Genomic DNA, 72,089 nt, shown 5'->3' on the forward strand with positions numbered 1-72,089 from the left:
TGGTCCTAAAAAGATGGCATCACAGGAAGAAAAGTTGTTGCTGGCAGCACAGCTGCTCTGAGTGCTGTTATACTACTTACCAAAATAATGAGCAATAAATATAATAATACAAAGTACCATGCTAATAATACTGCTATTGATAGTAGTAAAAGGCCACTGCGCTTAAATAAAAGCCAAATAAATGGCTGTATTGCTCAGGTTTTGGTTTTTTTTATATCTTTAACACATTAAAATGCATGTAGGAAAAATGACTTTGTATGAGCTAACCTCTGACACTCCCCACACCCATCCCGCCTCACTGAAACAACTGCTTTTACAGTGTAATTTTGTAATTTTGGATAACATGTGGATTCTTAAGAATGTACTTATCATGTTATATCAAATAAGAATGTACTACAGAATAATCAGTATCTGCTCTCCCAAAGCCAACAGTGCTCCTACCCACATAGCAGCAGCTCTAGCAACAGAAGTCAGGGGTCAGGAATGCCAAAATAACCATTAAAAAAATAAAGATGTGGGTGACAAGTGCCTGACCAAGGAATTTGGACACAGAAAATCTAAGGAGCATACCACAATACTCTTCCACAGCAATATCCTAAATATAATAAACAAGCTGGAGGTGGGAGAAGGTAACAAAGACAGATTTCCAAGTCCTTCATCTATAATAAGAATGGGTAAACCATGGGCTAAAAGAAAAACAGCAACCTAGCACAGCACTAACTGTGAACACCCACCATAAGTTTGAGCTCTAATCAATGGGTAACTTCCACCATCTGAAAACAAGCAAGGTTGGTAACCAAATTCAAAACTGAAATGTATACCTCAAGGGAATAGTTATGCTTCTCAGCAGTAGAAATCACTGTAACAGAGGACAAAATGCAGCCAGTAAATCTTGTTAAACTGACTGGAGGACAAGATGATGGTAGAGAGAGGCAAATGAAAGCTCAGCGGACCAAAGATTAGCTAATATTAAAAGCAGGGACCATGGACAGTTTCCAAAAGTGCTGTGGGGTCATGCTCGATGTAGAATAGTATGAAACCCTATGATGGTGGAAAGCAGGGGCACTTAAGACTCAAAGACAGGATGGGAAATGATGCAAGAACAAGAACAGCCAAAAAGTAGAAGAGGAATAGTAAAGGAAGACTAAGAAAAAAAGTACTTAAAGGATTTTTTTCTTTTTTGCATATGAAAATGTATTACTACTGTGTTTTCACCATTAAAACTTATGATCTCCATCGTTCCTTCTTGCCTTTGTATAAGACCAAAAGACAGCTACTGGGTACTTTGACAACCTTACTGCGCACTAAGACATGTCATCAACAGCATGACCTTTGCAACCAAATCCAGCAACCAGAACTTCATTTCCCTCAATAAAATTGAAACAACCATCACTGGCTACAAAGGAGGTGATTTTTTTGCCATTCTTGATTAGCTGGACTCTGACACACAAGATGGCAGAATCTGGCTGTTTGGCTTCAACCCAACTTTTTCCAGCACCATTCCCTTTGCATGGGAAGCGCCTCCAAAAGGGTTGGCCTTCAGGGCTGTGCCCAAATGGGCTTTCTTGTACTGTTTATCATGCCACTTCTGATTTCCTCGGTGGCTCCGGAGCTTCCTGGCAGTGATACTTGCCCATCCAGCCGGGACCAGAGGCCCGAGCAAAAGCAAATTATTTTACCAATAATTTAAAAAACATACTTAGCTATTAAGAGTAATGGCATCAAAACAGATTTCTAAATCTACTCCCAAAACATTTCTCTCCTTTCTTCTGAAAAAGTTCTAAAACACAACCACCAAAGATGAAAGGGAAGTTAAAGACAGGTAAAGCAATAATAGCTCTCGGAATCAGTAGTTTCAGTAACTTAGGATCAGCTTTATCCTGCATTGTAAGGAATATTAGCTACATAAGAGCAATTACCTTCTAAACTTTTCCCACAACCTAAAGATATCCAGAACAATATGCAGCAATTTAAAATAGTGACTATTAATGAACTGTTTTTACTAATGTGTGAAAATGCCCCTAAGTTTTAATTAAAAGCTACAGAAATTATATTATCACACCGTGCAAATGTACCCTCGACTCTCCTTCGGAGCCAATGTCTACTCGAGCCATCAATGTACAGGCACCTGAAGGCCACTGCGCAGCCCGTGCTCCTCCAAGAGAAATGCCATCTCCGCAGACGCAGGGGCCTGACCTGGAGGACAGCGATCAGGCTCCGCGTCGGAATCGGCGACTCAGAGAGCAGCGCCCATCCGGCGGGGAGTGTTCCGCTCGCGGAGTGACGGAGAATGGAGGCTGTGTCCTCAGCGAAGACAGCCCGCCGCACCGGTCTCGGTGCAACCGCGGCGAGCACAGCGAGGGGCGGCGGAGGGGGCGCGGTCCGGCTGCCCGGCGCCCAGAGGCCTGCGCTCCTCTCTGGCCCGCGGCGGCAGCGCGGCTCCGCTCAGCGACCCGCCCCGGGCGCCCACCCCATCCGGCGCGCTCGCCCTCACCGGCTGTCTGGACGGCTCGCTCGCTCGCTAGTCCGCAGGCCTACAACGACGCGCAGTTCCGCGGGGGACGCCGCGGCTTGTACTGGCGAGGAGCTCTCCGCGGCAGTGCCCCGCCCCTTTGTGACACCGCGCGCCAATCGCTCGCCGCCGCTCACGTCGCGGTTGCCGGGGCGCCGGAGCTTTCTTTTCGTTCGGCGGTAGCGTCGGTTAGGAGTGTCCCGGATGTTGATCCTTTATTATTAACAGTGGACACCTGACTAGGGCCCAGGTGGGCAAGCTGGAGACGAGCCGCCCAGCCTTGCAGGGAACCGAGGGGTTGGCCTGTGGCCCCACGAGGGTGCGAACAGCACCTTTCCTGAGACCTACATAACCTAGGGCGCTCTTATGGGTACCCCACATGCGGGGGTAAGGAAGGTCCCAGGCAGGCCAGTAGATGTGTGCTCCTAGTGAGATAGCAAAAATTATAGGTAGTCAGGGAATTGCCACGGTGGAGGGAATCAGGGCGGAAACCATAACAGAGCCAGAGGAAATAATTGTATTAGCTGACAGATAGGTTTAAGTCACAGGATCCGCCAGAGTGACAAGCCCAGGTGGGGGAGGAGGGAGGCCTTTTTCCAAATAAGGGGTCCTCAGGTAGAATGCATATCTTCAAAGAGGTTATTTAACATAACAACATAGACAGGACTCCTATCTTCAAAGCCACAGTCTCAGCTAACATGCTCCTCTCAGAACAGAGACAATGATTAAGCTGATTAAGCCCTAAGGAAACTAGGCAGTTTCCAGAAAACACCTCCTCTGGGCTGAACAGCAAATACAGTGCCAAAAGGCGCCAGCCAGCCCCTCTCCCCAGACATACTAAAGGTATAAAAACAAATCCTTAGCTCTAACTAGTGGGCACCCCAGTTGGGACCCTCTCTCGTTTTGAGAGCTGTCATTTTCTGCTCTAATATATTGTCCTCTGCTGCAAACTACCTCTCTGGTCCATATCTCCATTCTTCAGTGCTACGAAGCTACGAGATCATGATCCCAGGAATACACACACACACATGAAAAAATCCTACTTCACTAGTGTGTTCCGGGCTGGCCTGCCTTAAACAGATCCCCCTCTTCTTGCGTTTAGTATATTCTCTACCCTTATAATGATCCTGCAAGGTTCATACTGAAACCTCTATCTGACAAACAAAAGCTAAGAAAGGAAAATAATTTGTCTACACTCAAACAGCTCTAAGTGGGAGAACCAGATTTTAATCTAGGTCTCAAAATGAAAATCCAACCTGTTCCACTATTTTACCTTGCTTCCAGATTTTAGCCTTACCTTTAAAACGAGGACCTTACATATCTGGTAGAGTTATGGAGACTGAATAAAATAACAATGAAAGTGTCTACCACAGGGCTAATGAGTGTAAGTTCCCCTTTCAAACCTCTCAAAAATAGCAATTTGCATATTTTCTAACTGTATATTTCTAACTCTCCTGAATTCCCTGGAATCAATCCTAATGACAGATCAGTAGATTCAATAGCTCCAAAAGAAAAACCTGTTTAACAGATGCTTACTGAGTCAGACACCAGTGGGAGCAGGAAACTATGTACACAAGTAACCCAAGGAACAGAAGGTAGATGCACAAAAGGGAAAAGAGCAGACAACTAGTAAGCACCCTCTTACATCATAAGGTCACTCTCACAGCAGAGCAGGGCGAACAGCTGATCTGTGGGAGCTGTACAAAATCTTTGACTCAGTATGAACAATTCTTAGTTCCATCTTAAAAGTGCCCAAGGAAAAAGTTAGTGGCTTCAGGATTGGTGAAGCCAACCGGATCTGCCTATAAGATTGGTTACAGATTGACTCCTCAGCACAGGAAAACACACTAGAAGGAGGCTCAGCCATCCATGTGGCTAGTGGCTACCACATTGGACAACACCATTACAGTACACTCCCATAGTGCAGAGGTCTACAGAACAGAGCTGCTCTGGAGGCTGACATCTCCATCCTCAGGACTTCTCCCTACCATCACCTAGGTTCATTATGTCTCTTTCACAAAACAATGCTAAGCTCCAAGGAATGGAAATGGATGCCTTAGATCAAGGATCAGCAAGGTATTTCTGTAAAGGGCCAGAGAGAAAATATCTTAGGCTTTGTGAGCCATGTAGTCACAACTACTCAACTCCCATACTATATGTAGGGTGAAAACAGCCACAGACAATATGTAAATAAAGGGGTATGGTTGTGTTCCAATAAAACTTTATTTTCAAAAACAGTGGAGGGCCACAGTTTGTCAAAACCTACCTTAGTGGACCTGGAGAGGCATTTTCAGAATTAGGGGTATCAGAGAAATCTGCTCTCCTATTGCAAAGACTCCTGCAGTTGATAATCTCTCTATCACCTGCCCAGGGTCTAACCAATATGAGGTTCCTTGTCCATGTGAGGAAGACCCCTGGTCATCTATCTGTCATCTGCTACCTCTAGGACTCCTTATCCACCCATAAAATGCACAAATACGTTTCTTCTTTAATATGCCCTAAATTATATTGTGGCTCTACCAAGGTGAAATGATTAAATCAAAATATAGTAAAAAACAAACAAAAAAAGCACTGTGAAACATTTATTTTTGTTTTTCAATATTAAGCATGATTAAAACCAATGCAGAAAAATACTAAGTGCGTCTGGTAAAAGGTGAGTGCGCTGTTTCACTATTTCCTTTTTACAATTCAGTGAAGACAATGAACGCATAAGACAGCATCATTAATGCAAGGATGTAGCTGAAGGGCGAGATGTGACACCCTGAACGCTCTACTGGCCTCCAAAGGCATTCAAAGGGTCATCAAACACGTTGGGCACCTTCTGCTCAGATCTCTGTTCAGGTGCTGCCTGTGCAGGTCGACTTTTTGGTTTTGTTGTCTTAACCTGGATACCAGAGGAGAAGATATCATCTTTAAAAAGAGAAAAGAAAGAAAAAGAGTTGCTGAATAGGCCAAAAAAAAAAAAAGGCTTTCAAGACACATCTAGAAAATCAAACTCACCCATATCATCATCAAATATAGACTTAGCTTCCACTTTCTTTTTGGACTTTTCTTTTGGTTTTACAGTTAGATCGGCAAAGATATCAATGTTATCATCAAACAGGCTGGGTTCAAATGTTCTTTCCTTCTCTCTTGTTTTTTGTGAGGGTTTAATTGCTTCTGTAGCAAATATATCATCCTTGTTAAGACAAAAACCAAGAAAAACAGGATTAAATCAATTTTTTTTTTGCTAAAAACACTTATTTCAACAAGTTGTAAAAATGCAAACTGCCACAGTGTTCTGGAACAGCCACATGACCTATGCCCTCTACCAGGTCTCTGCCTGGCCAGGTCTTTCTCTTTCTTCTAGTCCTGTCCCTGGAGGCTCACAAGAATGTCCAAAAAAGGACTCAACCCAGAGCAGCGGTGACCAGGTTCTTGTCTTCACACGTGAAAGAATTCAAGAGTGAGACAGATACAGGAAAGCACATGGAGTTTATTGAAATGGAAGTACACACTGGAAAGTGCGAATGAACTCAAGAGAGCGAGTTGCTATTTATACATCTGGGGTGGGGGCAGGTTTTGGTAAGGTCCCACTGTAGTAACCCCAATGCAAATGAGATTATAATGACACTATAATTAACTAAAGGTCAGGTCCCAGTCAAGGAGATCAGCCTAGCTGGATGAAACTGGTTCTTGTTTTTCTCCAGCTGTAGGTGCAGAATCCAGTCACTTGTTACTTGTGTAACGAGTGAGGCACCTCAGGTTGTACACTGGAGGGGGTGTCAATGCCTTGTCTCAGTCCCAGCTCAAATGCCAACTCTACAGAGAGGCCTTCTCTACCAGTTCTACCTAAAGGAGAGCCTCCCACCCTTACCCATCACTCTGCCCTGGGTTGTTTCCTTTATGGCAATTAACATTATCTGAAAACACTGTATTATCTGTTTCCCTGTCTGTATCTGACTCCCCTCCCTAACAGCGCTGGGGAGCAGAGCACTGGTCCTAGTTCACCTGTGTCTCCAGGACCTGGCTGCTCACTGAACACTTGCCCAGAGAATGCCGCTGAAGGCCCTACAGCTGGTGCTCAACCATCAGATAGGGCCCATTTCCCCAAAAACCCGAGGTTAAATACTCAAGCTATACCAATACTGCTTAATGTATGTCAGAGAGTGGCCTCCCAAAGAAGCAACATTCTGACAAAATTCTAAAAATCAAGACCTGTATCAATGTTATGGCCAGCCAGGAACTACCATCACCATGAAACAAAATAAAAATCTACTTCTGAGTAAATTTCAGACTTACTATATTAATAAGGAAACCTAATTATAATTACTAAGCAAGTAGATATTGGGCAGCAATGAAACAAGCTTAACGTAATCTATGGCTCAACTGAGCCAACTGGCATTTTCCCTAACACAGAACCAGGCACAAGAATATGTTACATCCTATTACCTCAAAAATATCTTGTGCTTTTGAGATGACACCCTGCTGACTGTTGGACTTTGAATCATTCTTCTTGGCTTTCTGATCTGGAAAGAGATCGTCCTCATCTTCCAGGAGAGGGAAGGGATTTGTTTTCTTTGCTGGTTTTGGCTTAACAGGCTGAAAGAGATCATCATCACTACCTGCCTGGCCCGGAGCAGCAAACATGGGGTTCTTTTCTTTACTTCCCCCTGGCGGGTTGGCTGGGCTGTCAACTGCCTTTGCCTTGGCTTTTCTTCTCCCCATGGACTGAGATCCAGTACCTTTGGAAAAGGTATCTCCAGAATCAAAAAGGTCATCTCCAAGAGGTTGACCCAGAAATTTCGCAGAGGAGCTTCTGTCCACTCCAGGCACTGGACCACCTGTCCAAATTGAAGTGGTTGCTGCCATGGCATCCTCAGAGCTATCTTTTCCACCAGCTGTCCTGGGCTGTGGCTGATGGCCCTCTGGCGAAATGGCACCTTCTCCCAATTGAGCAGCGGATCCTCTGGGGTCACTCATGTCCTCAGCCTCACTGGACTCCTGTGCAGCCAAGCGCCGAGCTGCACGAGTCTGTGGCCTGCGCTTTCCTCTCACTTTCACCCGGCTCTGCAATGGCAAAAGACCATGTTGGTCTGATGATTTTTTAAACAGTGTCCGAAGCTAACATAGCAAATAATCAACAACTAAAAGTTTTATAAGGTTATCTGGTCTTCCTTAATCAAGATATTATCTAAGACACAGAAGAGGTTATTTCTTAAACATTTGCAAAGAAGTTTAACAGATCCTAGTACTCCCCAAATAAATCATTCTTAATCCTTTCATGTTCCTCATCTTTTGTCTTTTGAGGGCAATTTCTGTTCAATTTCATACAAAAAACTTCATCTGCTGCTGGAACCCTGCAAAGTAGGCACATTGGTGTTTTGTGTCCTTCCCTGATCTGTAATCTGCTCTCAGATTAAATGTGAATATATTTCAAAACAAGAATCTGGGGGAATTCTGGTACTAACCTTCATTAGGGACAAGCCTAAAACCAGGTACCTGGAGCAAGGAGGTACAGACAATAAAGAAAGACAGATGTCATCTAAGGTGCTCTTTTCTTCAAGTCAACAAACAATAAATTCAAATAGTAAAGATTTCACATAAAATTGTGACTTAAAAATCAGAACTTTTAATATAACCTCAAAATAGGAGTCATCTATTGCAACAATGCAGTATTTGTGGTATTTTCTAAAATATACAATCAAGTAGTTTTGAGAGGGTACAAGTTACTTTGGGCAAAGTACCGTGTTTGCCTATTTCAAGGAAATTTCACAAATAATATTAAGAAGTAGCCAATTTAAACTTAAGCTAAAAAAAATAACAAAAATAAGGATATTTTATTTTTCACAAGGAAAACAGGGTTGCAAACACTTGACTGTATCTGCTAGGGTTACCCTAGGTACTGTCACTCAGAGATCAGCTAAGACTTTCTAGAGAAGTAAGGCTTGATAGAAAAAAAAAAAGAACCAACTAAAACAAAAGCAAAACCTCAGAGATTACAGTCCACAGTCCTGTGAACAGTCCTGTGGCGGACTGTACTAGCCGGGGATTGCAGAGGAGAGACACAGGACAGAGGGGTGGGAGGGGAAATATCACAGAAGCTGAGAAGTCTGAGCAGAGGTGGTGATGAGGAAGGGCATTCCCGACACTGGCAGCAGCCGGTCAGGGTGTGTGTTCAGAGAATAGTGTCTGGTGTGACAGGTTTAGGTGTAAAGTGTGGGGTGACTCGTAGGGAAACTGAAAGCCTTAGCACAGATTATAAAGGCTTTAACACCAAGCCAAGGAGCTCAAATGTCCTCCTTCGTGAGGGGCCAGCAGAGGAGGGGCACAATTTGCCCTGCGTTTGGAAGACCTCCCAGTGGCCGTGCGACAACAGCCTGGAGATGGTAGGATTTCACTGTGGTTACTGAGTGGCAGGTAAACATAACAAATGCAGGCAGTGAAGAGTGGGGTAGAATTAAGGAGCTGGAAGGAGAACATGAAGGCTGAAAGAAGGATGAGGTGCCCCTTCAAATGGGGAGTCGGTCTCTTGTGTGTAGCTGATGGACTAGGAAGAAACAAGTTGTTCTGCTTAAAAAAAAAGAAGCAAGCAAGAGAACAAAGGTGGCTTCATCACCTTGTTTGCACTGTGCAAGGTGTCGGCCTGAGCTGGGAGATCAAAGCTCACTCCAGCTTCCATACTCCCAGGGAGAGTGGGCATACTTTCCAGACTGTGGGTTCTCCCCGGTTCAGATGAAGGAAAAGCCAATTCTGGCAAAGCAGGATTCATTCCCAAGATCTGGGGAGCCACTGCAGGCAGCAAGGCCGCTGGGTTAATCGCTAAATTTGCCTAAAGGAGAAAAATAACACTTACTCTGTACATTTTCTTAAACACAGCAGTCTATTATTATTACTGTGACACATGACGAGAGACTCAGTGTACACAACATAGAACATGAGAGGAGAAAGAGAAATGCTGGCAAGTCTCCTCATCAAGTCTCAGAATTAAACAGAGGCTTATATACCTGTGTCCACCACTGGACTAAAGAAAATATATTACATATGCAGCACACAAGAAGCAACAACTAGAGGGTGGGGAAGAAATGAGAAAACACCTGGCAGCAGCTGACAAAAGTACAAATCCAAAAAAGTATATAGATGCCACAAGGCAGGTAATGAAGACTCCAGACATGTTATAATTACTTGTAATTTGCAGATCCGAGGGGATGGCTCTTTGGTTTTAAATGGAGCAAGACCTGGTGAGTCCTGTGTGAAATTACATTCAGTTAAAAATCCACTGGGGAAATAGATAGAAAAGTGTCTCTTGGGTTACACTTATGCCTGTAGGTAAATCTGTGATGGAGCTAAGCTGTCACTTTCTGTTATTCTCTAATGGGAAAGGCACTCAGATCCCTCCTGGGGCCTCAAAACATTCCACTTACATCACTTCCCTTACGCCTCCTCAGCCACTGTGCAGTGGAAAGCTGGCCGACTGCATGCAGAGCAGAGGGAAGCAGAGATCATGAATACGTTTCCTGAGAATCGTTGAGTGACAGCACCAAAACCTAACCAGCCAGCAATTACCGTGCTGGTTATCCCACACAGAAACTATTACGGAGCACGCAGAAATTCAACGATAGCCTAATGCACTGTCCCTAGGAGCAAAAGAAGTTGAGGCGTGGGACAAGTCCCTGGAGATGTGCTAGCTCTACTTTCTTGGTTCACAGCTTAGGATACTGAGGCCTCAGGGAGACAGTCAGGGACAGCTGCAAGCCAGAACAAGAACTCGCCCTCAGTCCTGGCCTCTTCTCAGGAGGCACGCCACAGAGAAGACTGCAGAGAACAAGAGCTGATAGCAATAATCTCAGAGGAGGTAACATGAGGGGGAACCAAAAAATTGGGTGCAATTTATATTTAATACATAATAAATAATACTCCAAGATAGCCCAAAAGGAGAAATGGAGGTTCTAGTGGGAATAAGATTCTTTACCCTACCTTAACTCTACCTTGGAATCAAATTTGAAGGGACTCCAAAAATAATAAGTATAGATTCATGGGACTGGAATATGCAGTGAGAAGAGAGATGAGCAGGGGTTTAAAAAAATACAGTAAAGAGAGATAGTCCTAGGTGCTGTTTCCTCCTAGTTAAGAGAACTCTGAATAACCTTGGGTCTGTATGAGTTAATCTGTACTGGGATGCAAACAGGAGCTCAAAGTCCTTAAAGAGATCAGTCTAACCTGAGGAATTTCCGGTTTCCACATGCTTTTTTCTTTGATACCTTGAGTGGATTCAGGATGTTTCTGGTTCTTGAAATAGGAGAAAGAGTGGTCTTTTTTCACTACCCTCTTCTTTTCTGGTATCTTCAAAAGAAAAAGAAACCAGAAGTATGTCAAGTATCTCAGACATTTTAAAGAAAAAGAAAAGTCATAATGAAAAACAAACAAACAAAAACTACATATATATATATATATATATGGGTTCTGAGTTTTAAAAGTCATTTCTCAAATGAGGGTTGAACTAACTCAAAGGCAGCACTTCAGAAATAGCATTCTAAAGACTGTGACTTTCTTAGGAGTCCCCTGTATGATAAAAACAAAATAGACGAGTACTTACAAATCTGCTGGGGCAGGGGGGGAATGACAAATAGGGGCGAACACTCAAAATTTAAAGCTTTGCACTTGAAAAGCATGAATATTAGTCACCATATTATGACTAATAAACAACTTAAAAATCAAACAAATTTGTAATAAAAGAGCCTGGGTTACTTAATGTTAGGGAACACGAGATGGGGATAACACGAACGCTCTCGTCAGCACATTATTTGTCATTTATTTACTAGTGAGCACCACAATTCTCTGAGTATTTTCTTTCCTATGTAACTGGACATTAATTTCCTTTCTCAGAAGCCTTCTCACACACCCCAGTATAGATAACAAAAGGCTGGTACCAAAGGCTGGGACTTCGCAGAGCTGAAAAGGTCATCATCTTCATCATCTCCAAACAGGCTCCCAGCACTTTGCTCTAGCAACTACAACAGACAAAACTCAAATTCAATATCCAAAACAAAAACAACTTACAAAGACAGCCAGGTGAGTTCCCGAGAAAACATCTAATACAATAACAAAGCTATGATGTAGAGAACCATTGGGAACTGACCTTGGTTTTTTTGGTGCCAGAGAAAAGGTCAACATCTGGGTCATTGTCCTTCTGGAGCTTGTGACTAAAAAGGAGCTCTTCATCCTGAAAGACACCTGTGCTCTTGGGACGAGCATCAGGATCGGGACTCTGGGAAAAAGAGGGACGTTCACGTGTATTTAGACTTCTAAGGCTTTAACTCAAGGAAATCACACACAGCTGCAAAGACAAAAAAACTAAGATGTCGCCTGTGGCTCTGTTTACAATGGCTAAAGGCTGGTATCCCTAATCTGTCAGCATCTTAGTCCAAAGACCTGGCACAGGTGTGACCAGCCAACCTTCTCCAATGTCCACCTTCTATCCCACTACCTTCAGATTCCAAACGAATCTTTGTTTGCTAGGATGTCTGACACTTGAAAGTTACTATTTATATTACTTGATTTGACACTATAATGCTCTAGCCTTAACATTCTAAAATTCTCCCCTATTTCTGTAGTATCACATCCACAGAGTGAAACAAACAAACAAAACTCACTTCTGACAAAAATGGGTCACATTAAAAATTAACTAATAATTGATTATCATTATTGATTATACATAAAAACCAATGTAACATAGCAATTAAGATTAAAACTTAATTACTGTAAAAATCACAGTATAAAATCATATACAGTAAGAGACTGGATGAAAATATAGCAAAAGTGCTGGTGAGAATGTTAAGAAACTGGAACCTCAACTTTTCAGAAACTCACATGACAGAACTGATACCATGAAATGAGCTTCTTTTATCCTTCTAAAGTCCTGAGCCTTTTTATTGCTTATGCTCACCTTTCCTACTTCTTTCTTTGGAGCTTGGATGCTGTTTTGATCTTCTGTTTTATCCTCTTCCTCATCAAATAAGCTAAGAACAGTTTTGGTTCTACTTTTGGTTCCTTTGTCCAATGAGGATGATGAAGAAAATAAATCAGGATGCTTGCCTGCTATCTGAGTAGATACAGTCAAAGATCCTTCCTGAAAATGAAAAGAATAAGGAAAAAAATAAGTAACATCTGGAAATACAAATTCTACTGCAGAAACTCCCAAGCTCCTCAGTAATCCAGTAACTGCCTGTGTGCGGTCTCAGGGCATGACAGTTTATCATATCCACTCCCAGGTAACAAAACAGAAGCCAATCCTTGATTAGCTGCTCCAATGGAGAGTCTTGTGTACGTAATTCACAGCCAAAGAGAATTCTTCCATTCAGTTTAAAGCCATCAGTCCCTCCTTCCTACCAAGAGATAAATGCCAGTTATAACCCTGACCCATATAGGTTGCTTAAGAGCTATAAATAACTCCTCAGTCATAAAGATAACACAAGTACCAATCATTGGGAGTGGAGCATATATTTCCTAATATTTAAATAATATGCAAGTCCCAAGGAGAAACCCAATTTGACAAAACTGAAACTTAAATTATGGAAGGCTTACTTTGTATGCAATTAAAAGAATCTCTAAAATAACTGTACAAAGCAGCATTTATTCATTCAACAAGTACCACATTTCAGGTAAGTTACCATTATTACTGTACGAACCACCAAGGAAGAAAAAATGACACCCAACTAAACATGCCGTTGATTTTAAGGTGCATCTTAATTGCAAAGTGGTTAAACTGTGAAAAAAACAATGCAGCTTTAAAGAAATATATAATTTTAAAAGTCACTACTATGTGCAAGGTAGTAATACTAAGTACTATAGACATACGATGAACAAAAACCTGGCCCCAATCCTCAAGGAGCTTACAATCAAGCAAGGGAGAGAGTGGTACAGCCAGTAGTTAGAATTAAGTGTGGAATGGGTTGTGCCTGGGGCAACTCAGGGGCTACAGGAACACAGAAACTACAGGAACAGAATGTCATCGATGACTCAGGTACAAATAAAATGTTTGTATCATCGCAACCCGAAGGAGACTCAACAGAAAAGGTATATGAGACATTCTCCACACAGGCCCTAGAAGAGAAGCCATTGAACACACAGAGTACAAAGAAAGTTAGAAAAAAAGAAAAGCTATACAGACACCGTTGGTAATTGCTGATTACCAGATGTGGCCAGCAGATTTATCCACAGATCTCCTGCAGGAAATGACAGCCTACTCAGAAAAAGAAAGACAAATTTCACTTTAATTCACAGCCAACATCAACTAAACGTACAGAATGGTAAACTAAAATCTTCTTAAGACTGTCATTTTAATTCAAGTACAGGTGGGGACTAGAAGAGAACCAAGGATAATAGAAACACGATGGAGAACAAATCAGAAAAGCAGACATGCAGGGAGAAAACTGAAGTGAGAAACAAAATGAAGGAGAACACCCTGGAGAGAGGCAAGATGGACATGAACACAAGGTGACAGTAGCAGGATGACACAGCCAGCCCACACATCCCTGCGCGCCTATCTAGGAGAGGCTGCAAGGCCAGAGCAATGCTGGGGGTTCCGTGAGCGGTGGGATCAGAGATTTTCTTCTTTATACTTCTCAGTGTTTTCAAATCTTTCAACCAATAAGCCATGTATTTTCTGCAGTAGAAAAATGTATGAGTTGCATATGTGTGTATGTGTGTGTTTTACAAGAACAGATGTGAGACAAATGTGTCAGAATATACAAGAAACAACCGTCCACCTTTTCTGACTTGTCCACCACATGTGTTCTCCCAAATCCTGATGATTCGTTGGCACTCTCAACCTTCTGGCCCATGGGCCTCACTCCAAACTGTGCCTCCTTCTCGTCTTCATCGCTGAACAGCAGAGGTGGTGCCTCAGGGGCAGGCTCTTTTTTCTACCAAAAGATAAGTAAACGACATCCTCATGAAAAACAGTACCAAAAGAAGCGCTTTAAAATGGAGTCAGAGCTACCATCCCAGAGGAACTGCCTTGCATGTCTTACCCCTCAAACCTGTGAAATGTTAAAACAGGACCAGGTAACCTTTGGACTGGGCCTAAAGCACACTGTATATCCCAACCACCCATTGGTGAAGATAACAACAGATATTAGGGCTATGGACTGAAAATAAAAATTCTTTAGATTTAGCATCACTATGTTATCTTATCTGCACCTATAGAAAGTCCTTCCTTAACTTCTGAACACCCATAGAAATGCCTCCCTTCTATTCATATAATTATTCCCCTTCCCCTTCTCATAAATACCTCTTGTCTTGCCTCCTAATCAGAAGCTATTTGGGTTTCTACCTGAATCAGTGCTTCCTTAATAGCTAGCTATTCTTTTGGATCTCAAATAAAGCTTGTTGCTTCTCACTTTGGCCCTTTATTTTTAGATTAACACTCAAAAACAAAACAGTGTGCTTGATTATCACTGCAACACACAGAACAAGCTGAAACCACAGTGCTCTTTAGGGCGCTGAGTGCTGTGGTTGGAGAGACAGGGCAGGAGAGCACAGGGGCACAAGTAAGGACAAGAAATAAACACGACTACCTTGGACTTGCAGACATGGCACTTCCGTTTCTGCCACCATATTGACTGCATGTGTCTCCTTTTGACTGTTAACGCCACAGATAATGCCATGGCTGAGATCCTTACCTCTGCCACCAAGACAATTTCTAGTCTCTCTGTCTCCCTCGTCTTACATTTCAGCTATATGACATCTTCCAGAGCTGTCTTGCTAAAATAAAACTGACCCACAAGATCACTTCATTTCCCACCCCAGACATGCACTGTGTGCATTAAGCAAATGCTACCCACGACAATCAGCTGACACCTCATCCTCTCCCTTTATTCACTGCATCTCACCAATCCTCACCAGTCCTTAAACCCATTGTAAACTCTGCAATTGCCATGTTGGGCACTAGTCATCTTTTAAGCAAGGCCCTGCTCAGATGTCCACTGGGAAGGTTTTCCTGTTCTCTTCAGTAAACATTGGTTGCTTTGTTGATAAGAACAGTACTTACTACATCACTCCCTAGCCCTTACTGTCTTCATCACTTCCATTAATAGCTATCACACATTTGTCCATGTACCTGAAAGGATCACATAGCATATTTCCACAGCTAGTCACTGTGTTTTACATCAGGTAGGGGCTGAGCAAAGAGTGCAAGTACTGTCCCCTGTCTCATCTGTCCCTCAGCTGTGAGGCAGGGTGTCAGAGGTTAGGAAACAGGTTCTGTGACTTGCCTCGAGTTATCGGCATTCTTGGGGCAAGTGACATCAAAACCTCTTTAGGAAAAACTGTAACTACCATACTACTAGCTCTGAAGCAGTATCTATATCAAATTAGGAAGACCGATGAAAAAATTATGAATGAAGTCAGAAGAATAAGGTAAGGAGATTTTTAGTTATTGTTAGGAAGAGGTCCTTAAAATGCATAATCATTTGAACTTGAAATAAAAGACTGGAAACACAAAAGAGTTCAGAAGAGAGAAGGCAAAACTGAATTGATTAAAGGAAAAAATATTTGTGGAATGTGGACTCAGTGAAAACTACCTATCTCGACACAAGCTGATGAGGGTGAAAAACGAGACTTAGTATGGTGAGACGTAGTCTCCCTTCATGTAACCACAGGCCTTAAACCAAGGAAAATGCCAGCCAAACCGCAGGTTTTAAACCTTCCTAAACATAGGCTGAGTCTTCACCTCTGTCATGAAGTTAATTTTCTTGACAGGTGAGTCACATTTAACTTACTTTGAAATATTCTAGGCTCTCTAAACAACAAATATCTTTTATATACTATTGTCTAAAAGTGATTATATTTGACCTGTACGGTAAAAATCATATTGCAGGTAGTTCAACTACTTAAGATGTGTATCTTGACTTTCTGTCTTAATTAATGATCGTAATACTATAGGTTGAAAAACATTATACATTTCCAGAACCTTCAAAATTCATTAGATTACTGATCATTTATCCAGGGTAGAGATTATTTATAATTTACATAGAAAACCCACTTAGATCTCCCCGACTCTAGATGATCTCTAGACACAAGTATGGGTGATTCCAGGAAAGGCTTGTGACCACCTCAGAAGCAGTGGCAGGAAGCCCCAGAGCCCAAGGAGGGCAGCACGCTTCCCCAGTGCTGAAAGCTTCTAGTACAAGCTGTGCAAGCCTTAATGGGAATGTGGTTAGGAAAGAGTTCCTGCATCATTAACTGCCACTTGCCTGGTCTGGGAAGCTTCCACAGCACAAGTTAACATTTGTCTTATGTCTGAAAATATGAAGAAGATTTCCGGACAAAAGAGACAACCACCTCTTCTGGAGCATTCTAGGACAGGACGAGTCACCTAGAGCACGTGGTGTGACAGATTGGAAAAGGTGAGTCCAGTTTAAACGAGATCACAGGAGGCATGGGAGACTCAGCTAAGGCACTATAACAAGGGGATGACAGGAGCATGTCTTTATGAGGACAACCAGGGCAACAGCAAGGAGAACTGATGAAAGGAAGGAGCCGCGATAGAGACCGGGTACTAAATTGTCTCAGTAATCAAGGCTGAAGATGACAAGGCAGCCGGAATGGGAAGAAACAGCCCTAACAAGCTCACAGAAAACAGTGCTGATTACTTCATCGAAGGAGAAATAGTCACACATGTCCCGGTACAGTTACACTGTGGAATACTATACAGTGGTAAAAAAGAGCAAGATAGAGCTCATGGAAATGACAAACAATGCCACAGGACATAAAAAGATGCCTAAAAATGTACATGATCTTATTTAAATTTTTAAAAAAGATGTAAGTGCCTAGAAATAGGCCTAAAAGGAAATGGTTCCCAGTGATTATGTCTAGGGAGGAGTATGGAACGGGGACTTTGCAGTCTCTGTGCACTTTCTAAACCTTTTTTTAAGAAGGCATCCACATATTACTGTGTAATTTAAAACAAAAACCGTTCAGGAGATATGGGAGAAGAACGAAGTATCGGCCTGCAGGAAATAGGGAGTCCCAGGCTCCTCTGCTGCTGCATCATATCCGTCACTTACAGTACCCCCTACCAGCAGCGGCATCCGTAGGGATGTGCAGGCGTAAGGGACATGGTCACCGTCACTGAGGTGGGAGGGGAGGGCCTTCTTCACCACGTCAGGTGAAGGAGGTGCCATTTTGGATTCTGGGGCTGCTCCCACATGGGAGGAATGCTGAGACTCATCCCTGCCTTGCATGTCTTTCTGCCTCTAACACACACCTATCTGGAACAGTCTGAGCTTGGAGCTGAAAGCCCTTACAGCAGGCTGAGAGTCAGTGTGATGCGTGGCCTTTCAGGCTACCCCAGCTCAGGCACAAGAGGTCTTCACAGGGTCTAGCCCAAGAAGTGCTCAATTTCCCTTTGGGCCTGTCAGCAACAGCCAGGCGGGAATAAAATATTGCTTGGCTTTTCTTTTTTCTGAGTGCACATACTCAGGGAATGCATTAGGGAAGGATGAATGACAAGCCAAAGATAGGCTCCCAGACACATATCATCATCATGCCCCTTCCTCTCATTCTTTACTACTCCTTTGTGATGTGACCAACACCAAGACATACTAAATGTTTCAGCTTGGGTGATTGTGGTAGTCATGTCACGAAGATGTAACTATTGGAAGGCTATTTACACCAGGGGGTCACTGACAGGCTATTTTTCTCTTATTACATACTTCAAAAACATTTATTTACACTGCAGTAAAAAAAAAAAACCACAACATAAAATTTTCCATTTTAACCATTTCTAAGTGTATGGTTCAGTAGTGTTAAAAACACTCACATTGTTGTACAATCAATCTCCAGAATTTTTTCATCTTGCAAAATGGAAACTCTGGACCCATTAAACAACTCCCCATTTCTCCCCTATCCAGAGCCCCTGCAACCACTGTTCTACTTCCTGTTTCTATAAATGTGACTACTCCAGGTAACTCAAGTAAGTGGAATTATATAGCATTTGTTCTTTTTGTGACTAGCTTATTTCATCAAGTATAATGTCCATAAGGCTCATCCATGTAGTAGCAGGAGTCAGAATTCCCTTCCTTTTTACATATTGGCTATTAATATAAACCAAGACCAAAGTGCTAGTACTTAAAACATGCTTCTCAAAGGGATCATATGTGACTTAACTGGCTGGGCCTAATGTTAGCAGAACTCCATGCCACTGACGCTAAGCCTGGCGATTCCTCCAGAACTACAGCAGCGCTCCCCGAGATTCCAGGGACCTACAGCTGCCAACAGAGCTGCCAACATGGAGGAATCCTGTTCTTCAGGCTTTGCATGTGAGCTTCAGCTGTAAAATACCACTCACCTGAAGATCTCTTTCTAAAATTACGCAAATAAGTTTTTCCATTGGATCAGTCTCCAAGGTCTGGTTTTAAGAGCTGATTCAGGGAAGTATGACTATTCATGTAACACCACCTCAAAGATACTTCCTAAGCCTAAGGTTAAGAATACCGTTGTTGCTGGAGGAACAGATGTGGGAGGAGAGCCAAACAGAGAGCTTCCACTGTCAGCGTCATCATCTTCAAAGAGGAGAGATGCCCTCTGGATCTTCTTCTGGCTATACAAACAGAAGTAAAATAAAAGGCAAATGTGACAGAACAAACAAACAATATCCTTTCAAGGCCACACCTACAGGAACCCACCTGCCACTAGAACACCTGAGCCTTCTGTTGACCTTACACAGTTAAAAGAAAACAAGAAAAACTTTTGAAGTAGGTGCAATTTGTGTCTCGCAGATCATCTGCTTCTCCCTCGTCCTTATGTAGAAGAGTCCAGGGCCTTCCTTGTCTTGTCCACTTTGTTACTTTTGACTCAGTGTAGGTGCACTAGCTGTTAGCTTTGCCATGGCACACAACACTTGGAGCATCCCCAAATGTATTAATAGCATTCTCTCTCACCACTTCCTACAGCATTGGAAGAACCAGAGAACATGGATGCCTGTTTCCAGAGTGGTCAGAAAGGCAGTTGTCAAGACATCACAGGGCCAGGGCCTGCTTGGCCTGTGACCTGTGGCCTGGTGCCCCTTTGCCACTGAACCCTGACTTTCCAAGCACCTCTGTGGCCTTCCATGCCTTCTCTTCAAACCTGAAACCCATTCCATCCCTTCCCCTCTACATAAAGTTTCTAAGAACCTGGGGAAAGCAGAGCTCATTTTCACTGTTCTCCACATCACTATTCACCATATCTCACCCCATGTCAGGCACCACCGCTGACACCTAGCCACAACTCTCCTCCTGCCGGCCTTCACCTCCCTCCTCGTCTAGGGTTCGTTCGACTCTGGCCCCTACAGAGAAGGTGGGCAATAAGTGTCTGCCAGCACAAGTCTGGTCAAGACCTTTGAAAGAACAGAAATAGAAAAGTGGAGGCTTAGCACTGGACATGGGGAGTCCAGAACAGAAAGTGTTCTAACTACTAAAGGGTCAAGTTCCGGTTTTTACTACATGATAAGCAATCATCCAGCTGGCATACTAGAGAATTACCAAATAATGAAAACTTTAAATTCAATGTTAGCTAGATAAAAATAATATTAGTAAGTCACTTCAGCAAATTGCTCACCATATCCACCTATTTACATAGAACACAACTAGCATATATACCAGTGATGTTATATATATCATCATCTTTTTGTAAGTTTAACTATTAACAAAGCACAGTCCATGTATCTTATTCATTAGTTTAATATTCACGTCAGCCTACATGCTAAAAAACAAACAAAAAAACACCTAAGGATCACTGATTAGGGAACAACTAACCAAATAGTTGCGTGCACTTACACTGGACACATACTAAAGGATAAAAATGAATGCTGTATCTTGAAGCAGTTATAAAAGCAGAGAGCCAATTCATAATGACACAGTAAGGTAACATGCAATATGCCTATAAGGAAATACACCGATAAAAATTTACACAAACTATAACCAAAGTATTTAACTACTAGGTGATTAATGATCACAAAGTATTAAAAAATTAACTATATCGGATGCCCAAAAATACGAGAAACCTCATTAAGTAGCAATAGCAGGAGAAAATCTTACGTATAATTTTCTGAACAAGTCATTTCTAAAAACAAACAAAACCCAAAAACAAAACAAAACAGCCCAACCCACAAAAAAAATCTGATGACAGATTCTGAAGGTAAGCTGGAGAAGAGCTAGTTTTTTCCAGACATAGGTACACTAGAAACCAAAAGACAGTCCTTAACCTTGGCCCTCAGTCCACACTCACAGCTGCTGCTGGTTAAATTTGGGCCTCTCATGGAGATCTGTGCTCAGAAGAAAAATAAGTTACACAGTAAGCTAGAATACTTCTCATTATAATAGGTTAAATATTTTGATTTATTTTAAAAGTACAGATATCAGAAAACATGATGATGACCACAGAGTTTATGGTCTAAGCCAGGACACTTCTGAGAGTGAAAGGGAAAGTTAGTAACAACCGTGCTGGAATGACAGGCACAAACCAGGGCTGTCTACACAAGCCAGGACATTGAGTGCCCTGCTTACAAGACAGTATTTCACAACTTCGTGAGGGTCACAAATCTTGGTATTCTTAGAACAGTCTGGAGATATAATTTACAGGACCATAAAATGTACCCTTTTTTAGTATATGATTAACTGGTTTTCAGTAAATTCAGCATTGTGCAACTATCACTATAATCTAAGTTCACAATATCGCCATCAACCCGAAATGAAACCCCATACATGTTAACAGTCACTCCCAATTCTCCTTTCCTCTCAGCCCCAGACCAACACTAATCCACTTTCTGTCTCTATGGATTTATCTATTCTGGATGTCATACACAAATGGAATTACACATGTGGTCTTCTGTGACTGGCTTCTTTCAATTACCACAATATTTTCAAGGTTCACCCATGTTGCGGCATGTATTAGTATTTCATCCCTTCTTGCTGCTGAATAAGAGTCCACTATATGGATATAACATATTTTGTTTATCCTTTCATCAGTTGATGGACTTTGGGGTTGTTTCCAATTTTTGGCTACTGTGAATAATGAATGCCACGATGAACATTTCTGTACAAGTTTTTGTGTGGACGTGTTCTCATTTCTCTCCAGCATATACTTAAGAGTGAAATTAAGGCATGTGGTTAACTCCATGTTTAACATTGTTAAGGAACTGCTAGGCTGTTGTCCAAAGTGGCCACACCATTTTACATTTCATCCAGCAAAGTGTACGAGGGTTCTGGTGCCTCCACACCCTCTCCTACATCTGTTACTGTCTGCAAAAGCTTTTTCTTTATTCTTATTATCAGATGAAAGCTTTGAATTATTTCCTCAGAAAAATTCCCTATACACTACATTTTACGGACAAGTTCTGGACCACTTGGAGATGAAATCAGTCCAGAGCAGAGAAAGAAGCATTACTGAAAGCCAGGTTTTGTGTGTAGTTTGGACTGGCACCTACAAATGAGACATGTTTCCAGATCTCCAAACCTGTGACTGTGTGTGTGTGGTAGGGGCAAAGGGAGGGACACACATGGTAACAGGTAACTTCTATGCCACGTCGAAAGTGCTCGAGTGTACCAGAGCCACACAGGACGGGCACACAAACATGGTGCCATTTCTGCTCTAGATTCCAACCCCATTTACTTTTCTCTCTCACCTGTTTGGGTTAGGAAAGGCTTCTTAAAAGAGAGGGCTTAAACTGAGTCTTGTAAGGAGCTGCCTGGCCAGTTAAGAAAGGTATAATGTCCCAGGAGAAAGAGAGCAACAAAATAAAAGAATGAAATGTTATTTCCCCTATACTCGTGACAATAAATGGTAATATTTGGGTGCTTACAATGTACCAGCTATCGTGCTAAGTATTTCCACTTGGACTTCATTTAATCGTCTCAGTGATCCTATGAGAGAAGTACTACTATTAGTACTTTTGTTTAACAGATGAGGAATCTCAGGCTGAGAGAGATGAGGTATCTTGCCCAATGTTATTCAGAGAAGAACTGACAGGGCCAGGATTTATTATCAGGTCTTGGGATTCCAGAGCCCATATTCTTAACCAGAGGCCACGGATACATCCAGGGGTGAAGTCAAGGGGGCCAATAGTAGAAATCTGAAGAGATCACAATATTCAGAGATAGAAATAAGAAGTGCTTCTGAATCTATCAAATCAAAATGAAACCACACCAATGCACAGCATTTACGTGTCCAATCAATTGCCTCTTTATGCTACCATTCAGCTGAATTTCAAAGTGATCATTTAAGACTCTCAAGAGGGGGCCGGCCGAGTGGCTCAGTTGGTTAAGAGCATGAGCTCTGAGCAACAGAGTTGCCGGTTCAATTCCCACATGGGCCAGTGAGCTGCGCCTGAGCTGAGCTGCCACTGAGTTGCCAACAGGTGGCAGGATGGCTTAGCTAGCAAGAGCATGTGCTTCTAACAACAAGGTTGCCAGTTCGACTCCTGCATGGGATGGTGGGCTGCGTCCCCCGCAACTAAGATTGAACATGGCACCTTGAGCTGAGCAACCACGAGCTGCCAAAAGGGTGGCCGGATGGCAACTGGACTTGGAGCTGAGCTAGCTGAGCCCTCCACAACTAAGATCAAAGGACAACAACTTGGCTGTTCCCCTTCCCCAATTCCCCAATAAAATCTTTAAAAAAAACACTCTCAAGAGGGAAAAAAATATTTGCAAGGGAGTTACTGTGAATCTACAACCCATGCTGATTTTCTGCACATCCTGCCTGCTTCAGTCCAAGCATGAATGCGGAGGCGTTCCAGTAACTGGTGTGATCCAGCACAACTCTGCAGGGAACCATCCTCCCAACAGGATGCTGTTCATGGCTGAGCAGATTTCTACCCAAATGACAAACTTAAGTAACCTTGACCAAACTTAACATTCTTTAGGGTATCCCAGAGAAAAACCAAAAAAGACAACAAACTGTACTTGAACCCCTACTAAACCAAGAAAATATTTTAAAGTTAAAAAAAAATGATAGGTAGAAGAAATTTGATAAGGATCCACCAAAAAAAACCACAACCATTTCCTAGTAATGGGGACAAATACCTTGCAAGTAAAAATCAGACAGCCTCGTTTGTATTACTACCCGGTAATGAATGAGTAGTGGCTCACCCCAGAAACTACCCCCTCAAATCCCTTACTTGTTATCACAGACTTGTACTAAATGACTTTGTACAAGGCCTCCCTCACCTGTCCTTAGCAATAGCAAACAGATCATCTTCGTTGTCTTCCTCAAACAAGCTGGTCTTTTTCACAGCCCTGGTCTCCTGGTTGTGAGTGGTCCCAGAGTCCCTAAGTTCTCCTTTAGACCTGTTGTCAGGTGCTGAGTTGGTCTGTGAAGCAGTAATACTCCACTGGTCCTGAAAATATAAAATATGTATTAAAATCCAGTGGCAATATAATCTAAGGAACCTAGGCGGTAAAATAAAATTTACATACGTTAAACTGAATTGTATTTTAAACTAAGTATTACCCTACTAAGTGTATCACACTTAAAGAAAGCTCATGTCCAAGGCTTTTCTTTGGACTCAGATCTAGACAGCTGGGTTCTCTGACTTCACAGACCTGCTCATGCCTTTCTCCTCCACTGTCTGCCCCGATGGGTCTCCTCTCTATGGTTTTGTTCTACATGAGGATGAGGGAACTTGTGTACTTTAGAGGATCAAAATTAATTAAAGAGGGGGGTGAAAAGGAAAAAGAATGTTAAAAAAATCAAGAACGCTCAACTTTGGAGGAAAATATCTTAATTTAAAAATCCCAAAACAGGCTAAGAAGTATAAAAAGCTCAAGCAATGCACATATGAACAGACTTCTGACCCTTTTACCACAAAATTCTGAATCTGTACTGCGCGAGCATTTATTTAAGGAAGCCTCACCTGGCTGTGCTCACCCCTTCAAATCAAGAAATTCCTGAGCACTTGCTTAAGTGATCCTTTGGTCTACAGTCTAGAGCTTTACAAATCAAAGTGGGGTCCACAGTCAGCAGCATCTGTTACACAGAATTTCACGTTCCTCCCAGACTTTCTGAGTCAGAACCTGCACTCGAAACAGGACGCCCGGTGGATTTCCTCACGTTATGGTTTGAGACAAGCTCCTCCAAAGCAGCAAAACATGCTAGAATCCCTATAAGAGCTTTAGAAACTTCCAGTGACAGGTCATACCCTAAGCCAATTAATTCAGGATCTCTAGTCGTGGAACCCAATATTAGCACTCTTTAAAGTTCTCCAGGTAATCCCAATGGGCAGCCAATGTTGAGATTCACTGTTCTAGAATCCTGGTTATCTTTACTCTGCCAGTAATTAGCTTTAGCTAATATTTTTATTTTCCTGAACCACTATTGTAGGAAAAATTCCACTGATGGTTGGCCATTCCTACAGGGAAAACAACCAATAACAATGCTAAAAAGAAAAAAAAAAAGAAAAATCCATTGTAAATTCATAACATTTGAGTAGACGAAGCAAATTATGCTATGTCATTTTAAGTTGCTTTCAATAAAAACACTGTCTACAATTTATCTATCCACATCATACTCTAATTTGCCTATGATGTTAAAATAAAGAAGAGCAATTATTATCACATGGAAGATTTTTAATGCTCAGGTTTTTTAATATTAAAGTTTTTCTTGTACACCTATATCTAAACAGCAGCTAAACCATATTTACTATGTATCTAACAGTAAACTGAATTATTGTTAAGACTCTAATAAAAAAAGAGTTAAACTTGCATAGGATACTCCTTCCATGTATAGATTCATGTTTTTGATTAATGAAATGCAGTGATCATTTAACAAGATAAAATAAGACAACTCATTTGAATTAGCATATATTATAACTTGAGGGCCATATTTATTTTATTCCTAACCATTTTGAAAAGAATTGATTTTCTATTTAATACATTATACTAAATATCTTTCTTCAAGATAAAAAAGCTAGTCTTGTCCACATAGTCTTTGGTGTGACTGAACTTCCCTAGACATAAAAGAGGTAGAAAAAGAAAATGTTTGGGGTAGCTGTAACTCTTAAATCATATCAAATAATCGACTCTTCTCTAGGAGAGACTTTCAACCCACCTCCTCATCACTGCTGAACAATAAGGCAGATGCTTTCTTTTTGGAGGGCTCAGAGGGTTTTGCTTTCTCTTGGCTTTGAGTGGGTAGAGATGATGTCTGCTTCTTAGCAGCGGTAGCCCCAAAAAGATTATCCTAGAAAAACAAATGACAGAAGAGTATGACAACTTCACACACATGAAACAAAAACTTAAGACATATTCTCACATCAAATTGTTAGAGAATAAATCTCTAGTCAGGTACAGAACATATATAACACCTTTGGGGGGGAAATCACAAAATGCTAGTAAATCCCACATCTGCAACAACAGTCTGCAGTCTTCTCTAACTGTATCCTCTGTCCACAGATACCATAGAACTGGAAGTTGGGAGGGAGCGGGAGGGTGGGGGATGTGCAGACAAGGTCACAGAAATAGGAGGAAACCTGGCGCCACAGGGTCCTCTGGTGGGCAGGTCCCCCTGTGCTCAGTAGGGAGGGCCTAGAGCCTGCAACTGCCAGGAGAGCAGCATGGTGCCCTGAGGCAGCCAAAGACATGCACCTTCCTTTCTGCGAATCCGCCTGAGTGATGGACAGAAAGAGAGAAATACAGAGCTTTCTCTACTCTTTACATTTATGAAGCACACACACCAGAGGGAAGGGATGACCTGTGTTTCTGGTTAATTTTAAAGAGACAATACAAACATAAGAAAGAGCTTACTAAGTAAAATCACTGGCCTACTAAGAGCTGATTCTTATAGGCTCAAAGGCATCTGTACATTTTTGTATCATCAAGCCCTCCAGAAGTGTCCATTAAGAAATTTTTTTTTTTTTTGATATGGGTAACAAACCATCAGGGGGCCCGAGCCTGAGTTAGGCAGAAAAACACTCTTAACAGTATACTTATCAGGCGAACAGTCCTGAAATGTAAAGATTCGATCATGGGAGCCTTTAGAGAGTGTGGGAAAGCAGGAAAGGCCATGAGAACAAAAAATGGCATCCTATGGGGATACTAATGACCAAAGCTAACATTGACTATGCGCTTACTATGTGCCAGGCACTGCTGTTTTAGCTATCACAGTAACCCTATGTACTACCAAGCCACCGGAGATTCAGAAAGGTTAAGCTACTTGCCCCAGGCCCCTAACCTGCATGCAGTGGAGCTGCGATATGAACACAGGGCCTGATACAATGCCCAGGTTAGCCACTCACAGCACTGAGCAAAGAAAGCTTGCTATATCTGCCCTGATTCCTCTCCCCCACTCTGCTCTCTTATACAGGGTGGGAAAGAAAAGCAGTGAGGTCATGGACTAACTTCCCCTCCCGCCTTCCCCTTTAACTAAGATATTCTTGTAGGTTACCAGGCAGAGTACAGATTCAGCCTCTAAAAGTATTTCTTAAAGCCAGATTTTTAAAGTGAAATCCACAAAGCCTTCCATAAGAGCTGGGTCAAGAACTTAATGTCCTGACCACTGTATAAGACAGGAGTCACTGAAAGAAAAACGGAAATACTTGTGCTATATAAGCCTCAGAGAGCTTGACTGCTTTTCCCCATCACCTCGTTCCACTGAATGGGCCTCTGGCTATAAAGCTATATCAGCAACAGTTTTCTACTAATCGAAAATCTGATTATCTGTGTTGCAAGCACATTTACCTCTTCATCTTCATCATCGAAAAGCGAAACTGACTTGGGGAGTTTGCTAGGCAGGACAGCTGCGTCTTTTGACTTACTCACATTTTGAGAAGAAAACAAATCCTATTGGATCAAAATGAAAGTTTCTGGTTAACAAGGTATGTCAGTTTTAAAGCACCCATGAAGACTGTTACATGGCAGCAGCCGTGCATCTAGGCCTCTGTCAGACTGTCCTCAAAGAACACCATCAGTGTGCCCCAGCTGTGCGCAGCGCGAATGCCCATGAGGAGGAAGGGACCACATGCAATGCCAGATGGCCTCACTACAACCCACAGGTTTTGATGCTCCCACTTTGCTTTATCTTGGCATCCCACTTGCATGCTTTAAGGCAGGAGAAATTTTTCCTATCAGTCTATCATGTTAAAAAAAGAGACTTCCTTTTTCTGCCCAAAGAATCAGAAGGATTAAATAGACTCCATAATGGAAATTGAAGCTAGATTCCCAAATTACTCGATCTATGACTCTTTAACAGTAATACCCCTTTCTCCTCTTATAAGAGTATATAACATTATTTCTTTTAAATAAATACAAATTCACTTTTTATTTTAAAATGTTTGGCATTCTACTTGAATGATAGCTAGATATTACAAACAAGAAAAATCTGGTAGATTCTCAAGAAATTTTCAAAATGCTACAAAATGTTAACCTATAATGTGCCAAGAAAGGTCTACAAATTGACTGCATGAATTAGTATAAAATTAGCTCTATGAATTTAACATAAAATATGACAACTATTTCCTCGGGAGGGAACTTCAACACACAAGAGCCAGGCAATTAAGTAGGACAAGAACATAGTTTCTAAGACCTCTTTAGATAAATTTTGTATTATGAAGTCAATGTCTACTCCTCAAATAAAGACCTAATGAATTCATTAACTGAGAAGAGCTCTTCTCAGTCCAGTGGTTTTCGCGGGGGACCATGGAGTCCCATGGGTCTATTTAGGCAGAAAAGGTCACACAGGGAGCACTCTAGGCTTCCCATGCCTCTCCTGCATTTTACATACTGGCAAGATTTCACTTAAGGAAAGGACTATGTTGCTTTTTAAAAAGGACACCAAAACAAAGAACAAAAACCATTTTCAACATCATGGTTTTGGACCCTTGACTAATATCTTCCTAATGTTGGAAAAAAAGGCTTTTCCCATTACCTCAAACATGTCCCCACAGTGATTTCACAGGGCAAGCTTCAGCTCCACACCTGAGATGTAGAGGCAGGAGTGAAGAAGGAATCCTCCTGGTCCAAAGCTTTATCTTCTAGACTACACTGTTTCACTTCTCCTTACCTAAGCACCCTGACAGCATCCAATAAAAACAATCTATGATAATGTACAGGGCACAAAGCCTTCAGTGACAGTTTTAAAACCTGTCTGCAAATCCTTTTACACTCCTACCATTAAGAAGTGGAGTCTGTCTCCTGCCCTTGAACCAGGGCAAGCCTTTGTGACTGCCTTGACCAAGAGAATGCAACAGAAGTGATAATGCTGACTTTGGAGGCTAGGACGCGTAAAGCAATAAGGCCTCTGTGCATCTTTCTCTGGATCTCACTGGGAATCTCTGGGCCACCACGTAGGAAGCCCATGGAAGAATTCCCAGCAGCTGCCATGCTGGGGGAACAGAGAGATAAGAGGGGGTGGCTTGAGTCTTTCCCACCCAGGCCCAGAAACCGAAGTGAGATGCCTCAGCCTGGCCACCCTCAGGCGAGGAGCCACATGAAGAACCTACCTGAAAAGTGCCCAGCTTAGCCCAATCAACTTCTGGAGCCAAAAAAGGTAAAAAGATCTTATTGATGTGTTAAGCCATTAAGTTTTGGAGTGATTTATTTCATAATGATAAAAAACTGGAACACCTTTAAAGTCACCAAAATTGCTCATATTTGTTTTCTTTTTTCCTGTAGTTGACAACATTTGATGGCTCGCCAAGTGCTAATCACTAGGTATCAGGGACAAGAGCAGGGAATAAAACATCATGCCCTCACCAAGTTTATTCTAGTTGGGACAATAAACAAGTAGCCATGAAAAACCACCTGGCAACACAGACTGTGGAGACAGCACAACAGAGGAGGGGTGAAAGAGTGCAGTGTGGTGTGTGCTGGCGGGCTTGCTACCATGGCAATGGTCATCGGGGAAGGCCTGGCAGAAAACTGGGCCAAGTAAGGAGCCACCCAGACTGTAGGCAGAGCAATCCCGGAGGGGTAGAGGCCAGTGCAAAGGCCTGAAGTGCTGGTGTGCCTGCCAGCGAAGCAGTGGGGAGCGCACAGGAGACCAGAGTGTGAGGCCCAGCATGCCATGCTCATGTGTCAGGAGTTGTGTTTAACAAGACTTTGGTGACTTCCTATCTTCGGTATACTGGCTGTTAATAGAATATAAGCCTCCAAGGCTTTTTATATCAATGGTAATCACTATACTTAGAGGTGTATGTTCATCCTGGCTGTTAGTACAAAGGAACCATTAGGGTTTAACTCAAAGTTCTTAAAATCATAAAATTACACATAAATTTCTGCCACGTCCACATAGTTTTCTGTGAAGAGGACTGACTGCTGCCCATGGCGTTCTTATACTGGTCTCTGATCCTCTAAAAGCCTGGCCTAAAATTGGCTCTAAAAGGACCAAGGCCTGTGGGAGTCAGAAAAAGCAGAGATGCTCTGAGAGCTGGGGTTGCTTTGGGCCAAGTGCCTGGGGGACTGAGGCTGTCGGCAAGCCAGTGCCAGCCACAGACTGTTCCAGTCACCAGATAAAAGGCTGGGCCAGAGTGCTCATCACTTCACCACCAAGCTCACTTCTTAGTGAGACTACCGAAAAGAGAAGTAGTGTGTTCACTGCTGTCCTGGTACGACTGCCTCATTGCACTGCGGACCAACAAATAGCCTAAAATTTGAGTTAAGCGAGACAGTGTTTTCCTCCCAGGAACGCACTGGTTTCAAATCCAACAGTGAAAAGTACTGTACATATACTGCTTTGTAAAGGCCATGTGTTCTCAAGAGATTATTTTCAAAAAAAGAACTGAAGAACTTAATAAAAAATCTTGTACCTCTACTGAGAAAATCCTGATTGAGAAATAGTTTCTAATGTCATAACGAGTGACTAATTCCCAGAAATAAGAAAAAGAATTCCATACCTCAGTGTCTTCCTCATCTGAAAATAAACCTTTTTGAGGCTTTGTTTCTGGCAAGAGCTTGAGATTTTTGCTGGAAGGCAGGGTAACCTACGTTAGAAAAAAAAAAATATCCAGAGTTAACAAATAAGACACCTGGAAGTAAGGAATTACTCAATCATTCACTCAGAAAATGTATTGAGCCTGCTGGGATGACACTGGCCATGCACCAAGGAAGAAAGGGGCCATGAGCCTCGGACACGTATCAAGTTTATACAAAGAATTAACTCAAAAGGAGAAGTATCATGAGAAAGGATTTAAAAATTGGTAAAAGTTAGGAAAGAGGACAGAAACAGTTCCTTAACAAAGTAAATTTCTCAGGATAGACAAGGCCCAGACATGAAAGATGGTACATGCAAGGACATTCCAGGCAGAGGGAACCACATGAGGAGAAAAGCAGGATAAACGGAGGGCACATCTGGTGGTTCAGAGAGTAGGACAGGCTGCCTGCCTCATTCCATGCACAAATGGGATGGCGGGCCACCTCAGGAGCTGGCCGGGTTCTCAGAGCTGGGACCTAGTAAGTGGTCAGCAGCGGGAAGGTCAGGGTTTCACAGTGTGGACATGACACGAGATGTGCTTTAGAAAGATCAAGGTGTACAAGGTAGCATAGGGAAGGGAAAGCAGCTAGAACTGTTTAAAGACTGAGGGGCAGGCACTGCACTGGCCAAATACAGGTCAATCTGAACATCACAAAAAAAAACGATGCTCATGGATTATAATACATGAATAGAGAAGCCATTATCCTATAACGATACTAAAAAAGCAGAAAAGGGAGAGAAAGCTCTTCTCTTCAGAAAAATGCCAGCTAATAAAGGAAGAAAAAAATGCAAGAATTAGAAACATTCTTTTGCACCCCGCAACATAACTGGTTCAGGAAAAGATCATCAGTGGATGTTAGAATGACTGGACAAATCCTAACAACTGCTGAAACTTGGTGGTTATCTGGGTGCTCATACTTTTCTTCCAAATTCCTGCGTGTTTGAAGTTCTTCACTATACACTTGAAAGGAAACACTACTTCCCTCTGGATTCCAAATGAATGAACAAGATGCCCGAAGCCAACACTCCTGTGTTTGTCTTCACTCCTGCTCACCTTTTTTTCTGCTCTTGCTTTATTTTCATCTGTCTGAGTCACAGCTGCTTCTGACAAAGCTGCTGCTTTTTCTTTGAACAGATCTTCCTCATCATCAAAGATATTGGCAGTGGATTTGATTTTGTCTTTAAAAAGATAACACAACATAAAATTACGTGAAGGTAAAAAGTCCCACCACAAAATTCATAGATTAAAAATTCTTCTCTCTCAAAAAATAAATTTTAATAGTATATCATTTCTTGATGAGTTATCAAGAAATATTAAGTGGACTAGAACACAACAGCAGCTCAAATGAAACACGGGACAGTTTAACCATCTGGTTTACACACTTATCCAAGCAACAGCATGCTATGCCTCCAGTAGCTTGGACAGGCATACAAGATAGACAGACCTATAGAAAGTAAGATTGTTTAATAATCACTCTAGGAAGCTGAGGAATGAGGTTTGGCTTCTGCTTAAAAAAAAAATCAAATTATACAAAAGCATATAAAAGCAAACACTGAAATCTCCCCCATCGCTCCACCTTCCCACCCACTGGGAACAGTTTATTATACATGCTACTAATTTCCCCACAGAAGATGCTAATGTATTAACTCTAGTCATTCCCAATAAGGCTATAAATGATAACATTAACTTGAACGACATGTCTTCCCATTGTGTTTCTCACTGAATGTACCTAGAGTATCCCATCATGTGAACGGACATAGACCTCATTCTTTTTAACAGGTTCACAAAATTCCACTGAATGGAAGGACCATAATGTACCCCACTGATGACTATTTGGGCAGTTTCCAACCTTTCACTACCAGAAGCAATGCTGCACTGAATGAGGCGTGTGACGCTGAAATGAGGGCGCTGACTCATGAATGTCCCAGGAGAAGCAGCTGTCAAAGAAAGCAGCATCAGCTTACCTGCAATTCCAAATCAGCTCAGTGACATTCACCGCAGTGAGAGTCATCCCAGCCACAGGAGGCTCGACTGCCCGTACTCACCGTCCTTTCAGTAGACCTAGATCTGAGTGTATTAGGTGTCCCTTTGCACTCTTTCTAAAATACCTAGGTTGTTATTTCCCTCACTTTCTGCTTCTATCCTTACTTTCCACACCACCTACAGCTGAAATAAAAGGGCTGAGTGCACCCACAGAGTAGCACTCTCTGCCCACGGAGGGATCCTTAGAAATGCAGACTCGAGGCCCCACCCAACACCCACTAAATCAGAATCTGCATTTTCACAGCAGTCCTGGGAGTCTGCGCATTAAAGAAGTGATTTAGAGGATGATTTCATGAACAAATGGGCTTAAATTTGAAGGGGGAAGGAAGGGGGGGGGTGCCAAAGTGGCCAAGGGGCTGAAAATCCTGTTGTGCCAGGAAAAGCCCAGATCACCTGGGCTTTCTGGAACACAGAAGAGCAGCTGGGAACTAAACAGCTAGCCTGTGGCATTCTACTCATATATTATAGTTTACTAAGGACTGCCGGAAGAAAGTGTGATTAGAACTTTCTCTGTAATTCCAAAGGTGAAAAGAAAAATTCTCAAGCAGATATTATAGAGGAACAGATTTCAGCTCTCTATAAGGAAGATATTCCTAGTAATTCGTTTCCAAAGCAGAAAAGGCTGGTTCATAAAATAGAGATCTACAAGGGGCCATGCTATTTAAGTAGAGATGAGGCAACTCTAAGACAGGAATGCTTGAGGAGGGGTCCTGGTACTGCAAGAGACATGAACTAGAGGAGCTTTATGTCCTTTTTAGGTCAATATTCTTTTTCTGGAAAAATTCCCAGAAACAGGCTGGAACAGGTACCTGTCTTGGTAGGTTTGCCAGAGGATGCTGCAAAAAAGTCATCGTCGTCGTCATCATCAAAGAGGCCAGTGGGCGCTGGGAGGTACGGGCTTTTCCCTGGGGTGGGCTGCTCGGGTTTCTGGGGCTCCTTCAGTGATGGAGCAGAGGTTGTACCAAACACATCAGCATCCCCTGTGGGGGCAGGGACAAGACAGCCCGGCATAAGCCAGTGTGTATGTGTGTGTGTGGGGGGGAGGGGAGTCAGGGGTTCCTGACTGTACAGAAAAGGAAAAACCACTACTACCCCCCTAGAACTTTTAATTTCAGTTCATCCACAAAACACAGTAACAGGACCCAATAACTTCTATCATTTCTGCTATAGAACATCTCAGAATGCAGAATTACCCGGTCACTCAAACACAAAAAGGGCCAAGGCCACCAATTTCTAAGAGAATAGGAGCTTATCCCAGGAAATGCACTCTCTTTTCTGTAAGCTGTCCCATGCCCTCTGAAGCTCCTCCTCCTCTCCAGCCAGCCCTTAGAAGATGGCAATTTTAAAAATGACAAAATGATACTCATGTAGTTTTTGAAAAATAAACCCTACATGATGATACCTAAAAATACAGAAACTGCTGGGATTTTCTTTCTGGGTTTGGAAGATGAAGACACTAAAGTAAGAAAGAATGAGAAAACCATTTCAACAAAAACATTAACTTCCCTTTTAAACGCACCTTCCTAAAATATGTGCAACACAATACACCGCTAATAAGAGACCTTTTAAAACTAATTTTTCCTAAAAGAGCCATTTTAAACTTCCTTAGTATTATCTTCTCTACCAATGTCATGGCGTTTTTCTTGGTACTGATGCCATCTCAGCTGTGACTCCCATGGAAGATCAGTGTGACTCTGGGCAGACAAAAGCAGTGGGGTTGGCTGGGGAGGCCAAGGAAGACACAAGCACAATGGGGGGAGGGGCGGGGCAAGCAGGGCTCCTCCAGTGCCCACTCTACACTTTCCTATTTGAGATGAACAAGTGAAAAAGACAGCAAAAAACCTGAGACATCAGTGAAAAAAATCAAGACAGAAACAGGACAGAGGGAAACTAGGCAAGTCACCGATGCCAAAAACTGGAGATCAGGCACCATAGGACAATCAAGGCAGCATCTGAGCAGTCCAAAATCTGACAACTTGTGGCCTGGGGAGACCAAGTTGCTTAAAATAACTAATTCCCAATTTCCAAGAACTACCACAGGCCTACAATTTTATTAAAAATTTAATAAAATTTTAAGTTTTTAAATATTTTAGGCGTGCCTTTTAAAATCTCCACAGATATGATGCACATTGGGCTGGGGAAATGCTGATCTCCAATTTACATGCAGAATTTTAGGAATTTTTTTTAAGTTAAACTTGATTAAATTAAAATATGCTGCTAGTGGAGTTTTCCTGTTTTGACTTTTTATGAATTCTCTAAGAGGTAAAATTGTGATGTGGGTTTACAGATGACACTCTCTGTTTTTTCCAAGTCATGAATTAGTACAAATAAACTACTTTTGAATAGACGGAGGCAAACACAACAGCTTTCTGCCTGACAAAGAAACAAGGCTTGAGAACAACTCCAGGGATTCCATCTCCTAATGGGAAGTAAACAGTTTTGGAAATCTGGGTACAAAGAAGCAGTCAGCCTCCATCCAAGCTTACCTTCACTAACTGGGGCTCGAGCCTCTCGGTCTTGGGGGGCTTCCCTGAAGAGGTCACTCTGGTTGTAATAAGATAGACACAGAATTCAAAAACACAATGGAAAATGTCGCTGCATTTGAGGTTTTCTAAAGAAAAGTACATTGTAAAGTTTAAAGATACGTATTTGCTGTTCTGCCAGACAATCTGTTCCAAAGTAAAGACTATGGTAAAATCGGACTCTTAAAGAATTTAGGTCTGTCCAGAAATTAAATACAAACATGGAAGAAGACAACAGATAAGGTAAGAAACAATTGCCTTATCAAGTAAATTATTCCTATTAATACTCCCACATTCTCTCCCTGCCTAACGAAGGGCATCAAGATACAGTATTTTCTCACTTTGTGATTCTTAGTTCCAAATCTCCCCAAATATGAAAGTATTATAGAAGCAACTTGCAACTAAGAAGCCACTTTTTTTCCTCCTAAAGGAACAAAGTGTATTTCTTCCTCATGTACCCTTGACACAGCTCTGGAGAGCTTCAGATTACCACTGACTCACCTCCTCATCCTCATCGTCAAAAAGTCCTTTCCCTCCACTGAACAGGCCACCTCTTGAGCCAAATGGTGAGAAGTCTTCATCAGTCAGCTTGGGTGGTGAGAACAAGTTCTCGTCTTCATCTGACAAACACAAAGGAATGTTTTGCCGGGAGAGTTAAAGATGGGGTTGGTACTTAAATTCTGGGGTTTAGCCTTTGCAACATCTCCAAAATTGGCATAGAGCTTATCTAACCGTATGTAACCAGGGGTATTTGAGTGCTGGCAGTCTGAGAAATTTCTAACAAAAATTCATTAAACAGCCCACTGAACCCCTTAAAAGGCTCTCTGGGTTCCCACCCTAAAGTCAGTAAAAGTCTGGAGCAGGGTAAATTCCATAGGTGATCCCTTTAATCTAAATTTATGTCTTCTGAAGCAAGTATGTGGTTCGACTGCCATTGAAGACCATTCCACCAAGAATTTGGGGGAAGGAAAGGGCCAGCCGAGTGGCTCAGTTGGTTAAGAGCTCACTCAAGAGTGCGAGCTCTGAGCAAATGGGTTGCCAGTTCCATTCACGGCCAGAGCTGAGCTGCCGCTGAGCTGCCAATAGGTGGCAGGATGGCTCAGCTAAAAAAAAAAAAAAAAAATTGGGGGTAAGGGTAGACTAAACAAAGATATCTGCAGATTGCAGTCACAAGTGGGAATGTAATTGGCATTACTGCTTAACATGAAACAGCCTGGTATAGTCTTTATTAAAAAAACAAATGCTAAAGATCTCTAGTTTCTATACTGGAAAAGAATTCAGAAAGATAGCTAATGATCACTATAAAATCTAGTAATTCAAATCCTCACAGAAGTTTTCCCCACACCCGTCTCTCCTCCCAGCACCCAAAGCATGCTTTTAAACGCTCTGAAGCGTGACTCAAGAGACAGACCCCATTGTCAAGCATCTAAAGTGGTACTTTATGAATTATGTAAGCAATATTCCTGAGTTAAGAGCCTCCGAAAATACCAGAATTGAGGGATAGGCCTACCATCTGAGGGAGTTCTTTCCTTCTTCTCTCTCGGTGTCTTCTTAGGTTTTGCTTCTGGAGATAAGGCTTGAAGAATATGTCACAGTTTTAACCACACTCAGTCTACACTTTGTATTTATCTGATTTTTCACAGACATGTCAGCCACCCTCATGACTCCTAAGCTCGGAGCAAGCCACTGAATTTTGTCTCTCAGCTCCACCGGATCCCTTCAGCCAGCGCCTTACCATAGCAGGCACTCAGTTTCAGCTTACATACCAGGGTCATGTGCATAGCAGGACCGCACTTGCTGAAAGACTTACCCTGCCATTTTTCCACCCTCCTAAATCGCTAGAACATACTGTGCAATACATTTTCATTTAGTCAAGATATGGTAGTAAATATTAAGGCAGAGATTCTTAATCTGGGCCCATGGCTCTCTGGGGTATCCATCAATCCCCTGAAGCTGCACATACAATGTTATATAAATGTGCGTTTTTACTGGGAGGTCTGCAATGTTCAGTTAGTAAAGAGTCTACAAGTCAAAAGAAGAATGAGAAGTACAACATAAGCCTCTTGTGCCTTAGTAAAACTAAACGGGAACTTCGTCCTTGGTGAAGCCCCACGGAGGGCCTCACTTCCCCATTACTCATCTGGGGATGTACCTGTCCGCTCCTCTGCCAGTTGGTTTGCAACATCTCCTCTGATGCGGGCGGCCAGCTCATCAGCAAACGACGTTGGTCTACTTCTTTTCTACAGGCAAAAGAGACCGAAAGAATCACCTTTTTGTAATATACCAACTAGTACAGTTTATTTTGGGACACCAAGCAAAATTATGTAAACGACAATGAAATTGGACCGATGAGAAAATAGGGTTTAACTAAATGAATTTAAACACATGCACCTTATACAAACCACCTAAAAGACAGGTCCCGGTGTCCCTTTGAAGGGACATCCTCTGTATTTCCTTATTTTTTTTATACTGTATTTTAATACTTGCTTGGAGAGCTTGATAAGAAAACTATCATGAGGTGCTCAGGGTGGGGAAAGGGGGAGGATTATTAAGGTCTTAAAACTCTGGAACTGAATATATTTTGAATGATCTGACTTGTAAAACTGTAACATTTGAAAGAGAAAGTAATACCTTATAAGGCAACTTGGGATGCTCAATCATTATGTTCAAAAGTATAAATGGAAATACAAGTGTGATGTAAAATAAGACAGTTACAAATATAAATGACAATAGAAGGAATGAGTCTTAGGCACCACATCCAAACCTTGCTGAGAGATAGCAAGGTTCAGTCTCTCTTACAGGCCTAGTATTTTCTCCAATGTCCTCAGTATCTTCCTCCTCCTTCTCAGAGTCAGCAAAAATGTCACAACCATCGTCATCCTCTTCCTCATCACTCGCCTGTGCCGTGTGCTAAGAGTATAAACCACCAGATTAGAGCTATTAGATAAGGTTGCCGAGCTGAAAAAGAGATATTGCCACTTAGCCTTTAGGCAAAACAGTAACAGCTTGTAAATTGATGATGGTGATGGTGATGATGACGACGAAACAGGAGTTATGAGCATTGGCAGGTGTTAGGACAGTGACACGCAGGCTTATTGTCAGTGCAAGAAAATAATAATAGCATAATACTGAAATCTTAAAAACGTCCATCATTACAGTAAGGAATAAACTAAGTACCATCTTATCATAATAAGAATGATGACAGTTAAAAGGAACAAGCTTCAACAACTGGTGAGATGTCTAAAACATCATGTGAAAAAACTGTGATAAACCCAGCATGATACCCAGCACCCCCCTTGGCCCTACACCGTTTTATGGATACAGAAATACTTGTAAAAGCAAAGAAAAACACTTGGAAAGATACACTTCCAGATCATAACACCAGTTACCTCTGGAGAGTGTGAGAAGATGGATGAGGGTGGGAAGGTTCAAACTAAGCTTTATTTGATAAGTTTTAATTTTTATAAAAGCAGCCACTGGTATGTATAATTTAAAACTTTTTTAAATATTTAAATCAATGAACTGTGCCATGCACTATGCTAAAATCCTTAGAACTCTAAGGTTAGCTGTGGCACACAAAACCAGTCTATCTTCAATGGGTAAGCCAATGCTTTTAATTACTATAGTATACTATTTGAAACACTGTCTAAGTATGTGGATCTTAATAGTAAATTCCACAGAAAGAAACATAGATGGATTATTAAAATTATAGAGAAGAGTGACATTTGTGAATAAAACTGGCAAAATACAAGTACCAACCAAAAAGTACCAAATCCTTCATTTAATAATTGAAAATTTTTATGAAAAAATATTTCCCAATTAGGAAACTGAAATGCAAATGGGGACTATATCAATATACCACTGTACATATATTATGGTGGCAAAAATCATAATCTCAGTGCTGATAAGTGTAGGAAAATTATGCAGGATCTATAATTTAGAATGTCCACCAGACAGTATTATCAAGAGCCTTTAATATAACTCTACACCACTTTATTCCTATGGAAATAGGTCACAGAAGCAAAGAATTTTGTATGAAAATACTGAATGCATCATTATCTCAAAAATAAAATCCTGGAAATAAACTATTTCCCACATACATATAGAGACTATGACAGTATCATATATCATGTGCCAAAAAATACAGAGGTTTACAAAGACTATTTAAAATGACAAGGAAACACTTATGTTAATGTAAAATAGCAGAAAATAAACTATGCATATTATGAAAAGATTATACCCTTAGAAAGGTACCCAAAAATTAAGACGACAATACTAAAACAGTAAGATTAGAAGAATTTTCATTTTTTGAGTGCTGCTTAACGTTACTGCTATATTATCTCAAACTTTAAAATAGGGGAAAGGAATTCCTATAAAATACTAGTTCAGTTTGGGTAACTGGGCCTTCTTTTAGAGGCTCTGTTTCCCAATTTTGATTTTTACTTCTTTGTTTTCTAAGAAAAATAAAGACAAAATATAAAGTAAAATTGAAAAAAATATACAAGGGGGGTAGTTAGCCTAAAAACAGGAAATACCTGGAGGAAAATTAGTTGTAAAGATGAATAAATCCTTATTTTCTCCTAAGTCAATCAAGAGTAATTTTAGTATGTATTTAGTATATATGCTATGCTTCAATTAACATTTAAAAGTAAAGTCACTTCAGTGCACGAGCCTTACCCGATTTTGATCATTGTCTGTATGATTGGCAAAATCTCCATCTGACTCCTGTCAAGGAAAAAAAAAGGCTTTGTTGTTAAAACAGGCTTCACTAAGAAGCACAGAAATGATTTGGGGGCTAGTCTTTGGAGCTAGTCGACACGCAGTCCTCAGTCTCTGTACTGATCACCACCAGGCACCTGAAGTATCAGGCAGGTGAGGTAGATGGCTGGCAATATCGCCAAGGGCTGTGCCAGTGAACAGGTGACTTTTGCGGTTAATTGAAACATGTCTAACAATTTGTTCATATCTATCTGCACTATCATCTCTAACCTTTGGGCTTAAAGCAAGAGTTGCACATTTAATTAACTAAATTATCCAAAGTTGGTTTGTGTGATTTTTACATTTTTGGACTCCACTTGCTATACTCCCTCTAAATAGGATAATACTTCATCAGGCCTAAGAAGGAAACACCAGTAACTGCCACCAGCAATTATGTCAAGAGTTGCATTAATGGCTAAAAGCAAAGGATTCAGCTAATGATCATCAGTCACAGCGAGGTTATTTAAGAAAAGCTTATTTCCTACATTGGTGTTTTGTTTGGAGGGCTGACTGAAAAAAGGAGTAGGGGAGGGGAACTGTGCAAAAAGAGAAAAGTATATGCATACAACATTGTCTTTTAGAAATCCACATGCAGAACTAGTATTAAGTGTCTCTGCCCTTTGTAATGACGAATATTCTGTCTCAAGAGACAAATCCAGGTATAACAGTGGTCAAGGTCCACAGACTTGGAGACCCCAGAGCAGGAGTCAGGTTATATTCTGGGGATAGGAAGATGCTAGAGGCAGCAACAAAGCTAGACATAAGTGGATACTTTGAACAATCTTCTGCTCTAGGAGGTTTTATAATAAGTTTCAAATGTGGACTTTTTTCCTAGGATTATTCAAAGATAGAAATTACTCAAAGACTATCTCAGGCAGAGATTCCACCAAAATATCTACACTGTGCCCCTCAAAATATATTGGTAAAAAGGGGATTTACTGGGGAGGTAGAAGGAAGGGAAATGGTGAAAGGGCTTAAAGTAGTTTTCCTTGTTCTTGTACGCAAGACAAAAAGGAAATCTAATCCCAATGAGAAAACTTGAGAATATGGCTTCTATCACTGTTAAAAGACGTCTGAAAACAGACTGAACTCACAGATAAGTTATTTACTTTGCCTGCTAAACACACCCTAAGTTGCCAGCCCATCATGACGTGGACACACTACGCAGCCCTTACCTCTTCGTTCTCTTCTTCGCTGTCCACAATGCTACCACGATCACTGCCCACTGACCCTTCTGTTTAGAAGAAAGATTAGGATTATCACCAATATTCATAAGAAAATGTGCTTAGCTCCTTCTCAAAATCATAAATCACCACATATCAGCATCAGAGAGATTTTGATAAAACTATCTAATATACCATGAACTGGAATTAAAAGCAACTTTACTATAGTGAGGAATAAAATATTTAGATAGCCTCAAAGTATCTCCCCACAAGACACTAATTACAAATTTATTAATTACAAAGGAAAAAACTGACATCTTCAAAGATGTCACAGTTGTGAAAAGCAAAGAAAAGCTTTTATGGGGGGACAACTAAATGCACCGAGTGATCCTGAACTGCATCCTAGACCAGAAGAAAAAGAGAGTGTAAAGGATGTTATTGAGACAACTGGCAAAATTTGAGTATGACTAAGGATTAGCCAATAATATTATGTCCAGTAAAATTTCCTGACTTTGACAATTATACTGTGGTTATATAAGAGAATATCCTTATTCTTAGAAGATACAGAAGAAATTCACAGAAATATTTAGGAGTAATTGGGCATGATGCCTGCTTGATGACTTTCAAATAGGTTCAGAAAAAAATATTATGTGTATATATACAAAGAGAGAGAGAGAAAGATAAATCAAATGTGGTGAAATGTTAACAATCGGTAAGCCTGGGTGAAGGGTTTGTGGGAGTTCTTGGTACTACTCTTACAACATTAATATAAAGTTTGAAATTAATTCAAACTAAAAAGATATGAACGTTAAAAGTAACAAAAATATTTGGTTCAAAAGAGTACCTTCACTAGACAGCTCTCCAAGACCTACATCTTCCTGCTCCATGAACAGCTTTGACCCAATCAAATAAGGTAAAGGACGATCAATGTATAGATCCTATAAAACATGAAAGGGAATCAGCCATTAAAAATTTAGGTAGAAAAGTTAAAATTAAGCTTTCCATTTGATAACTTGTTTCATCTGACTACCCCAAACAAGTTACAAAATAAAAGTAGACACTAAGAAACACAGCACAATTAAATGTACAAAAAAAATCACTGATTTAAAAAAAGCAAATCCTAGATAAAGATGGCAAAGTGAAGCTGAATCACACAGACTCTCCTTTCGTAAGAGCCTAACTATATTAACAAAAGTGGCAAAAGCCTGCAAACCATTTACCAGCAGTAATCAAAAGGGAAAGGCGCACAAGTTCATAGCCACATGGGGCACTTCACAGCACAACTTCAACAGAAGAAGGACCTAGAAAAGAACCAGGAACTCGGGCGAGCTATGATGACTCCTAAGCCCCCTTCCTCACCTAAAAAGCTGCATCGGTGAGCAAAAGTCAACCACTCAACCTATCAGTCCTGAGATTCCTCAGTTGTAGTTCTAACTTTGGAGAGAAGCACACTGAGGAAATAACCCAAATGGTTTTCTATAACTGTGAGGAGGCAGGCGGGAATGTGGAGGCTTGGAGGAAAAGGCATGGCCAAAAGTCACAAGCACAGCACAGAAAGCATCAAGGGATCCTTCACACAGCATCAGGGCAAAGCAGAAGGCTAAACAGACCCCAGGAAGCACAGGCAAGATATCTACAGTCATCTGTGTGAATATCTATAGTCAACATCATGAACGTGATGTCTAAAAGGCTGAGGAGAACCTATCTGGGAGAAAAAGTAACTCAGAAAATAATAATATCCCCTGAGAGGCTCACACTGTATAATTTAGAGAAGTGAAGTTGGCAAAAGAAGACCAGATGATAAAACATGGGATGAGATGAAGGAGGCTGCACAGGATAACACCTGTTGGAGACCCTTGCATTTCAGTCCCTACTCCTAAGTCCCACCCATCACACACATTAAAAATTTAAGGAGAAGTGGGCCAGCCGAGTGGTGAGTTGGTTAAAAGCTGGCTGGGGGCGGCCAAGTGGCGCGTTGGTTAAGAGCTGGCTTGGGACGCCAGAGGGCCCTGGTTGGGATCCCACATATGAGGGCCAGTGACACTGCCCTCTACAGCTAAGATGCTGAACAACAGCTCAACCTGGAGCTGGGCTGTCGTGAGTCGCCGGCGACGGCACAGACTGCAGTCCCTGCTGCAGTGGGTTGCCATGGGCTACCGTGTGTGGCCAGCAGCCAGCATGAGCGGCCAGGAGCCGCCCTGAGCAGCCGTCCAGAAGCTGGCGACTGATCTGCCTCTCCCGGGAAGAGCGCAATGATGGTGCCAACTTGGGCCAGTGAGGCAACGTCCTCCACAACTAGACTGAAGAACGAAAGGACAGCAACTTGTCTGTTCCCCTTACCCGAATTCCCCAATAAAAATCTTTAAAAAATAAATAAATAAATAAATAAATAAATAAATAAATAAATAAATAAAAATTTAAGGACAAGAAAGCACTCCCCAACTAGGACAACCTCCTATTTCCACTGCCGAGGAAAAGCTGACTTGTCCTCTGCAAGGCATGACCCTTTGGCCATAATATAGAGATATTATCTATATTATCAAATAAGACTCTGGGGGACGAGGGAGAATAAGTCTATGCTTCACACAACATAACGTTTGGGAAGGTTAATGTAAAGGTTAAAGATACAATAGCAACCAATTTAATGCAAAGAAAAGGAAGTGGTAATTGGGCTGACTGCTCAGTAACTCAGAAGGCCCTTCCAAGTGCTCCTGTAAAAGAGAAAGTGGTGTGTGACTTGGAGTCACAAGTGTGGCCCAGGGTCCACTGCAGACTTCTAAATTCCTACTGCAAGTGTCCCAGTGCTAAAGGATCAGCCCCAACCAGTATGACACTGTAAGCTCAAACTGGAAGAGAAATGTGCAGCTAAATAAATGACTAGAAGAGTCTGGGTTTGTGGCATGTTTGAATTCCTAAGGCACCTGCGCATCACAAGGACTCTCTCCAAAGCAATATAGCAGCCTTTTGTGTTTACTTCTGAGTGATTCTGTGTTGTCCTAACTGTCCCCATTAGCAATCTGAGAGAAAGTTAACAGTAACGCAATAAATACCTCTTGGGCTAATAGTCTATTCATGAACGAGCATAGTGGCTTTCTTCATAATAGCCAAAACCTGGAAACAACCCAAATGTCTTTCAACACTTCTAGTCCCCCTTAACACAAACTCCAGAATTCAGGTTCCCAACAACCTATACCTCTCATGAGCCTTCTCATCCTTCAAAACCCAATTCAAGCCTCATCTTTACCCTAATTTCCCCAGCTAGAAGTCAGTTTTCTCTCAGAGCACTTATGACAGTGACTCATAGCAATGTCTCCCCTCTCCCACTGTCTAGTAATGAGGTCATAAGCATCGCAAGAGTAGGAACCCTGCCCTAACTCCGTACTGCCCTAACTGGGTATGCTGCCTTGTGCCCAGTAAGTGCTCCATCAACGTACATGGACAGCAGGTCTTTCTGATGGAGTAAACATGAGACTGCTAAGTGATATGTTCACTTTCTAGAAGCAAAGTCCTATCTTACTAATTCTGTGCCCAAGTATAATATCCAAAACACAATAGGTGTAACAATAAATACCTGAATTGAATGTCTTTACCTTTGGTTCGAGAATCAGCTCCACCCGTTCATTAGCATCATCTTCTTCAGAGTCGGAGTTTCCTGCTTTTATATCTAGTTGCTCAAATGCACTGTCCAACACTTGTAAACCATAGTTCACGGCCTCCTGAACTTTAGGAATCAGGTCTACTTCTTTCTGTTCCCGAGTCTTCTCCTACAAAAAAATACTGTTCAGCGTGGATCGCCAATATATTGATACCATTGTAATAAAACACTGCGAAGGTTCCTTAAGGCCTGGACTTAAGCTCCAAAAAAGTCTTAATAAAAAATGTTAATAAAAGTCAGATTCTTCCTCGACACAGACTTTGGAGTTAGACTTGGGAGTTAAGTTAAATCCCAAGTTTGTCACTTTCAGGACATGGATCAAAGTACCTAAGGTCCCAGAACTCCAGCTTTCATCATCTATGAAACAAAAGCACTACTGTGTGATGGTTCATCCAGACAACTTGGCTAAAAATACACTAACAATTAATGGCACATCACAAGCCCTCAAATGGCACTTCGCTTCCCTGCTGCTGGAGGAATTAAAAGCCTAGACTTTTAGCTTCACCATAACTATATCCCATTAATCTTAGTTAATGGTCCTTTGGACAATTTTAGGAATAAAGACTTAGAAGAAAATACTCCAGCCAGAGATGTCATGTTTCAACTACAATTCAAAAACAACTGGACAATTAGTTATTTTATAAATTTGTTTCAAACCAAGAGAGGGTCAGTTTCATCTCTAATCTATCCCATTTATCACCCCAGAACAATCCTCCCTTCCCCCCACTCGCCCAGAAGTCTGTGCAGATCACCAACCTGCTGAAAATATTCTCCATTTCCTACAACAGCAGCTCTCAATGACAGTCCCTTCATACACTCAACTGTGTCATCAGTTGTCAGAAATATTGAAAAAAACATTGTGTCATTTCTCCTCTTCACAAATATTGTAGAAGTTGATATATACTTATAGAAAGAACCAAACCATACAGCATTTTGAGGGCCAAAAGGGAAAACCTTATGAACATCTTACACTTTTATGTCAAGTATGAGAGTCTTTCTAATTGAGCTTTTTTTGTTTTGGCTGCATCTTTTTTCCACTCCGGTATGCTTGGTTCTAGTTAAATAGCTAACACTGTACTGTGTGAAAATAAGTTTGTGAAATAAATATACAGTGGCTTTTTAAAAACAGTTCACTAAATACTTGTACTTTAAAATTGAACCCTGACTTTGTGTAACCGGATACTACTGGACTTAAATGGTTAGCAAATCCTGGAGTACTATTAAAAATAGTACTATTAAAACTTCTTTGTATTAATAAAGGCTGGAAATAGGGAGAACTGTAGCTGGTTTCTAATATCATTTCCTAGTCTGACAGCTTCATATGTGACAAGTAATAGTTACTGATAAAGTACCAACTTTTTCAAGTGATTTATACTTCTGAATAAATTAGAGCTGATTCAAGGCTACTCTCGTAATAAACGTCCCCATGTTCCACTGTGCTTTCCTGAGTGGGAGGAAAAGGGTACACCTTCTGCAAGAGTGCTAGAAAGTTAAGAACCTTTTAACTGTGCTTTGGCTTATGATGTGAGAACCCAGGAAGAATCCATTAAGCCATGGGGAGCGGGAACGGGGACAGGGGGGATAGGACTGCTGCCTCTCAGCTCCTCGGCCCAATTCTGAAGCCCTCCAGCATCTGTCCCTCACCCCTTTACCTCCCTCTTGCCTTACCTCCAGTATTTTGCACTAACAGAATCCAGAAAACACCAAGAACATCCCCCAACTTGGAACCAGAGCTCACAGAATTCTCTCTTGCTGAAATGGCCTTACAATCTGGCCCTTCTTTCCTCACCCAGTTAACACCTCATCCTGGAGCCTTTCTCTGCTATCTTACCCCTGAGCTCTTTCTTGTCTGAACTTCCAAAACAGTGAGCAGCCATGCAACTCTGACACGCTGCATCCTGTTGTCCCAACCAAGACTGTAACCTCTTGAGGTTACAAGTCACCAGCTCCCTGCAACCTTCCTAGAGCCCATAAATGCTTACTGCACAGTCTGATTCCTTTGTACCAACACATCCTGTGGCATGCAGGAGGCACTCAAATGTGTGTGGACTAATCCAGCATCCTTTTTACTGTCGTTTTTAACTGGCAGGGATGAGGATCAAAGCAGTCATGAAAAGACAGAGAAAGTCTTCAAAGAACTCAAACTACAGCCCAGCCCCTGGCCTGTTCCTGGATAGCCCTCAAAGTAAGAACGGATTTCATATTTTTAAGAGAGGGGGAAAGAGAAGGGAAGAGGAAGAGAAGAAAAAGAAAGAGACCAGGGCCAGCCGCATGGCTCACTTGGTTAAGAGCTCGCTCAAGAGTGCAAGCTCTGAGCAACAGCAGTTCGAGTCTTGGCCTGAGCTGAGCTGCCACTGAGCTGCCAACAGGTGGCAGGATGGCTCAGCTAAAAAAAAAAAAAGAAAGAGACCAATGAGGCCAGCAAAACCTAAAATATTTACTAATTGGCCCTTTACAGAGAAGCTCTGCTGAACTGTGCTCTATCCTTAAGCCAGAATTCAGGATCTTTACTATATATTTCTTAATATACTAAATTTCAGAAACAAAAAGAGTTCAACTATTGGGCTGTCAGGAGCAGCCTTCCCCATGTCCTCCAATATCTCCCCACCCCCATCAGCCACATTACAAACCTCCACTTTTCATCTCTAGGTCAGCAACTCAACAGAAGAGTGATTTCATGCAAGTACCTGTTCTGTTTTTTCTGTCACAGCCTTGAGAACTGGCTCCTCCACCTCTTCATCATACACACGCTAAATATGGAAGCAAATTCATTTTTAAATGGTCAGAACATCATTTGGAATAAGTCACAATGTAAGAACATAAAATTAAAAATGACATAGACAAGTAAGAAATGATTATTTGACAAATGGCTGAAGCCACTAGTTAGAAAATAAAAAGGAGATAACAATAGTCAATTCACCAAAAATTAAATTAAGGGGGGAAAAAAAGATACAAATGACTGAGAAACATGAAAAGAAGTTCAACCTCATTGTTAACTAAAGAGTCACAAAAATAGTCGGATACCAGTTTTCACACCTTTTTGTTTAACCTAATATTTAATGTTGACGGGGCAATGATACAGGTAACTCAAATGTGATGCTACTAAAAATGTCAACTTTTAGATAAGTAGACCTTATCTACTAGGTAATAAGGACTTTAATATTTTGAGCAATAGAAAAGGTAAAAGTTATTTACATTCTGTTACTTAAAATGGTTAGTAAATTTTTATTTCCTATTTATATGAAAACAGGTCATGCCGACCAATGATTTGCCAGAAGGACAGGCATTTGACGGACCCATGGGCATGGAAAGGCAGGCCTCTCTTTTCCAAAATACAGCTATCATTCCAGCAACTCAGTGTGATTTCCTGTTATTTTAAAGTATTTATTGTCTTATAAACTCCCAATGTAAAACATGCTTGTAATTTTCAAACACAGGAACAAAAAAGTAATTCTTAAAATTGAGACTTTAAGACATGGCAGCTACCCAAGTTAACTCAGAATTTAAATATCAAGACCATGTAACCTAAAAGGCTGAGTTTCATGCTGAACTCTGAACAGTACCAACATCCTACTTTTTCTCTTGCTTGTCATTAAAAACTACCTCACAAGACAGCAACAGCCTGCAGATCAAAAGTCAAACATGACATCTAAGAAGCCAACCAGCAAATACATAAAACCCACGGGTCTTTTAACAGTGAACAGGACTGTGCATCTCAAGTACTCAGTACACAGAGAATAAGCAACACTAACTTCCTTCACCCTCACAAGGCTGAGCTCACAGCTTCATGGGTGTTTTTTTTTAAGATTTTTTTTGGGGGGGGGGAATTTGGGGGATGGGAACAGCGGTGGGGAATTGGGGGAAGGGGAACAGACAAGTTGCTGTCCTTTTGTTCTTCAGTCCAGTTGTGGAGGACGTTGCTTCACTGGCCCAAGTTGGCACCATCATTGCACTCTTCCCGGGCGAGGCAGATCAGTCGCCGGCTTCTGGACGGCCGCTCACTGTGGCTGCTGGCCACACACAGTAGCCCATGGCAACCCACTGCCACAGGGGCTGCAGCCTACGCCGTCGCCGGCGACTCTCACGGCAGCCCAGCTCCAGGTTGAGCTGTTGTTCAGCATCTTAGCTGTAGAGGGCAGTGTCACTGGCCCTCATATGTGGGATCCGAACCAGGGCCCTCTGGCGTCCCAAGCCAGTTCTTAACCATCGCGCCACTCGGCCGGCCCTTCATGGGTTTTTTTGATCATTTTCAGATCAGGAAGCCACACTCAAAATTTTTTAAAATTTTGGGTATTTCCGCTCAAAGCATCTTTTCCTCATTTGGGGAGACATGGTAAAAGGTGAAGGTAGGGATTTGGAGAAAAAGGGGGCAGGGGATTTCTTAACAGATTATACACAGCCCTGGTCCTTTTCATGTATGTGTCCACTCATTCATTCATTCAAATATTCACTGAGTCCCTATATATCAAGCTTGAGCTGGGCCCAAGGAATAAACATTTAGCAAAAAATGGGGCTTCATTTAGTGGGGGCATTCACTGCATCAAATCATATCAATAAGTGTAAAAGTATAATTGTGGGAAGTGCTGCTAAAAAAGTCATTAACTAGGTCACTTAAGGTTTCAGGATAAGATTCCTAAATTAACAGATTAATGAAGTTTTAAGAACTGTGTTCCCTTCTGATAACACTCTGAAGCACTGTTAATTAGTATTTCTCCTCCTTCAGAGGCCCCTCTGGAGCGTTTCCTAAAGGTACTAATTTCTCTTGTCCTAGAAAGTCCTAATTGCTCTTCCGTTTCACTAATTCTATAATGCAGTTTGCAAACTTGAAGCTGCCTCTGAGGTTAATCACTGAAACACAGAAACCTACCTCACTTTGAGTATTTTCCTGATAAATTACCATGAAACCAAATGGCACCATCATTCAAGCTATAACTGTAATACATGAGTACCAGTGTCAGGGTTTGAAGGAAGCACATAAAGAGCTAAATCACTGCCAAATATATTATCAGAGTTTTAGCCATACTCTCAATATCATCATGCTCTGCCATGAATGGAAAGAACATGTGGCATTATAGGAAGGTCTGGGAAGTAGTTAAATTTGGCAGTGGCAACAGATACACCCAGAGGGGAATTCTGGATGCAGACAGGAATAGGAAGAGGCATAAAGGACTAAGGGGATGGAGATATGGATGGATAAAACAGGGAATCCAAGAAATGAACAGAAACAAAGAACTATTACCCAAAAAAATCAACAAAAACAAAAACCCCACAAAGACTAGATCATGGAAAACTCAGATCTAAGAAAACTTGTACCCCAAAAAAAAGAGCTGATGAGAAGGTCTGAAGACCATGATTCAGAAGTAGTTTATGATGTCCCCTACCCCCCAAAGTATCAATCCAGTTCCATTCCAGTACCAATGTGGTATGGGCACATCAGGCACAAAAGAAGCCTCCCAACTTTATTCCTTGTCCCATCTAGAGCTGCCTAACACTGACAACAGAACAAAAGCAACTAGTATATTTAAAAGGACTCCAGATTCAGCTTGATGAAAAAGTGATGGAGCCGGTAAAGTAGAGAGATGAGAGTCCTGTAAACCACCTCTTCCAATGAGAAAGATGCTCAAGACCAAGCATGGACATTCTGTAGCCAACCAGAATATGACTACAGATTTTACCAGAATACTTGTTATAGTTTCAACTTAAAGGCAAAGAGACCTGTATGATCTTTATTAAGATTTTTACCCATAGCTCCCTTCCCCCTGCCAAAAAAAAACCTAGTGGTGGTATTTCAACCTGAACTACTGAAAAACACACAAACATACTGCATAAGATACCTGCATGACAATATTTGGTCTTCACTTAAGAATCCAGAATCTTTGGCTTTTTATAATCCTGCAATTTTCAAAATCTTTTCTATTACATCTAACAATCTTAGGAAACAGCCTGCTTCGTTAATTCTCTCTTCTCAGATTAATTAATGATGACATTCAGGAAGCTAGCTACCCTATGAGAAACACAGATCAGTTTAACTAAGCTTCCTTTCCACCCTCATCTCTTCATAGATTCCCCTTCAATCACTGGGCTCCAGCCAGACTTGCTTCCTTTCTATTCTGGAATAGAAAATTCTGATCTTTTGTAAGAAGCTCTACCTAATTTACCTATGTATTTCTAGGACCCAGCACTTAACAGAAATTCAATAAATATGTAGATAAAATCAAACATGGGTTACAGCACAGTAATCTGTTTATAGAGTTGATTTTCTATCATAGGTTCAGCCATCATAACAAAACGTTGAGAATATTCCAAGTGGATACATAGATGTCTTTAATACAATGTATCAGAACAAAATGGACACAAGCAATGACTGCAGCCACATACTGGTGGTCCAGAGCATCAGACCAAGAGCATGGCTCTCTCCACAGAATATTTCATAACAAGGCTTCTTTGAGGGCCATGCAATTCACCACAACTGCTGACTACTCTCAAAATTAAAAAGGGATGGAAAGACTAGAATCTGAGTAAATTTTAACTTTTTAAAAAAGGCATTAATCCTACAGAAAGAAGCTTCAATTAATTACCAAGAACCACCACTTCCATCAAAATTTAGGAGGGAAACTAATAATAGATCATTTAATATCACAATGACTTTTGCTCCTCAAAAAAGCATTATTTATAAGTCTGATGTAACTAAGTAACTCACATTCTCAATGAACTGGGTATTAGACAGCATAAGAAAGTCATTGAAGACATTATGTAGGCGACAATCTGTGGCTTTAGTTTCACGAATTAGTCCGTCCACTTGTTTCTTGATTTCATGCGTCCTAGAGATAGTCTGCTGTGAGAATTCCTGTAGAAACTGCAGTAGCTATTTAAAAAATAAATATACAGTAGTATCAATATTATATGCATCCATTCTTTGTGTCAAAACAAAAAAGAACCCATCCCTTTCACCTTTGTATGTGTGTGCTGGAATGTACATAGGATGCTGCTCTTGTCAGTGCTAAGACCAAGTGGCCCTGAAAATTTTTGAAAGCTCATCAAAACAGTTACAAGGAGTCAATGGACACTTGCTATCTCGTGTCTGGAGGAACATTAAAGTCCTGTTTGGTTGTCATTCTACAAGGATCACAAAGGGTAAAACAACAAACCCCTTTTTTAAGAATCCTATTCATATGCAACTTTAGAATCACAGTTCTGAGCTTCTTGGAGACCACCGGCCTGAAAAACTCCACTCCAGGGTGACCACATACTGGCTTATCCACCGCCCCACTCAGTCCAGGGACCGTCATGGAACCGCCTCCCTAGTGCCACAGCAATACCGCGGCGCGCGGGCCAGCGATCTGCCTCCTCAGGAAGAGGACCCGTGTCTGGGCCGCAGCCCGCGTGGGACACGAAGGGCCCGCCCCGCTCCCTAGTGCCTGGGCTCTGCCACGGTGTAGTCTTCGAGGGCGTTATTAAGGCAGATGGCAGCGGGACGGCCGGGTTAGAGAATCGGGCTCCAGTTCCCCCCGCTCGCAGGCCGCGCGTCACCCTAAGCGCCCCGCTTCCCTCCCCTCCCGTTCTGTCCCGGGGACCCGCCGCTCACGCCCGCGTCGGCTGCCAGCGACCAGCTCTGGCTGCTCCGGCGGATCTCCTCCAAAGACCAGGGCCGCTCCCACACTGACTCAGACGCCGGCGCCCGCTCCTGGTCTGGAATCGCCTGGTTCATCTACAACAAGGACGAGAAAGAGGGGCTGAGCTTCCGAGAGGCAGCCGCCTCGGTCCGGCCCTACCCCGGCCTGCCGTCCTCACCATCCCGGCCGTGCACTTCGGCGGACCTGCGGACTGCGAGGACCACACCCGCTCAGGCCCGCAGATCTCCAGAAGCCGAGCCCCTAGCCCCGCGGGCCCCGCACGTGACCTGCCCTCACGTGACTATGTCGCACGTGACCTGGCTCGCACGTGACCGGATGCGTGGCGCATCTGGAAGGAAGCTGAGGGATGCAAATTGGAGGTGAGACCGGAGGCTTGCAGCTGGGCAGCGGCAGGGAACCTGGAGGAAGGAGGGGTGCTGACGCCAGGGGGCGCTGAAGGGCTGGGATGGCTCGGGATGCCTTTCATCTGGAAGGCGCAGGTGGCGGCAGGTGTTCAGCCCTGTAGCGCGCTGCCAGCCCCTTGCGTTTTAAGAGGGAAACAACCAGCCTCGGGGCTTTAGACGTCGGGAGATGGGGGCAGCCTTCCCTTGCTGCTCCTGTTCCCTGCTGCGAGTCCGCTTCCTTTCCGGGCGTCTGCACACAGGCGCTCAGTAAATGGACAATGACTGACCTATCTGGCAATCAATGGCATGCTGGGTTTCAACTCACTGCGTAGGTCCTGCTTCAAATCTTTTACTCCCTGCGCAACGGACTGATATTCAAGTCCAGACTTCTGCTATGATCCCTGCTTATGAATCCATCCTCAACTCTCCCAGCTCCCCACTAGTGCTCAGTGATCTGGCTATTCTATCTCACACTTCCTTGAAGTTCCTTCCCTCTGCTGAGTCCCTCTTGTGACAAACCAACTTACTTTTCAAATACAGATCCCAATTACTTTCCATTCTTGTGTACCCAAGGGCAAGTATTTTAACTGTGAGCTTTCTTCCTCAGTAAAGGGAGGATATATGTCTTGCAGGGACATGTTATTAAATGTGATATTTGTGCAAGGGATTGCATTGTGCCTGCCATACAGTGAGCATTAAACAAAATTACTCAGCCATAGAAAAGAATGAAACCTTGCCATTTGCGACAACAGGGATGGACCTAGAGGGTATTATGCTAAGTGGATTAAGTCATACAAAGACAAATACTGTATGATTTCACATATGTGGGATCTAAAAAAACAAATGAACAAACGCATAGATACAGAGAACACACTGATGGTTGCCATATGGGAGGGGGTTGGAGGGTTGGGTGAAAAAGGTGAAGGGGATTAAGTATAAATTTCCAATTATAAAATAAGTCATGGGGATGTAATGTACAGCATAGGGAATATAGTCAATAATATCGTAATAGCTATGCTTGGTGACAGATGAGTACTAGACATACCATGGTGATCACTTCATAAGGTATATAAGTGTCTCATCACTGTGTCGTATACCTGAAATTAATATAATGTCAACTAAAATTGAAAAATTAATTTAAAAAACACAGATCTTACTACTTCTCCTATGCCCTTTATTTGTCCAACTTAGATTTTCTTTTCACGTCTATCACATCAGTGATGACTTCCCTGATCATCCTAAGTATGATTTAAGTGCCCCCTGAGTTATTGCCAATATGTTTGTAAACATATTCATCATAAAGTATTACATTGTATTATAATTTATTTATATATCTGTCTCCCCTTCATAATAATAGCTAACATTTATGAAGTTCTCAGTGTTTACCAAACACTTTATATGTATTTAATTCTCACAATGACCTTATGAGGTAAGTACTTTTATCCCCATGTTATAGTTGAGAAAACCGAGGCATAGGGAAGATAACTTACTTGTGATAATTTACTCAGGGTTAGAAAACCAGTAAAGAATCAGAGCCAGATCCCACACAGTTAGCCACTATGTTACACCATAGCTAGTTTTCATTTCTTAAGGGAACTTTGTCATCTACCAAAGTCCTAGCCATTACCCCAGTCATTAATATTTGAAAGAAAGAAAGAAAGAAAGAGAGAAAGAAAGAAAGAAAGAAAGAAAGAAAGAAAGAAAGAAAGAAAGAAAGAAAGAAAGAAAAAGGAAGGAAGAAAGAGAAACCTTTAGAATTTGGCTGGTAAAATTGAGGTGAGCCAATTAGCAAACTTGCATCTCACCTGATATCATCACAGGCAGCTTCGGTGGCCATGTGGATGAGCCTGCCTCAATGTGCCTTAATAACCTTAATCTACATCCCAGTTCTCAAAGCCTCTTGCTTAGCCACACCCTGGACCTTATAACCTGAAACTTTCTGGCTTCTAAATCTGGATGTAATAAAGCAACCTCTTAAACTTTCAGATCTCTCTCTCTCTCTCTCTCTCTCTCTCTCTCTCTCTCTCTCTCTCTCTCTCTCTCTTTCACGCCCTAGTCTGTTCTCAACTAACCCAAGCCTAAGTCCCTCAGTGCCCCTTTAACCCCCTTTTCCCTTTATTTCCTTGCCTGTTCTGCCTAGAGCCCATGATATTACCCTTCAACTTCTCTTGACAGCCCTTAATATCCACACATTATGTTTCTGACACATTCTTTGATTGTAATGTCAATCAATTTTGACCAAGAACTACAAGGCAAACAAAAGCTTTACTGGGGGATCTTTAGGAATTGCAATTCAAGACACAGATTTGAGTAGAAATTCAACTGTGTCCAATGGGGAAAGAAAGAGACAGAGTTTATAAAGACAGAAAAGGGGAGGGGAGACTTCCAAAAGGAAGTTGTTTTGAAAGAGCTGTGATTGGTGCTGGCAAACAGACTTACACTGTGCAATACATGATTGATTGCTTATGTCTATTGCTAGGTGAAAGATTTATTTCTTTTAATATAGAGTTCAGTGATGCAGAGCAAGTCACAGGAACTGTATCAGGATGTAGCCATTTGAGGTTTGGCCCGGTTCAAAAGTTCAGTTTCACATGGAGGGGTGTGTTAGCTTCCTAGAGGACTCCTGGGTACATTTTAGATTGTTCTTTTGACAATAGTAATTCCATTTTCCTATTTTTCTTTCAAGCTAGCTCCTAACTTTGGATTAGTCCAACTATGTTCTTTCTCTTTTCCTGCACCTAGGTTCCTGAAGGAAATCACTACATATTCATAGTCTACAAACTTAGCTGGACCCTCAGCACTGATTAGCAGGACTTTAACTTAACCTTTAATTTTTTACTTATCCTTGATCAGCTTCCTTTGATAACGTCACATTGTTCAAACTATCCATTGCCTCCACCAGAGAGAACAGACTTCACCTTGTTAGTTCATACTTGTAATGTTTCTGTGTCTCACCTGTATATCTCATGCAGCTCTTTATTTGCACACAACAGAATTTAATTGGCAAAGTCAAACAAAACACAATTTTTGGGAAAGATACTGCAGAGCTCACAGAACTTAAGGAAAAGCTAAGGAGGCAGGTCTTGGGAAGAGCATAAACCAGATGAACTCAGGGCAGCCTTCTCTGAGCCACTGCCATCACAATGATTCAGCTCCAGTCATTTCCTTCTTATGTTTCTTCACTGACGTTTCAAATTCCTGACATAAAGACATAAACGGAATCTGATTGGCTTCTCTTAGGTCATATTCCCACTCCTCTAATTTAGAGGAACTTCTACCAAGACCACATGGGATTGATATAAGTGGGTCCCAAAACACAAATTGGGGACTGTTGCCAAAAGCATGCAGAAGAGATGCTAGGCAAACAAAAGCAAGGGCCACATACTCCATCAGCCCCTTTCTTCCAGTCCCTGGGAAAGCCATCCCTGCTCTTCCCCAAGGTCAGTGACCACCATGTTCTTGATGGAGCCCTACCTGCCTCCGCTGTGATGGGGCTGTCTTGAACTGCCATTCCTGTATGTTCAGTGTTGCTCTCTCTACTGGCACTTCTACCATAGACTTTCAAATGTTTTTGAGCCATTCTTTTTATTGAATTTGATCATGTTAAAGAGTCAGACCTTCACTGCCATAATTATGCCTGAGAATTCAGATAAATCTACCTGTCATACAGTATTTTAAAACTTAACTTATTTGCATTTTGATAAGTTTACAATCTTTTAAATAGTTATAATGAGTTGAAATTTTAAATCTGCTGCAAGTCTTTAGATTTTTGATACTGTGTGACAGTGAATAACACTTCCACATATTTATCTCAGTTTATTCTCAATAATATAAACTCCAATAAGATTTTGTTATAAAAGATGCATACTTTTCAGAGAAAATACATGCCTCAACATCAAAAAGACTATTCATTCAGGTTTTTGGTTCTCAAATGAAATCTTCAGTTTAACCAAGAATTCTTTGCTTTTCTTTTAAGCACCCAACCTCCCTTGGTTCAACTACTCACCCAAATACATCAAAAGGCAGACATCCAGTCTGCAACTTCAAATAATACCACCATCATTACCCTGAAGTGGTTGGCAAATCCTATGAAAAGACACTGTAACTGTCCTAGAAATCTAATTCCTGCGTTGACAATTTAACCAAAGCTGATCTGCTATAGGAAACACTCTCACACTCGATACTATGACATTAACATCATTTTACTCACCCATTTGCTTCCGTGTGTGTGTGTGTGTGTGTGTGTGTGTGTGTTATCCAGTCCTTTTTTATTGAATACATTTGACATATAACATTGTGTAAATTTAGGTGTACAATGTGTTACTTTGATAAATTTATATATTATATTATGATTGCCATTCATCACGTTATATAATAAGGTTACAATATTGTTGTCTATATTTATTATACTTCACATTAGATGAGAATGGCTTATTTAATACTCATTGCATGTTTATACCTTTAAACATCAATTTTAACCTTCCACCCCTCGTCCCCTAGTAGCCACCATTTTTACTCTAGCACATTAGATGAGAATGGCTTATTTAGTACTCATTGCATGTTTATACCCTTAAACAACATCAATTTTAACCTTCCACCCCTGATTTCCTAGTAGCCACCATTTTACTCTATCTTTTTTACAAGTTTGACTTTTTTTACACTCCACATATAAATTATATGTAGTACTTGTCTGTCTCTGTTTGACTTATCTCATTTAGCATAATGTGCTCAAGGTCCATTCATGTCATCCCATTGCTTCACTCCTGCCAATAGCATGTTTTCAACTCCTGCGTTTGGCAAAGATATTGATTACATATAATATTTAAATAGCTAATAAATAAATTATAATATATACATATTTATTATATATAATTTTAAATTCTCTCATCTTTTAATGGTTTCACTTTTCAATTTGAAATCATTTCAGGTTTACAAAAAAGTTGCAAAAATAATACAAAGAATGCCTATATATCCTTTACTTGGTTCCCAAATATTTATATCTTATATAAATACAATACAATCAAAACCAGGAAATTAATATCAGTGTGTTACTATTATCTAATCTCCAGACCTCATTCAAATTTTGTCACTTGTCCCATGCCCTTTTATGGACCAGAATCCCATCCAGGACTACATAGTACATTTGTCATGTCTCTTTAGTCTCCTTTAATCGTATACAATATCTTTATCTTAACTTAACTATCATTCATGACCTTAACTCTTTTGAAGACTATCAACCAATTCTTTTATAGAATTTCCATCAATTTGGGTTGCTCTGTTTTCTTATGAATAAATTCAGATTATGCATTTTGGGTAAGAATACAATGAGTAAAAAAACAAATATGATATGCAAGAATATTTAGGAAAACACTAAAATGGAAAAACTGAGGAGGGGACTAGCCTTACCAGACATAAAACATACTATAAGCCTCTATAACTAAAACAGTGTAGCATCCAGTGCATGAGTAGACAAAGAGACATTGGAATCAAACAGAAAGCTCAAAAATAGACCCAAGCACATTCGGAAACTTAGCATATTGATAAAAGTGACATCTCAAGCCACTGGGGCAAAAATGGATTTCTGAAAAAAATGATGCTGGAACAACTAACTTGGTAGCTATTTGGAAAAAAAAAAAGTTGAACCATACCTAACACTTTACATAAAAATAAACTCCAATTGGAGTAGAGATCTAACTGTAAAAATGGAAACCATACAAGTACTAGTAGAAAAAATGAATGACTTCCTCTTTAACCTCAGTAGGGAAAGTCTAATTATGACTCAAAATCCAGAAACAATTAATATAAAATAAAAGAAACAATTGATAAAATTGAATGCATAAAAATAAAACATTTTTTCATATGAATAATAATAATAAACAAAGTCAAAAGACAATTGACAAATGAGGAGAGAATATTTGCAACATATATCACAGACAAATGGCTAATATTCCTAATATATAAAGAGCTGTTAAAGATTAAGTGGCAAAGGATAAAAAACTCAATAGTAACAATGGAATGAAAAACAGTCCTTAACATATGAATATATGTCCAAATATTCAAAATTACAGAAAAGCACATTAAAGCAGCACACATACTATTTCTCTCCTCTCAGAGCAGCAAATTTTAAAAGTATGACAGCACATTCTATTAACCAGAGTGTGAGGGAAAGGCATTCTCATACAGTATTGGTGGGAATGCAACCCAAAAGGAAAAATGACCCTCTTGAAGGAGACTTTGGCAATATCTAGCTAAACTATATATGTTTTTTTTTTAAGATTTTATTGGGGAATTGGGGGAGGAGAACAGCTTTGGGGAATCGGGAAAGGGGAACAGACAAGTTGCTGTCCTTTTGTTCTTCAACCTAGTTGAGGAGGGCATCACTTCACTGGCCCATGTTGGTGTTATCATTGCGCTCTTCCTGGTGAGGCAGTTGCTCGCTGGCCATTGGACGGTGGCTCACGGCAGCTCATGAAAGCTCACACCTGCTGCTGGTCAGCCCTACTGCAGCCTACGCTGTCACCAGCTACTCACGGCAGCCTAGCTCCAGGTCGAGCTGTTGTTCATCATCTTAGCTGTAGAGGGCACAGCATCACTGGCCCTCATGTGGGATCTGAACCGGGGCCCTGCTGCTCAGAGTTTGCATCCCAAGCCAACTCCTAACCAACGCGCCACTTGGCTGGCCCTATATATATATATTTTTTGACTCAGCAATCCCAACTTGAGGGATTTACCCTGAAGATACACTCTCAACAATGTGAAAAACATGTAAACAAATAGTTGTTGCAGAATTGTTTGTAATTGCAAAGAAAATAAAATGTAAACAACCTAAATGCTCAATGAGAAAGAGAAAAACAGTGCCTTATATCCAGGAGTTGGCTTGGTACTATCAGCTGGGCCTTGATGTTCTGTTGAACATGAGCAACTTCACAGAACATGAATCTCAGACAGGCCACAGTGTGACTAAGATGAGTCAGGACAGAACAAGACCATTTGCTCTTATATCTGAACACAGACAAATCTAGGAACATTGTCTCCACCACAAAATGAGCACATCTTCCCCATCTGGCTGATGTGAGTGACTGCTCCTCCTTTACCACTTATAGCTCTAGCCTCAGTCTTGTCTCCCCTCTTTCTATATAGGATTTAGTAAGGTGCCCCATCATGGAGTTACTCTGCTTCCTACCAGCATCCAATCCAGGGCAAAGCTCACTTGAATCCTTTCCAAAATCAAGGAACAAAAGTCCAAATCCCACCAGAAGGTCTTTCTAACATCCTCTTATTGAGATGGCCCCATGGTTTCTATAGCGTGCATTTTCCTTCAATGCGATGATTAAAAAACTCAACTTGTTCAACTGCAGGTGTGTTCTTGGTGGTCTTTGGCTGAAAGGCAGTGGCACCATACATAAGAAAATATTGAACAAACAATGTACTAGGCAGTGTACTCAGCATTTTGCAACCTTCATCTCATTTAATCCTCATCAAGATGGCATAGTCTGTGAGTGGCAGAGAACAGAGGTAAACCCAGATGGTGTAGCTCTACAGACCCACCACCACCATTACTCTACCACTTCCTTATAACATACCCAGGGTTTTTTTGTTGTTGTCATAGCTCACTTCTGCTTTCATTTAGTAGCACAGACATTCCTGGTAAATGCCTCAGTATTCATTTAACCCAGCTCTGTTTTCTCCTGTCCTTTTCCTGGTTATCCTTTTTCTATCCCTACATGATTAAAATTGCAACCAATGAAAGTCCTAGAGGAACTACCTGTGAGGGTATCTGTGAAGTCAGAGTAGATCTCAGGACCAGTGCCCCAATCTGCGCTTCTCAAACTTTAGTGTACCTAGGAGTCTCCCACGGAATTTGTTAAAATTCTATAATAATTCAGTATGACTGAGATGGACCCTGAAACACTACATTTCTAACAACCTCCCAGGCTCCTGACACTAAAAAATGACACTAAAAAATGTTGGGATAAAGGGCCAGGCTAAGAGTTCCCTGGTAAGGGTACTGCTCCACGGTACCAACCTTAATAGTCAGTGTGTCTCTGTGTCATAGGGAAAGTGACCAAGAATGAGCTGGCTGTCGCAGGGGAGAGAGGCCAGGACTTGCTTCTCACAAGTAGTGAGAATTCAGTTGCAAGGCCCATGGAGGCAGGGAACTGGGCCCCACAATTATGTAGTGGATCCCAGGTTGGGGTGGGATGTGTTTTGGTCCATTCTCCTTGGGTAGTACTAGGAAGAAAAGAGCTTAGGTTTAGAAGCTGAAGTTGACCTCTTTTGGACCATTGGCTTTAGGGAGACCCAGAGCTAGCAGAATGCCCGATGGTTTCCTTGCAGTATCATGGGCTAATGGACCACAGCGGAGGTGAGGAGTCTGTCACAAGGCTGGCCCCGGCACCAAGCCAATACTGGCTTAGGGAACCAAGGATTAATGAGGTTTACATATCAACTACTTCCAGATTCTAACCAATCAAGTAACCAATCATCCACTGAATTAGGAACTTCAAATGAGAACTAGGAATAAAAAAAAGATAGAAACAACCAGTGGTGCAATACAACACGCAATACTATAAAAATTCAACATCGTAAATTCCAAGTGGATCCTACAGATTATAACTTACTATTGGGGTTTCAGAGCATGGTGAAAGCTCTGAGGGCTGTGAGGGTGTGAGAGGAAAAAAGGAAACACAGTGGACATTGTAGTGTAGAGCTTGGATACTCAGAAAGGATTGTTGTTTTTGATGTTGTCAGGAGAACTTTACTTGTACAACAACTTTATTTTAGAAGGGCTCTAATTAAAGTTTTCCAGTTTACCAAACAGAAAGATTTATAAGTAGTTGATTTGAAACAAGGGAGGACTTTTAAACAGAAAAAATACATAAATCTGAGACTAATTAGGAGGAATTGACGTACAAGGTTGTTCTGCCAGTGTTTTCAATTTTCACTGCCAAAGTGAAGAAGGATCCTCCTTTTGTTCATGTTACACAGAAGAGCTCAGAAAGTGGATAGCTCAACGGAGGTCATGGAAAAGCTTTAACAGACTAGTGGCTGTAGGGTCCATTGTGTCCCTGAAACCCTACCTGAAGTATAGTTTTTTTAGTCTACTTACATAAAAAGACAACTTCCCCACAGACATATTCGTACACACAGCTTCACTTAGCAGGGTGCTAAGAGCCTGCTTATTCAAGGAAGAGTACCACTATCATTAGTTCACAGCCAGGTATGGTGGACCCCTTTCATTACTCAAGATTCTGGTATCTGGTGAGTACTATGAGGTGGAAGGGAGGGAGAGATCATCAAATCTATTGTACAAGGACTGGTAAACTACTTGTGTCTATACAGCCCATTGCCTGAATGCCCAGCCAGCTTAGATTATCGTAACTGCCATCTATGCAAACACACCCAGAGGGAAAAAAAAACTAACCCTTAATCAGACTCATTCAACAAATAGTACACAAATAATTTCCTTGAAAATAAAATCAGACTTTACCAATAAGACTAAATCCCTTGTGTCTCCCCCACCCCAAACTCTCCCTGCAAGCCAACACACGCCACTCACTCCACTCTTTATCTCACCTCCTCAGAGGCAATCTTAACTATGAGTTTGATGTCTAATCTTTCAGGGATTTTTCTAGATGTTTATGTACATGTGTCTATAAAATATATGTGTGTATATACACATATGGAATTGATTTGTGTGTTTTTACACATACAAACTAATTCTATACCTTTAATTCTGCAAATTTTAAATATTCACAATATGTCTATCCACTTTATCACAAATAAATCTAAACTACTCTTTCTAACTACTGCAAAGTATTGCAGACTATGAACATGCTACGATTTATTTAGTCATTCTCACATTGATGGACATTTAGATTATTTCCAATATTTCACTGTTACAAGCAATACTGCTAGAATATCTTGATCACAGTTCCTTGTATGCATATGCAAATTTTGGTTATAATAAATAGGTTAAATTGCTCTCCAAATTAACTGAGCCAATATTCACTCCCAGTTGGTGAAACATAAGAATAACTGCTCAACTTCCTTCTTGACACATGCTTTTTTCAAAATTAAAAATACTTGCCAATCTGATCAGTAAAAATCACATTTCGTTGCCATTTTATTTGTATTTCCTTATTATCTAGTGAATTGAGCGTGTTTCCTTATGTTTGTCAGCAATTTTAATTTACTTTGAATGGAATTTTATAGGAATCTCCCATTTTCTATTCATTTAGATTTTTTTAATGTACATTTATTATGAACACTCATTTCTTTGGACTTAACCTTATTGTCTTACTTTGTGTTTTCTATTTATTATATTCTCTTTTTGTCTATTTTCCCCCATTCCTGATTTCTCTTGTGTTGACTGAATTTTCATTGTTCCGTCGTTTTTCCTCTATTGATTTGAAATTTGTACATTCCATTGCTATTTTCCTAAAGCTTACTCTTAATTTTTTATATCCATATGTAAAGCTATACTTGCCTAATGAAATCTGAAAGTAATCAACATGTATAGACCAGGAGTTGGCAAACTTTTGAGACAGAAGAGCTGCCAGGGGTCAGCAAACTACAGCTCATGAGCCACATGCAGTTCTTTGGGTACGTACATGTGGCTCTGAAGTAAAATTGAAAATGAAAATAAAACTATCATAGTTTTATTTATAAAATTTTTAAAGGATATTATTCACATAATGGTGATTATGTAAAAACATATTTATGGCTCTCAAATAATTTTTAAATTGTTGTGAGGGACAGAATTGGCTCTTCCAGGGGTTGGCAAACTTTTGAGACAGAACGTACCCAAAGAGCCCACGTGTGGCTTGCGAGCCACAGTTTGCCAACCCTAGGAATAGACCCTTCTCAAAGAGGACAAGAAATTTTCACTTCCCTCTACTGTTTCCCTTCTGCCCAACTCCCTTGTTGATATCATCCAGAGCTCTAGTTCTAAATTGTTATTTTAGACATTTTTGGCTATTAATACTAATTTGATCTTAAACAATAGGATTGGCTGAAAACTTGGATAAGTATTGCTTATTTCAGACTGCTTCTTTCTCTGGATTCTATTTTTTTCCTTGTAGAAGTATATCTTAAGTAGTTCTTTTAGATAGAATCTGTCGGCGGTCAAGTTAAACTGCATGCTCAAAATATGCCTTTGTTCTCTAAAATAAAGATTGAACATATGTAACAGTGCTATTACAGATTTGCTAATTGCAATAATTTCTAGGCATTCTTACTAACATTAAATGACTTCACGTATCTTAAAAAAAATATGCCTTTGTTTCACCCATGCTTTTAAATTGTACTCTGTAGCTGGATATAGAATTCCAAAATTACAATTATTTTCTAGTAGCTCATTGAAGATATTGCCTCATTGTCTTCCTGTATATGATCCTGCTAATGAAATTTATAGTGAAAATCTGATTCTTATTTCTTGGAAGTTAAACTGTCTTTCTGCTTTGGTAGCTTTTAGCATTTTTCTCTTTCTATTGATATTCTAAAATTTTATAGCTTTCTTTACTTCTGGGGAATTTTTAGCCATTGCATTGATTAAATAATACCTTCTCCATTCTCTCCCACTGGAATTCCTACTAAATGAAAGTGAGAATGTCTTTATCTATCCTTTATGTCTCTTAACTTTTTTATCTTTTTTTCCTTTGTGCTACATTCTGTAAGACTCCCTCAACTTAATCCCCAGCTTACTAATTTCCACTTTGGTGTGTCCATTCTGTTATTCAGCCTATCTTTTGAGGGTTTTTTTCTTTCTAATACTTTGGGCTATAGTTTTCATGATCTCTAATTCTTTTTTTTCATAATTTTTTGGTTTTATTTTTTTATGTTGTGAAGATACTAAATGCACTTGTTATGCATGATCAATAGATCAATTAAAAGTGCTTTCATTTGCTCAGTTCATTATTTCTCTTTCATGGCAGTGGCCTTCCTCAGACGTCTGGCACTTCTTGACTGTACACTAATTTTCTGGTCTAGAATTCTCCCACCTGACTCTTAGGATTCAGCAGCATTCCCATGTGCTGTACACTTAGGTTACCTGTGGCCTCGGCTTCTACAATGACTTCTTATCAATTCTTTTCTTTTAGGAGTGTCTTATTGTTTCTTTCTGCACTCTCAAGCACTCCTCCTTCATGATTTCAAGCCTAGGCATGGAGTCAGTAATTTATTTCCTACATCTATTCTTTCATTTATAAGTATATAGCACAGAGAAGAGTGACTTTCAGGCTATTTTTATTGTATCATCTTAAATCCCCAAATTAAACTTTAAAAACTCTCAGCAAAGCTTTTGTTCTTTACTTAGGAGAGTAGAGCATATCAGACATGGGCTCAGAGTAGAGGTGTGTGTGTGTGTGTGTGTGTGTGTGTGTGTGTTTGTGTACATGCGCACACATGCGTGCATGCATGCAGATGTTATGACATTTGAACTTGTTTTATAATGCATTGTAATAATGTTTTTGTGTCAGTACAGTAAATAATTCAATTTATAATAGGTCAATCAGGAATCTTCCTGTCAAATTTACTTTGAGTTTACTGTTTTAAAAAGAAGGAGCATTGATATCTGTATAGGAGACCTAATAGGAGTAGCTGACAAACGTTCTAACGCTCACGATAATCTGCTTGTTTTTGATGTGAACATTGTTGCTCAATCCAACCTAAAATAGAGTTCATGTAGTCAGTTCAGATGTCTCCCTCCATGCTTCTCATCAAAATTTGCATGACAGAAATGGAAACCCTCAAACCATGGGGCAGGTGCCAGTGGGAAATATACTCTTTACCTTGGCTGCAAATCTCAAGCTCTTTGGCAAAAGGCCACAAGATGGAAACATGATGCTACAAAATGAGATGCATTTCCCTTTGTAAACCAGAGCTGACTGAAGTTTTCTTCAATGAAATTTTTCTTTGTTAACTGTAAGAAAATATTTTAGGATATTTTCTTTGTTGATGTAGCAAATAGAGGTAATTTTATAAATGCTTGTGCTTCTAAGGTTTGGGGAGGAGTATTTAATTTTTTAAATTGAGATATAATGGGCATACATTAATTTTAGGTGTATAAGAATGATTCAATATTGGTATACATGCAAAATGATCACCACGATAGGTCTAGTTAATATCCATCACCACACATAGCTACAATTTTTTTCCTTGTAATGAGAAATTTTAAGATCTACTCTCTCAGCAACTTTCAAAAATACACTAGAATATTATTAATTATAGTCACCATGCTGTACATTACATCCCCATGATTTATTTCTTTTATAACTGGAAGTTTGTACCTTTTGACCCTGTTCAACCATTTTACCCAACCCAAAGCCCCAAACTCCCAACCCCTACCAGAGGCAACCTCCATTTCTAGCACCCTACCCCCAATCTATTTTCTGTATCTATGAGCTCGGGATTTTTTATATTGTTTTGTTTTTTAGATTCCACATATAAGTGAGATCATATGGCATTTGTCTTTCTGACAAGAAATCTTTATAACCAATTCTGATGCTTCCAGATAAAAACATCTGTGTTTGTGGATTAATTTTTTGCTTCCTTTTCTCTCTTCTTGATCTTTGTACACGTATATTATAGGCTTTTCATATCTTTCTCTTGTCTTCTTCTTTGCCACCAGGATCCAATTTCTCATCTCTCTCATCTTTGTTTCTTCTCATTTTGTGGCCATATGTCAACCAGAAAAATAATTTTTAAAATTAAAAAATAATTATATAAATAAAAATAATTATAAACAACAACATGTATGTTGTTTTATTAAGAGAAATGTATTATTCCTGTTTTCATTGCCAAAGTGAATGAGTAAGAATGTTTACCATTCTTCCACTATAAAAACAAAAAACAAAACTCCTGCACTCTGCAAAAACCAACAGAATTATTTTTCAAAAGTTTTTTATTGAATTGTAATATACCTACAGAAAAGAGCACCTATTGTATCTGTATAGCTCAATTAATTTTCACAAAAGAAACAGCTGTATAATGATCACTCAGATCAAGAAACAGAGCATTACCAACAACCAAGGAGCCCCCTTCTATCCCCATCCGGTCTCTACCTTCCACTCCCCCAGGGGTAACCACCATCCAGATTTCTAATAGAAAAGATGAATTCTACCTATTTTTGTGCTTTGTATCAATGGAATCAACTGTCCTAATTTTAGTTCCCCTAGAAGCTCCCAGTGGCTTTTCCATACAAATGGCCTGTCTTGGCTCATGCTGTGGACTTTCCTAAAATCTCAAAGGTTCACAAAACCCAAACAAACAGCTTTTGGATTCGGTGTGTCCCATATCACTCACTGAGCAGCCCTAAATCTGGCATTAGCAGCATGCAGCCTCAGTTCTCAGCTTGGCTTCTCAAAGCAACTCCAAGCCCAGCACAAGTGGTGGCCATCTGCAGATTGCTTTGTGGCTCATACCAGGTGACCCCAGGGAGGGCACAGGCTATGGCTGAACCCATAGGTCCCCTCCCAGGAGGCACCTGTGCTGGCCAGCCTGGTAGCTAGCTTCAAACAGAACCAGAGCATTATCCAGCAGCTGCCAAGGATGACACACCCAAAGGGCACAGTGGGCAAGCACCAGAGCCCTGCTAAAGTGAACCCTACTCTGTAGAGTTAGCCTCTGCACAGCAGCTCCTCCACTATAGTCACAGCCAGGCCTCACAACCAATCTGCCTGAGAGTCAATCCCTCACATCGATGTGCAAACAGCAACCAAGGCTCAACTACGACAGGAAAAGACACACAACCCACACAAGGGACACACCTGGAGCACCTGGCTCAGGTGACCAGGGAAACTGCACCACTGGGCCCCACAGGACACCTACTACATAAGGTCGCTCTACTAAGAAAAGAGGCATAAAAGCTCTACCTAATACATAAAAACAAACACAGGGAAGCAGCCAAAATGGAGACACAAAGAAACATGTCCCAAATGAAAGAATAGGACAAAGCTCCAGAAAAACCTAAAGAAAATGGAGACAAACAACTTACCAGATGTAGAGTTCGAAACACTGGTTATAAGGATGCTCAATGATGTTAGCGATAACTTCAACAAAGAGAAAACTTAGAATAGGGATAGAAAACATAAAAAAGAAACAATCAGAAATAAATACAGAGGCCAGCTGAGTAGCTCAGTTGGTTAAGAGTTGGCTTGGTAGTGAAAGCTCTGAACAGCAGAGCCGCTGGTTCGTTTTCCACATGGGCCAGTTATGCTGCGCCTTCTACAGGTAAGATGGTGAACAACAGCTTGACCTGGAGCTGGGCTGCCATGAGTGGCTGGTGATGGCGTAAGCTGCATCCCCTGCTGCAGTGGGCTGCCATGATCTACCATGAGTGGCCGGCAGCCAGCATGAGCAGCCAGCAGCCAGCAGCCGGCAAGATCTGCCATGAGTTGCCACTGAGCCACCATGAGCAGCCATCCAATGGCCGGCGATGGACTGCCTCAGCCGGGAAGAGCGCAATGATCATAATATCAACATGGGCCAGTGAAGCAACGTCCTCCACAACTAGACTGAAGAACCAAGGACAGCAACTTGTCTGTTCCCCTTCCCCGATTCCCCAACGCTGTTTCTCTCCCTCAATTCCCCAACAAAATCTTATGGAAAAAAAAAATGAAGTAAATACAATAACTGAAATGAAGAATACATTATAGGGACTCAACAGTAGATTAGATGAATCAGAGAATCGAATCAGTGATTTAGAAGATACGGTAGCAGAAAACACCCAATATGAACAGCAAAAAAGAAAAAAGAACCCCCAAAATGAGGAGAGTTTAAGGAGCCTTAGGGACCACATCAAGCATACCAACATTCACATTATAGGGGTATCAGAAGCAGACTAGAGAGAGCAAGGAATTAAAAACCTATTTTTAAAAAATAATGACAGAAAACTTCCCTAGCCTGGCAAAAGAAATAGACACACAAGCCGAGAAAGCACAGAGAGTCCCTAACCAAATGAACCCAAAGAAGCCCACACCAAGACACATCATAATTAAAGTGCCAAACATTAAAGACAAAGAGAGAATCTTAAAAGCAACAAAAATAAAGCAGTTAGTTACCTACAAGGGAGCTCCCATAAGACTATCAGCTGATTCATCAACAGAAATTATGCAAACCAGAAGGGATTGGCATTAAATATTCAAAGTCATGAAAAGCAGGACCTACAATGAAGATTACTTTACCCAGCAAAGCTATCATTTGGAATTGAAGGACAGATAAAGAGCTTCCTAGACAAGAAAAAGCTAAAGGAGTTCATCACCACCATACCAGTATTACAAGGAATATTAAAGGGACTTCTTTACAATGAAAAAAAAATTAAAATTATGAATAATAAAATGGAAATATCTACATATCTATGAATAATTACTTTAAATGTAAATGAATTAAATGCTCCAATCAAAAGATAGGATTCCTGAATGGGTAAGAAAACAAGACTCTTACAAATGCTGCCTTCAAGAGACTCACTTCAGATTGAAAGACACACAAAGTCTGAAAGTAAAGAGAGGGAAAAAGATATTTCATGAAAAAAGAAACAAATAATGGGTAGCAATAATTATACCAGACAAAATAGACTTTAAAACAAAGCCTATAACAAAAAACTAAGAAAGACCCAGTAATCTCACTTCTTGAGATTTATCTGAATAAACCCAAATTCTACTTCAAGGGGTTGTGTGCATCCATATGTTCATTGCAGCATTGTTTACAATGGCCAAGATGTGGAGGCAGCCTGGGTGTCCATTGATGGATGAATGGATAAAGAGGAGGTGGTACATATACACAATGGAATATTGCTCAGCCAGGGAAGGGAATAGGTTCTTGCCATCTGCAACATGGATGTGCTGGAAGGTATTATCTATATATCCCCAGATACATGTATCTATGCATCTACTCCATTGGAATTACTCTGAGTCACCACAGGATGACTTCATGCTGAATGGGGTGTGTCAGACAGAGAAAAACAGATGCAATGTGATTTCGCTTGTATGTGGAATCTAAAGAACAAAATAAACAAACAAACAAAACAAAAACAAACTCATAGATACTAAGAACATTTTGATGGTCACATGGGGAGGGGGTTGGAAAGATGGGTAAAAAGGGGGAGGGATTAAGAAGTACAAATTTGTTCTTATACAAGTAGTCATGGGGATGTAGGGTATAGCATAAGGAACATAGTCAATAATATTTTAATAACTATGCACATGTCAGATAGGCACTAGATTTATTGGGGTCATAGATGGGAGAGGGGTTGGGGGCATGGTAGAAATGGTGAAGGGATTAAGAAATGCAAACTGGTAGTTACAAAATAGTCATGGGGATGTAAAACATAGGGAATATAGTCAATAATATGGTAATAACTATGTATACTGTCAGGTGGTACAAGACTAGTCAGGGGGATCACTTCTTAAATTACATAAATATCTAACCATATGCTGTACACCTGAAATTAATAAAAAATAATATTGAATGTCAACTGTAATTGAAAATTTTTTTAATTTCTGTGTGTCAAAGGACAGTATCAACAGAGTGAAAAGACAACCCACAGAACAGGAGAAAATTTTGCAAATCATATATTTGATAAGTGACTAGTATCCAGAATATATAAAGAATTCCTACAATTCAATTATAAAAAAGAGAAACCTAATTTAAAAATAAGCGAAAGACTTGAATAGACAGTTATCCAAAGAACATAAACAAATGGCCAATAAGCACATGAAAAGATGCTTGACATCCCTAATCACTAGGAAAATGCAAGTCAAAACCACAGCAAAATACCATTTCATACCCCTTAGAATGACTGTTATCAAACAAAACAACAGGAAATAACAAGTGTTTTAGAGAATGTGGAGAAATTAGAACACTTGTGCATTGCTGGTGTGAATATAAAATGATACAGCTTGAAAAAGTATTTGTATACCGTTATTCATAGCAGCATTATTCACAATAGCCAAAAGGGGAAAACAACCCAAACATTCATTGTAGGATGAATGGATAAACAATATGTGACCTATACATACAATGGAATATTATTCAGCTTTAAAAAGAAATGAAATTCTGACACATGCTACTATATAAATGAATCTTGAAGACATGATGCCAAGTGAAATAAGCCAGTCACAAAATTACAAATACTGTAGGATTCCACTTATATGACATACTTAGAATAATCAAAATCATAGAGACCAAGATTGGTGATTGCTACAGGCCAGAAGGGGGAATGGAGAGTTAATGTTTAATAGGTACACTTTCAGTTTGGGAAAAGAAAAAGTTCTGGAGATGGATGGTGGTGATAGCTGCCAACAATGTGAATGTACCTAATGCCACTAAATCATACACTTAAAAATGGTTATATGGTAATGCATATATCACATATATTTTATCACAAAAAAAGCACTAAGAAATGAGTATGTCTATGTGGTTTTAATTTTAATTTTAATTTTTTAAAGGTTTTATTGGGGAATTGGTGGAGGGGAACAGCGTTGGGGAATTGGGGAAGGGGAACAGACACGTTGCTGTCCTCGGTCCTTCAGTCTAGTTGTGGAGGACGTCGCTTCACTAGCCCATGCTGATATTGTGATCATTGTGCTCTTCCTGGCTGAGGCAGTCAGTCACCAGCCATTGGACAGCCACTCATGGCGGATCATGGCAGCTCATGGCAGCTCACTGCAGCTCTCGCCAGCCGGCCACTCACGCTGGCTGCTGGCCACTTACGGTAGCTTTACGGCAGCCCACTGCAGCAGGGGCTACAGCCTATGCCATAGCCGGCCACTCACGGCAGCCCAGCTCCAGGCCGAGCTGTTGTTCACCATTTTAGCTGTAGAGGGCACAGCATCACTGGCCCATGTGGGATCTGAACCAGCGGCCCTGCTGCTCAGAGCTTGCACTCCCAAGCCAACTCTTAGCCAACTGAGCCACTCAGCCAGCTCCTGTATATGTATTTTTTAATTTGTCAACTATTTCAGCAAGGTAGGTTTACAGGAGGGTATGGTTATTTGGGAATATTTATTCATCTACATAGTATTCATTCCATAACAGGGGAAGTTTTATTATTTTTTTCTCCATAGTGGAGATATGTAATTGGAAACACTAGTTTGAACACATGGAGGTTTCAGTGACCTTGGCCAGCCTCTGTGATAAGGAGCCTCAGTTGCCCAAAGCTCTAGCTCTCACCACTGGAGCAGGTCCAGATGTTGGCTCTGCCTGCAGAGTCCCTGGCCAGTTGCTTCTGATGGGAACAGGGTGCAGAATGAAAGACCAGACTCATCCACCTGACCAGCTGCTTGCATTTTCCAAAGTGTGAGGACCTATGAAACTAGTTTTCAAGGTGTGAGGAACTATGGAAACCCAGTCTTTGCAGAGCATCCTTTGTACTTGTATCTAAATCCTTTGTGCTCTCATATCTAAAAGCCAAACAGGTGCAAAGCATGTTTAGGCTAGCTACGGTGAGTGATATGTATATATCCCCAGATACATGTATTTATGCATCTACTCCTC

General features: G+C 40.9%; 2 protein-coding genes and 1 pseudogene across 10 annotated transcripts in view; all 3 read right to left on the bottom strand.

Moving 5' to 3' along the window:
- ZFAND4 (zinc finger AN1-type containing 4) overlaps positions 1 to 2,591 on the bottom strand; it is a 121,416-nt gene extending 118,825 nt beyond the window's left edge. The window contains exon 1 of one of the 4 annotated variants that reach the window (XM_019655036.1): positions 2,495 to 2,588. The gene's annotated coding sequence lies outside the window, so the exon portion shown is untranslated. Of the gene's footprint in view, positions 1 to 2,494 lie in introns of all 4 variants that reach the window. The other 3 variants (XM_019655037.1, XM_019655039.1, XM_019655038.1) reach the window with 3 other exon arrangements.
- On the bottom strand, positions 1,225 to 1,886 carry LOC109389478 (40S ribosomal protein S23 pseudogene; annotated as a pseudogene).
- A 2,487-nt stretch (positions 2,592 to 5,078) lies between the features above and the next one.
- On the bottom strand, positions 5,079 to 52,491 carry WASHC2A (WASH complex subunit 2A). Of its 6 annotated transcripts, XM_019655072.1 has the most exons (31): positions 52,370 to 52,491; positions 52,164 to 52,286; positions 51,279 to 51,443; positions 47,266 to 47,328; positions 44,514 to 44,687; positions 41,768 to 41,861; positions 40,936 to 40,994; positions 39,680 to 39,727; positions 37,802 to 37,912; positions 37,155 to 37,242; positions 36,513 to 36,578; positions 35,504 to 35,622; positions 34,967 to 35,024; positions 33,883 to 33,936; positions 33,290 to 33,460; positions 31,491 to 31,615; positions 30,360 to 30,446; positions 27,208 to 27,309; positions 25,580 to 25,711; positions 23,701 to 23,870; positions 18,989 to 19,094; positions 14,260 to 14,415; positions 12,438 to 12,620; positions 11,631 to 11,759; positions 11,422 to 11,502; positions 10,712 to 10,834; positions 9,677 to 9,739; positions 9,111 to 9,323; positions 6,944 to 7,561; positions 5,513 to 5,690; positions 5,079 to 5,422 (listed from the first exon to the last, which is right to left on the bottom strand). In XM_019655072.1, exons 1-31 carry the CDS (start codon positions 52,370 to 52,372, stop codon positions 5,283 to 5,285), a joined length of 4,002 nt encoding a protein of 1,333 aa, XP_019510617.1. In that variant the 5' UTR covers positions 52,373 to 52,491; the 3' UTR covers positions 5,079 to 5,282. The 6 variants fall into 6 exon arrangements, with proteins under 6 accessions (XP_019510617.1, XP_019510612.1, XP_019510613.1 ...); XM_019655067.1 differs by lacking the exon at positions 33,883 to 33,936; XM_019655068.1 differs by lacking the exon at positions 33,883 to 33,936 and having other exon boundaries at positions 52,396 to 52,483.
- Positions 52,492 to 72,089: the final 19,598 nt, after the last annotated feature.

Source organism: Hipposideros armiger, unplaced genomic scaffold (assembly GCF_001890085.2).
Source record: "Hipposideros armiger isolate ML-2016 unplaced genomic scaffold, ASM189008v1 scaffold_235, whole genome shotgun sequence".
Lineage (NCBI taxonomy): Eukaryota > Metazoa > Chordata > Mammalia > Chiroptera > Hipposideridae > Hipposideros > Hipposideros armiger.

Excerpts from the sequence above, each read along its gene's own strand:
- WASHC2A (XM_019655072.1), bottom strand. Across the intron at positions 35,025-35,503 it reads TTGACGATGAGGATGAGGAG|AGTGACCTCTTCAGGGAAGC; the intron begins GTGAGTCAGTGG and ends TATTACAACCAG. Across the intron at positions 14,416-18,988 it reads CTGTTCCTCCAGCAACAACG|AAAAAAGAGCCTGCCCCTGA; the intron begins GTATTCTTAACC and ends ATCTTTTGGTAG.